Source organism: Corvus moneduloides, chromosome 1 (genome assembly GCF_009650955.1).
Source record: "Corvus moneduloides isolate bCorMon1 chromosome 1, bCorMon1.pri, whole genome shotgun sequence".
NCBI lineage: Eukaryota > Metazoa > Chordata > Aves > Passeriformes > Corvidae > Corvus > Corvus moneduloides.
The window spans coordinates 53,949,793-54,021,881 of NC_045476.1; positions in this window are offsets into that span (position 1 = coordinate 53,949,793).

Genomic DNA, 72,089 nt, shown 5'->3' on the forward strand with positions numbered 1-72,089 from the left:
CGTGTGGGCTTGTGTCCTCATCTATTTTAGCCTGAATGAAATATTTCCCATTCCTGTTTTCACAGAGTTTATAATTTGAGTGAACCTCAAATCAGGCAAAACAAAAGTCTCTGTTGAAATGAGTGAAGTGTGTCTGTTGAACTAGAAATAGTCAGAAATTTTCACAGTCTTTATGCTGAATATTAAATCTTGTTCACTCAGAATCTAATGCTGGGAAGACTTTCATCCATGTAAGATGAAGTCTGCCATTTAGTAAAGCAAATCAAAATGAAAATAACATAATTCCATAATTTTACTTAAATTTCAACTGCAATTTAGTACATTAATAATAAAATATGTTTTAGTTTTTTCTTGAAACTTCTCATGAATTTCTAAATGAAAACCTTTTTAAGCTTCTGTCATGTAAAACCCTATTGACTCCAAATTGGGCATATAGCAAGGTTTTATCTTACAGCACTCATGCATTTTTTTCTCTCTCTCTGTGTAAAGCCCTTGAACCGAGTCACTATATTATTTGTGCCTGTTCATAGATTGACACTATCAAATCCATAATCTCTTAACACATACGAGGCACTTAACACCAGGCACTTTCTGTGTGATTAGGAATGCTGTAAATTATCCATTTTCATTTCATGAGAAATAGGTTCCTGCAGTACAAAGGTCTGTGCCAATCCTATTCTTTGGGGAAAGAAACATGACATTCTGTTTCTTAGGAGACATAACTCATTGCTAGTTCTACCACATAAACAACAGGCTCGTCTTTAGCGTGTCTCTACTTATACGGACGTATACAAATTGTCTATACTTCAGCTGTGTCAGGATTTAGAATATTATTATCACACATGAAATAGGGGAGGCAATGCACTACTAGAAGAATGAGTTTCACACTCATCAATGATTAACGACCAGTTAATCAGACACTGAGTGTGTTTCCTTGCAAAATTAGCCAACAAAGACATAGGAAGGTGCAGAGATGTCCCAGGTTTCAACCACGTAGTCCTGGTAATTTAGTCTATTAGCAAGAAGAAAGGATTTACAAATATGACAGCTATATTTTCCAATTTTTCTCCTGAGGACACAAAAGCACACTGATGCTACACCCAAAGTCAACCTGAAACTCCCAGTTTTATAGTATTAGCTAAACTTCTGTGGTTAGGTGAAGGATTGGAACTCTGAGAATCCACTTTGTCCTAGGAATTCCCTAAAATCAACAGATGCTTGGTCATCAGGAAGGGTCGTTATATGAAATTTAGCATTGTAAGAGTGCTTTGGGCTTTTGAATTTCTAATTAATTAATTCTAAATGTAGTCCAACACAGTACTATTTGCAGTGAGGTTTCCTAGACTGTTTTTCTGTATGCTAAGGTGCCTCAAATCATGTTTCAGTAGCAGAAACCTAGATGCATGTGGATGGCTCTCTCTTGTACACATTCTTACTAATATTGTTGCTGTTATTGTTTGTTTTCTTATCTCATTGCTGTTTCCAGTTAATTATTCTTATTTCAACCTGTGATCTTACCTTTTGTACCTTCAATTTTCGTCCCCAGCCCACTGCAGGGAGAAGAGGAGGGAAAATGGGGAACTGAGAGGGTGGTGGTGTGTTTTGGAGAGTCTCAGTGGGAGAACAAAGTTGCAGGGTACCATTCCTAAACCACAACAACTGGGAAAGCCAGATTTTGCTTTCCTGCCTTGGGGTAGACTAATCCTTATGATATGTAAAGTGTTAGGGTTCCGTTGCAAAGGAAATAAATGGCTGTACACACAACTACATTTGTGTGTTGACAGTCTCAAGCTGACTTTTCTAAACTGGAGACACCACCCCGAGTATTGCCGCATTCCACGAGCAATCTTTCAATTGGAGCAGAAAATAGAATGACATAAAAGAAATCCTGTTTTAATTTTCCCTTTTTACTAGGAATTTCAGCCTTTCCTGCACCTTTCAAACTCAACTCACATAGTCTTGATCTCATTAAGGTAAATCATTAGGAAAATAAGCTACCATTAGATGTTTCTTCTTTCAGGAATATAACCCAGAGCCAATATCTCTAATATACAAACAAAAAAAAATTGTAAGGAAGATGGAAACTCTGGAAAGCCTTGATTTTTCGCAAATGAGTGAATGAATGGCAAAATGGAAGAAATGCATCTCCACAAGCTTGCTCTGAAAATGTGTGTTGAGAGAAATGCAGCGTGCAGCTGTCATTATGGCATCTATTGATTTCTGTAATGTCATGTAATTCTTTAAATACTTCAATCAGTTTTAATTTTGCTTTATTGTTAGAAGTTTTCTCAAAAAGGAATATGAAAATTTCAGGAGTGCTATTGCATCTAAGTGTTCCTTTTCTGACCCCAAGAAGTCCTAAACCACTTAAAATCATTCATTAATGGACTAATGATCTTGTTTTAATAACATAGTCATAACATCCTCTAATAAAAAAGAGCAGATGCTGTAATAAAAAAAACCCTCCAGTAATATGTCCATGTATTATTCTTATTGGCTTATGTTTAGAATCATAGAATGTTTTGGGTTGGAAGGGACGTCCAAAGATTATCTAATTCCAACTCCCCTACCATGGGCAAGAATACCTTGCACTTGATCAGGTTTCTCAGAGCCCCATCCAACCTGGCCTTGAATACTTCCAGGGATGGGGGATCCACCACCTCTCTATGCAACATTTCCAGTACTTCAAAAGCCTCTGAGGAAAGGATTTCTTCCTTGCAACTAATCTAAACTTACCCTCTTTCAGTTTAAATCCACTGCCTCTTGTCCTGTCATTATCTGCCCACACAAAAAGTCCCTCTTCCTCCTTTTTATATAAGCCTCCTCAAGGTGCTGGAAAGTGCTATAAGGTCTCATCTGAGCCCTTCTCCAGGCTGTATGACCCCATCTGTCTCAGCCTTTCCTCATAAGATAGGTGATCCAGCCCACTGATCATCTTCGTGCCCTAACATTTCTGAACAATAGCAGGTCAGTGTGAACATCAACATTTGACCCAGTTCCTAAAACTCTACTTGTGTCAGTTTTTTTCATCTTCAAGGGTATGAAGTTAATGGACCACTGGGACTAACTGTGGTCACACAAATAATTGTTTACTTGATCAGGCATGCAGACACATAAGTTTGTAGATGACATGGGAGAGCTACTTATTTTTTGGTTTTATCATAAGTTTATTAAGCCCAGAATATAATAAGTATTAAAATGTAAACCACCAAGTTATATTGTATACAAATATTTGGCTTGCATAATTTAAAAAAATACCATACGGTCAGCTGGAATTTTTCTTCCATTTTGTCAACTTAAGAAAAGGCAAAATATAAAATCCAGTCATGGCCCTCACCATCTCTATTTCTGACTGAACTATCCTCCTCTTGGAAAGGCTGAAGCAGGCTACTTTTCTTTGGCCCCAAACACAAACTGGATAGACCTAACTGAGATAAGTTTTGTTGCTTGAAGCTCATGAAGCAGGTACTCAGACACCCTTCTTTGTACAAGTGATAAATGTATTGCAGACAAGGCAATGAACACCTGCACATGATCTTCCTTTCCCCAGTTTCCCCACCATTTGAGTGTATTTGGGACTGGTTATCTCCAGAGTACAGCACCTATCCCCATCTTTAGTTAAGACCCTGTTGTCCTATCTGGATCCTCAGAGAAGCACTGATGGAGGCTGAAATTTTGGCCTCATATTTGGTGGTTTTTTCATAAGCTACCCTCATTCACACAAATTTATTTTTTGCTTTGTCCATCTGGAAAAACTGTTAGGTCATCTCAACTTAATGGAAGTATAACTTACATTCTGGGTTTTATTGTTCAATTGATATGTGTTTTTTTCTGAAAAATTAAATATTAGTTTTCTATCAAAACACTATATTCAAGCACAGAGGCAGTCTTTACATTATCAAGATGATACTTTAACTCTGGCACATGATTCAGTTTAGGACAAAATTCCATCAATTGTTTAAATATGCCAGTACACTAATCTGTTTGAGGACTCAAAAGAAAATATTTAGTTTATTGTCTCAACTGCGTAATTCTGTGCACTAAGATGCTTTGCTTTTATTATATTTATCAATCATGCTTTAAAAATAGTATCTTATACTAAAACTGAATCACTACAAAATATATACTATAAAATTTATTTAGCAACAAAAGTTATGTTTTTTAGTTTTGGTTTTGGTTTTTTTTTGGAAATGCTAGACATCGGAGGCAGTCTTCCTTTAAACAATCCTCTCTTAATAGTAAGTATTAAGATTTTCTTGTCATTCAAGAATATTGTAACACATATTTGGGAACAACTTCTTTTATTTTGTTTTTGACTACATCAAAGCAGATGGAGAAGAAGACAAGGAGAGCAACTAAATGAGAAATGTAAATTCTTTCCTTCAAAATTGAAGTATTTTATAATAAACAAAGAGCTAAATTTCTAGTTGCTAAGAGACCTACGTCAAAACAACTACCTTTTCCTTCTAAATAAAGACCCAGCATAGGATATGATTTAACTCTTTGTTGTCTCCAGCTTTCCACACCATAACATTGAAAATGAACAAGGAAAAATAGATATTTTTCTAACTACAACAAAGACAGTTAATAAAACATAAGGTATGTTACTATTTTATTAGCTAATGGTTAGGATGCTATCAAAGCCTGCTTTTTTTTCCTCAGGAAAAAAATGTAACATGTCAGAGGAAATAAAATTAGTTTCATTTAAGTAATAAGATGAACTGTTTCCAGAATGTGACCCCTTAAAGAAACAAAAAGGAATGTTTTGAGCAATACGTTTAAGTAGTGCCTGTGTTGTACTGACTGACTCTTGCAGTACTGGTGTCTTTGATCCACCATGTAAGAGAATGTGTGGCTGCAGGCCAGCAATAACAACCCCAGAAACCTTTAAAGAGTCAGCAGCTTTTCCGTTTTCTTCCCTCCCCCTCTTTTTACGTCAAGGAAATCAAACACGCAGCTAAAGGGCATCATAAATATATCTGATCACTGTTCAGGGGGTTTCCAAAATGAGCCACTGGAGAGACCATCTTTATTGCAAGGCCAATCCCAGTTTTAATCAAAGCAAATGTGCTTTAAAACCTAGTTGATTAAACCAGAGTAAATGTCAAAATAAAGACTGGAGAACAGTATTTACAGAGAAGACATGTCCGTCTCATTTGCACAGTGCCAAGGACACATTTCTGCACTGTTCCAGAAGCTGTCCTATTCATCAGGAAATTTTTCCAGTGCCCTCTTCTGGACTCTGGGAAATGATGAACACTGTACTTTCAGTTAGCTTTTCAGCTGCTTCAGTGTCTCCACAGATACTTTGCATGTCTATCTGACTCAGCTTTCAGTGAGCCTCCCTCCCTCCCTCCCTCCCTTCCTTAGCCACAGCACTACGAACTATAGTTACTTATCACTCTTTGAGTCTTTAAGCAGTTCTGCCTGTGAAGCCAAGCTTCCTCACCTAGAATCAGAATGTGTGGTGTGAGTGCTGCTCCAACTGACCTTGTCTTGCTGCAGGTCTAGTGAAAGGGAAAAATGCCAACTCTCAGTTTGATTTGACTTCAGCTCTATAGACAACATGCCATCTAGATGATAATTTCTGACACTAGAAGAGGTGAAAATCGACACCGGCTTCCAGATTCTTGCTGACTGCTGAGATGCTTGAGACATTTTTCCAACAGAGAATAGAATGTCAAAAGACAGGAGATCTAGATCAGCAGCCTGTGGGAAATTTGATTGTTACCAGTCTGAACCACATTAGCACAAGCACTGTGCTTTACCCATGATGAACAAATGGGGTATAAAAATTGTATGCAGAGGAAACTCATCTAGTAAGAAAAGTCAAAATATCCTCAGTAAATGAGTGGTAGCTGGCAAAAACCTGATAAACATCAGGGGAGTCAAATATATAGCAGCCCTCCTGCCAGAAGTTGCCTCTATTTCTTCCAGCTTCCTTATGCACCTACAACATTTTAGGATCTATGTGGTTCTCCAGTTTCTCCTCCTGAGTACTTTGATTATCAAAGAATCATGGGACAGTTTGGGTTGGAAGGGTCCTCCAAAGATCATCTAATCCAACACCCCTGAAATGAGCAGGGACGTCTTCAACTAGATCAGGTTACTCAGAGCCCCATCCAACCTGATGATGAAAGTTTTCAGGGATGTGGCATCCACCTCCACTCTGGGCAATCTGTTCCAGTGTTCTACTACCCTCATCATAGAAAAATTCTTCTAATCTAATTTAAATTGATACTCTCTTAGTTTAAAACCATTACCCCTTGTGCTATTGCAACAGTCTATGCTGAAATCTGTCCCTTGTTTACCTTGATTCACTTAGACATAAGGTCTATCCATCACTCTGTACTGTTTCGTGAACCTTCACTGGGAAATATGTGACATTTGAGCTCCTCGGCCTTGTCTGAAGCTCCAGTCCTTTCAGAAATATAAATGACCTCCAAATTCTGTCCAGCCTTAGGACCATTTCAGTCATAGTAATCATAACACTAATGAGTTGTACCTCAACATGCACAAGCCTTCAGTGTTGTGAAATGGGTTCCACAAGCGCTCTCTGTGGACTCATCTAAGTCCATGTTTCATTCATGTTTTGTGATTTTTTAGGGGATTACATGCAAAAATTTTATGGAGTATGGTTTTGTCATATTTTTTGATGAAGTTGACTGCCGTGGGGCTGAGTAATCCTTTCCTCCAAACATTGTTGCTATGCTTGTGTTCAATAATTTCAGTAATTCAAAGGACACCAGACCAGTGCAGTGCACTGTAAATTTAATTCAGATATATGCTACAATAAATGACAGTAGACTTTGCTCAGAAATTTAAAAACACTTTTTAAGAGAAGGGAGAAGGTAGCAGAGAGGGCCCTGAAAGGCCAGCTGCTGAGTCAGGTGTATGACATGACTCTCAAACACCCTAAATATTTTGATGGGTAAGTTCTGGGGAAGAAAGGAAGAGGGAGAAATGTTCACTCTCAGTTATTGGCAGCCCTCTTTCAAAAGTATTGCAAGAAATATTGAGCAGGGCTGGAATATAGAACTGCAAGCATGAGTTAGCCAAGTTAGAGACACAAAAGATTAATACAATTTTTTCCTTTACAGCTAGCATGAGACAGCTTACCCTTTTGTTTTGATATTATCACCATATAAACTATCTTACAGGTACACATAGAGGTAGTCTAGTTCTTGAAATCAGCTCTCCCACAAGATGAGTTCCTGAATTAACCTGTTAGTAAACTGGGGGGTATTTAGTATTAAACTTGGCCACTGGGGGACAGCAGCCCATATTTGGGAACAATGCTATTAGTATTAACATAAAGGTCATCAGTCGCTATTTGCAGTTTTACATACCTTTGTTTTCTTAGGTGATAATTCTGTGTTCCCTGTAAAATACATGTATGTTGCTACTCTATAAAGACAGATATAACAATTTACTTATTTAATCTTCTGTTTACGTGCTCTCTTATGATGGTAATATCCATCTTCTACCAAAATCACAACCACAATGCCACCTAAATGAAATTTTTTGATCCAAAATTATTATGGGAATGGGATCAAAACAAGTCACCAAATCACAAAGGGTGTTATAACTGGTTATTTAGGCCTGACTGTTTTGTAAGGCATTTGCAGATGTTCCAAGTCAGCTTTTCTTTTTAAGCTGAATAAGAAAGCTTGTTCCCTATACTGAATGCTATGTCAAAGCAAAATGTTTAGATGTTTTTTGCTTCCTATGGTGGCTGACTGCCACTTGTGTCTGTCACATCACCATTGTGTGCCTCTCCATTGAATGAAGTGACACTTCTCAGGGTCAGTGTTGATCTCTTCAAACCTAAAATAGCTGACCAGTGTCCACAACCTGTTAAATCAGTAGAGGCTGAGCTGCTTCAAGGAAATTGCGTCAGAAGTTTGCAATGCAATAAATGAGATCAGAACCTGACCCTTCTCATGACGGGTGATGGAAGAATAACAGAACAGCCTTGTACCTTCAACCTCCATTCCTTCTCCCTCAAACCAGACAGATATTTATGGAAAATATTTATTGTAAGAAAATGCCTTCTGGAAAAATAGCAGATATTTGATATTTATTTTGCCCTGAGACAGTCAGAAAATTTATTCATAACTTACAAATTTTGTCTTTATGAATGTTTCTTCTAACTATAACCATGAATAGTAAGTGTTTCTGGCAGGGTCTTTGTCACCTCTCACGTATTACCCAGAGTCAGCCAGAGGACAAGAGAAAAAGTTGTTACCATGGGATAAGTGCATTGGAAAACAATAAGCATGACAAAAGACTGAGCAAGTAATGGTTCAGAGATAGTTGTGGATATTAACTGACATGGGATTTAACATGTCATGCCTGCCATTGGGATTGAGAGCAGAGCTGGTCTGTCAGCTGGATGCAACCAACAGTGTAAAACAGGAAAGCAGAAGAAAACGTGCTTTAAATAGAGCTGTTTAAAATGAGAGTGGTCTCTTGGCTCTTTAGGCCATGGGGTCTAAACTAAAGAAGGAGTGCCCTAGGCAAGAAAAGAAAACCTGAAGTTAGGGAGGTGATGAGACCATGGGGATCAAAAGGATGTGGGGATAAAAAAAGGGTGGGAAAGTCAGAGCACTTCTGTAGTGGAGAGGAAGTTAATGTTTTTATGTTTCTATGCGCAAATGTTTTTTGCTACCTTTGTATGGACCTGTAAATAGCTCTTTTTGCATATGAACAGTGAGAATGTGTTTATAATCTTGGTTTAGAATGCTTGCCTTCTTTGTTGTGAACAAACTGAAGGACTCAGGAGAAAACAGTCCTAGTGAGAAGGTAGGAAACTACAGAGAAGACTGGGGAAAAGGGTTGGTGCCAGCAATTGTTTGTGGAAGAAATGGGACTGGAACACCTCCTATACCTTCTGGGCAGGAGGGCTGGAGTGACTACCCCTGCAATGACCCAAGGATGTAAAATTTGTGTGCTGTCAGGCCAAATAAATCCAGAAGTATCAGTCCCAATATAATTTTCTAAAACAAGGAGATGTTCTGAAGACTACTGCAGTCCATTGAAGAAGGTCTTTTTCTTGGACATGGAACCTCTTGCTTTCCACTCACTTTCGAGGAATTGTCAGCTGAAGAAAGTTCCCTTTGGGAATGCTGGGTTGCAATCCTGCCCAGCTATGGGTGGAGAAGAAAGGACAGGATGGACCTTATTTCTAAATAAGCACATTCATGCAAACTCTATAGGAGTCTGTTCATACAGACCAAAGTCAATACTGTTTATAATTGAGCTAATGGTATATTAACTTTCTTTTATCATAGTCAGAAGTCTATTTGTTTACTATAAGATACGAGTTTCACTACTCCATATATCAAGTATGCCAGATATTCAGAGGAGTGGCACACGGAAAGCTTTACAAAATTAGGTTGGGCGTTTAGCTTTATTTTATTTCCAGTTTTCGTTCCGTGTTTTTTAACACTTTGTCACACTTTGACTTTGTCACAGCGCTTCAGACACATGACCCATTCAATGGTGTGGTTCAGTGTTAGTCTAATCAAAACATGTTAGTCACATGAATATTTGTGAAACGCACAGATGACAGCTTCACTGTATGCATCCAGGATGAACTATCTCTTCAAGTGAATGACATCAATGTAATCTCTCTGAATTCAGCAAACTATAAGTCATGTCAGCTATGTTCTACCAACTTTACAAGACTGTAGAACCCTAATCAATCTCACAGTCATGTTTTTAATCCAAAATGTTTAACCTTGCCCATTTACAATGTCATGCCTTGAAACTCGCATAGCAAACCAGACTCATTTCCTTTCTTAGAAATTGTCGTTAATAATTTCTGTACTTGCTGACTCATAAACAATATGATTGTCAGGGAAGTGTACCTACTTCATGAAAATTACTTTCTTATAAAGAATATTATTTTGGGTATTATTTTAAAGTGACTGAAAGCAACATAAAATGAAACATTAAATCTTAGAAAGATGCATTACTCTATAAAGGATAAAGTGTTTTTCTGATACATCCACAATTTAGGAGGACAATTTAATCTTTTAGCCACAATGGTTAAATACCTCATAATGCTTATATGTTAAAGCTGCATTGTGAGATGGAAATATAATCCTGTCAAAGAATTTGCGTATGGCGTGTTGGTGTATTAAGTTCTCTGTCATAATTAGATAATTAATTTTAAATTGTGTAATTTTAAAAGAAGATAGAAAAAAAACCCCCAATAAAATACTCAGAATTCAAAATACCAGATTTTACATTGTGAGACACGATCAAACAGAGAATCACACAAATATATCACATCAATGAAGCTATTAAGTATATTTTTGCACTAATTTCAGGGGCTATGCTATTAAGGGATTACAGTATAGGCAATATTTTCCAAGACTAAAGAATGTTCCACTGTACGGTAGGTACTGAAGAGAGGGCTAATGAGAAAAAGAGTGATTGTGACAAGCAATTATGTCACCTATGTGAATGGCTTAATTTTCTAAATTAGCCACTTTGATAATTATGACATCTCATTTGTCTTTTAATTCCATGAGCTGTGAAGTTTACCTTTGTTTTTTTTTTCCAATCAGATAAGAGGCTTTGATAAGCCAAGGGTCTATTATGTGCCTGAAAAACTCACATTTCAGTCTGCTCATCTGCTTGAACTGGAGAAAATAACACTCTTCACAAGAGCTCTCCAAACAAGGCTTCCACTCCTTCTATTGGCGCTAGCTATTAAAAAAATATTTGCTAAGCAAATTAATAATGTAAATAAGACTGCAAGTGGGAATGTTTAGTCTGCTTAAGAGGGAAGGCAAACAAACTGCTTTCAAGCACTTTTTAAACCACTTGAACAACAGGCCATTTGCATACAAGCAATTAGCATGTTAATTACAAATGATTCTTATCCACTCATTAGAACATTTCTGAGATTCACTGACAAATATGGGTCTTTCTTTAATTATCTTGACTCATAGGGGAGTCATAAAGCTTGTATTTAATTAAATTAAAAGGAAAGAATAGTATTTTAAAGAATTAAAAGGAAAGAGTAGCATTTAAAAGAATTAGGTCTGATTTGGGATTTAACTACGGCCATTCTTCTATCTTCTGCATTCATGAGTAAGACAAATACCTACAGTGGTATGTATGTTTTATATAAGATATGGAAAATAAATATTTCAGGCAATTTTTGAATATATGTGTATCTCAGCCTTCATTTTCCTTCACAGAACAGGTATGTAATTTCTTTGCAGGAACCAGGCTATTAACTGTGGGAGAGAATACAATAGTTAATGACTTACGGAGGAATCTGACAAAATAAAATGCCATTTAACACATAAACTCATTTAGTGCCATCTTCTCCTCTCTATTTGGATGTGCTGGTTGCTATTCCAGTCCAGAGGGAACAAGAGTGGACATATTGTTCTTTTCAAAATAAAAATACGCTGCATTGTCATTATTTCTGTCATGCCTTCATATTGGCATGAAATCAGCAGGAATCAATGAAAAGTAGGCTTTGCTCTCTGATAACATCCACAACTGGGCAGAATACAGTCCAATTACTTTGATCAGGATGTCAATATTTGTGATACCAAAACACAGATCATGCAAGCTTTGTAGTGGACAAAAACTATGCTGCTTGGTTGAAAAGCAGTAGCAGGTATGAATCCTCATGTAACGTGCTTGTAGGGCTCTTACTCAGTGCCTTTTCTGTTTATTTGCTATATAGCAAGGGAGGTTTTTTATTGCTTGTTTTTGCCAAAAGCATTTTCCACTTTTATTCTAAAAACTACACAGATGTAGGAAGGACATTACAAACTCTCTTGGCCGATGCTAAATGATGTGTGTGCAAAAGTTATTGCTGTTCTAAACTGTCTTTTAAATGATATTGAATCCCTCTGCTCTCCAGTAAGTACCTAGGTGAGACACCAGTTAACAGTGATGATAGACTAAATCACAGCTTCATGAAAGTAGCCAATCCACTTGAAATGTCATGTGTGTTTTTGCACTATATTCTTTTTCTGACAAGTTTGAGTGATGATAATGCTTTTGGAAGTGTATTTAAAACAAAGGTCTTTTAATTTTTTTAAAGCCATATACACTTCATTTGGTTTACTCTATTTTACCAAAAAAGTAATTAAAATCAAAACCTCCTGGGTTCTTGTTAGCTCCCCCTTGAAAATTCAGATGAATTCAAGGAAACCTCACCTATAAGAATCTCATTTGGCATGAGATACAAGCTAATGTCCTCAGTGTGCCCACATCTCCAAAGGTTTTGTGAAAGTTTGCAAAAGAAATTACAACAGGCTAGGAGACATCATAACAACAGGTTACTGGGCTCTTTTTCATCCTCCTCTTCTGTATTTCTCTTCTGCCATTTCTCATTCTCCTCCTCAGTCTAGACCTTCTGAAACATCTAAGCATCCCTGAGTTTGTTTTGCAATACGTGGAACAACAGCACAAAAATGGCACAGTCTTGTGTACGAGAGTTAGACTAGATGATACCATGAGGTCCCTTCCAAGCCAAATGATTCAGTGATTATGTGATTATTATTCACTTATTTTAGAATCCTGAAGCAGAAACATTTGTTTGAAACACCTGGAAGAGAGAATTTTTAACTATTATGCACAGTTCTTACCATCTGCAGTTCAGCTCTGTAAAAACTGAGTATTGAATAACTATAATACAATAAATCTTTCTAAACACTAAAAAGGAAAAGAATAAAAAACTAGTGCTCATAATTTTATTTTTATTTCTACAGAACACTCTTTACCTGCTCCAGGCCCAGACTTTTATAGATGGACATTAAGTAAAGCCATTATATGGAGATGATTGCATCTAAATTGTATATTAGAACAAACCTTGGATGCCAGCACATATTTTTTATTAAGCCATTCATAAAGGAAAGTCAACTATTGAAAAAAAAAAACAACCAAACTAAAGTGTCTTCACCACACAGGCATTTGAAACATCTTAAAAGAAATACTGGAGATATTTTGCAGTGTAACATAGAAAAAGCAATCAACTGTATTTGGACAGAAAACCCACTTTATTTCCCTATAATTCCTTTTAAAAATTGCTGCAGAAATCGATTCATTTCCTTGTCTGTTTGACTTGTCACTTTGGTCTCTGAAATTTTTCTCTTGTTTCTCAAGTTTACTAAATCAAACAACTTTTCTTCTCCCTATATTTTCACAGCCCTACTTATAGCTCTGGCTATTATTTCTGACTCTTTGCACTTGAATCCATTCAGAATGTAGGATTTGCTATTTCAGCCATCAGCTTCTTCTCTCCCTAGTTCTGCCTTCCCTCTATTTTTTTTGCTCATAAGTATTGAATTGCTAATTTAATAACTGCTCTTATCGCTTCTAATGTTTCTTCTGAAATTCCTACTACATCTCTACTTTCCTGTCTCAGTTCCTGTACAAGTTACTACTTATTTCCATTTCCAAGGGAATCTTTCCAACCATGCAGGCATATTGTAAAGGCCCTAATTCTCAGTCAGGTGAGAGATTCAAAACAGCAGGGTTTTCCAGAGTTTGTCTCCAGCCAAAATCTCCAATATTGGTGTCTAATTATAATAAGTACAGGTCACAGTAAGAGCCAATGAGTAGAGCCTTTGCACATTAACCTATAGAAAAGAAATCTACAGACCTGGGTTTTGTGGATTAATTTCCCACAAAAGTAAAGGAGACTTATGGATGCATTTATGAAACAACTTCAAATCCACTAAAACAGAATATTCAAATAAAATATCAATATGTATTACAGATACAGGTAATTTCAGACATGCAAGTGGTCAATCTTTAGATTTAGAGAAGCAATTGTGTGCTATTTAATACTTGGGAGTTATTTGCCTGCTGACTTACTCGAGCTTTCAACAGCTGTGCTCTCTCAATTTTTGTGTTTTATTTTCTCACAACTGCTCTACCTTGACCACGAGGAGCCTTGAAGGACAGCTGGAGTGACACATTGAGTCTGATTGATGGCTGCAGGACCCAGATGGTGAACTCAAAAATGCTGCTGGCAGATAGTTTTACTGCTGGAACAGTTTGGTTTTTTCTGCGTTTCCCTTAGCTGATGCTTTACTAAATGCTGAACAGTCACTTCTTGGCTAAGGTCCATCCAAGCTGCATTTGGATCTTGATGGAATGGCTACAACCTCATAAAAGTTCATTGTTTTTATTCACTCTTACTCATGGAGAGTTTGCCAGCTTGCAAGCACTGGTATTCTTAGGAATTCTTCAAAATAGCTGCCATCAATGGGATGTTTTGACTTTACTTTTACTGTAGAGAAAATCCTGTCAGAAAATCTTTGTCATGCTGTTTATACATACTGTACATTTTATGTGGAGTTATTTATAGAGCTGTGAGAGTTTTGAAAGACTGGAGCTCTCTTTGTTTAACATGTCTTTCAAACCAAAAGCATATCACAGGTCAATAAAAAAGTCTCCAAGACAAACATTTTCTTTTCTAGAGTAATCCTTTCTGACTAGTCTTCTGAAACTTCCATTCATACCATAATATACAAGTTCTGGTGTTTTTCAGGCTCCTTTTCCTTATGCTTAGTTTTACAGGTTTTAATCTGTCTCAGACTGATGGTTTCAACAGTGATTTTGTGTAAATGTAATATCCCTCACTGACGGCTCCTCAAGCCTTGTTTGTCTACTCAATCACTGCTGACAAAAAGATGCCGCTGAATATTGAAATTCTGACCCATAATATTCAAAATGCGGTGTGTGAAGGAGAACATACAACCTAAGTCTGCAATCCTGAACAACATTAGGCAATACTGACTCTGTCACAGCAAATTTTGCCTAATTTGTGCATGGGCCTGTGCTGTGGGGTTCAGTTTGGTAATTTTTTTCTTCCTCTTCGAGTAATCTGTCTAAAAGCTACTTATAGCATCAGAAAAAATTGGTGTCTTTCAGTTCTTCTAGATTTCTAGGTAGTGCTGCTGTGTTCCATTCAATATCAAACAAATGCCCCAAGTACATGACACGCATTTTGAAAAAGGCAATCAGGGATCTCTACGTCTCTAATATTACTCTATGGAAAATAATGACATAAAGAGAAAGGTTTTTAAAAGAACCACTCACTGTGCGGCCATAAGGCATGAAACATGAGAGTGCTAACAAGCAATAAAATAAAATTATGTTGAACTATTTACACCTAAGGACCTAATATAAAGCCTACTAAAGCCAATTGGTTTTTCATCTTCTTTGCTGGTTCAACTGTTGAAAAACAACAGTTTTAGAGACTAATCCCAGGCAAGTAGCCATTAGCCAAAAATATGTAACTTTAATAGATTTATTGTTACGAATCTTTTGATATTAAAATCAAGACTTAAACAAAAAAATGGTTGGTTTTGTAACTTTCTTTTATAGACTAATATCTTTCTTTCAACTGTTTAGGAATAACATTTTTAAGAAATCTGTCTATTATGTTAATGCCAGTTTTTCTTATAATAACAGCCTCAATTCCCATGTTTTTCTCATCTTTGATAGATAAGAGAAATTGGACCTTTAAATCTGAACTAATACAAAATGGGGTAATTCAAGACAGGTACTTCAAAGTAGAATGCAGCAGAGGAGGAGAACTCCCCATCTCTGGAGGTGTTTGGGAAGAAAAGAAGAAAAATAATTCTGGCAGGTTTCAACAATTCTGACAGCAGTTCTGAGCTGCTTAGAAAAATCACCAGCTGAAAAGAAAAAAAGAATGCAGCACAGGTAAGGCAGGCAAAGGGTGTTAACTACAATAAATATAGTTTATCATATGGTTATAGAAATTTATTACAGGGATATCAAAATATATATTTAGTATAAATATCTATAAATGTATATCCAGAGGCATAAATATAAATCTCTCCATATAAACGCCAAGATTTCTTCACTCTCTGTTGTCACCAACAGATTTGATATTCCCTTTCAAATCCACATCTAACAACAGCACTATTTCCTCTTAGATTATTCAAGATCTGCTTAGAGTGAATTTTCTGCTATTCCCTGTGATCTTTTATCTAACTCCCTTACCTGTGTTAATACATTCATCATTCTCTCTTTATGCTGTCATCTCTGTTTCATTGTCACTCTCACCAGCACATTGTTTGCATCCATCCCCTAGTGTTTTTATGCTCTGCCCTGTCACGGCAGGAAAAATATATGGTTTGTTATTCATGCTCTCCATAGCTTGTTGAGCTGTTCCATATTGCCTTTTTAGGCATACACATTTCAGTTTCCTTCTATTAATAAATCCTAACATTAGAATCAATTCAAATAAGGTAAAAATATCCAAACCTTTTTTTTGGTCTCTTTTTGCAAAAAACCCCAAGATTTCCTGCGGAAGAGTCTGAAGTCATTACCAGTATTTCAGAAGATAAAGTTTGTAATTTTTTTACAATTTTAATCTTCTATTAGCAGGGATGAGAAATGAAGGTAGGCTGTTAGAAAGGAGGAGAACTAATTAAGGTCTCTGGCCAGAAAATTGTACCCTGTATTACACATATCTCACTGCATTTCCTTCAGTTACTACCACACCAGTGATTTTTACAGTGTCCTGCTGTACCAGAGAAAGATGCATTTATAAGGAATTTATATAACTAAAAATTTAAAAGTTTAATTCAATAATTCAGACAAGGTCTTCCTGACCATCCTCTGTGGTCGTACATACCCCATGCAGACATAACATTTAGTGATTGGTGAGTCCTTATGGGCTGGTTCCTGGAAAATGCAATGTCTTCTGCAAAAGAGGTAGATAAGGTGGAAGGCTGCCTGTGGGAACTTTAGGAATACAAATTGAAATTTGTTAAAAGATAATGAGTTAAGTATTTAGCAAGAAAGGAAGGAAAAAAAGAAAGAAGAAAACGAATGAATGACCAAATAAACAAAGAAAATAATTTAATGTTACAATCTCTAATTTGTTGATGTATTTTATTTCAAATTTATTGGTTTAATGAATTGCTGTATTTGTAGTGCTGGACCCATTCAAATAAATGAAAATGTTGCAATGAAATGTAATAAAAACTAAATTCAGCTTACAGGTTGGTTTGGGCTTTTGCTGGTTTTTTTTTTTTTTCTTGCAGAGTTTGAAATATTAAGTTTTTATCAGTACATCTTGATCTATTCACTTTTGCTCCTGAAACCTGGAAGCTTTTTTTCCAGGACAAAAAACCATGTTAAAACCCCAAAATTACCTTCTAGTCCATATTTTTATTTTACTGTCTTAAAAATTAGTGGTGTTATTCATTTTTGTCTTACTGGAACTGATTCACCCAAACAGTGGAGCTGTTTGATAAACTTTATTCTTGAAAGTTGGTAGTTATATTATCAGTTTTACAAAGGATAATATCCTGATAATTAATACACTAATTTAAAAAAATCTATCTTGTTGGGATTTGTAAATCATGGTCTTATAGTTTTAGTTTCATTTTTACACCCAGGAAAATAAATGCTAGGAAAAAAAAAAAGGCCTTCTGCTATGTGATAGTCTCCTGAAAGTCTGGGGTCTGATTCAGAGGGAGATGAATAATAAACCAGGTAATGCCAATATATTAACAATGCTGAAGTGGTTGTCATGTACGTTCTATAAAGCGTATGCCAAAGAAAAATGCTGGCAAGTGCTGTGTTGAAATATCAGCTTAGTTAAAGGATTCATCATGAACCATTTGTCTTTTACCCTTCCCTCACTAGTGCTGCCAGCAATTCTCTGTCTGCCAAAATGAGAAAGAGACAGCTGCCAAAGGGATGGATTTCAAAGCGGGATTTTTTTGTTTGTTTCAGTTTTGCTCTCCCATCTTTGAGATTTTTTCCCCCAATAAAATGCAGCATGTTGGATAATAAGAGTTAATCAGGAAAGCTGTTAGCTTTGGAAACTCTGTTTAGGCTGGCTTTTCCCTGAGTCTTTACACAGAAAGGGATGGAGGACTTATAGACATTTCTGACTTCCACTAAAAGGATCTCTGTATCCAAAGCAAATCCAAGCCAGAATATATGTAGTCAATAGAAAATGCCCACAAAAACTGGTGGGTCAGGAGTACTGACTTTCTGCATACCTCTGTGAAACATCTGTAAATTTGGCTAGTATAGGAGCCTACATGCAATTTATAAAGAGGTTTTCCCTCAGTGTGCTGTGTTGAAGGGATGAAGAAAAGTTTGCACTTCCCAGTAGCACAAGAGAAAGTTGCTGGCTTGGTAACTGGACCACCTGAGGCAACAGTGGCCCAAAAGGACTAACAATATTAGAAGTGGACTTTTTAGATAAGGGCTCAGTTTTCCAGAGACCAAGGCAGGATGAGTCTGCAATGAAGGAAATGTTCCTGCATGACTGCAGCCTGCTGCTTAAGTCCAACAGCTGCAGTGTACCTTCTCTCCCGGTTCCTTCTGCTCCCAGCATGGCTCCAGCATGCTCTCATTTGACATGGCTGTGGCCTGTAGTCTCCCAGCTCCATATCAGGCATTCCTTGTATGTGAAGGCAAACCAGAGGGTAACACCCTTCCCCTCCACAACATCCTTCTATAAGGAATATTCCTCAGTGCTAACACAAGAACTTGGAGATTGAAGGGAGCTTTGTCGGGCAAAAGTTTTGTATGGGGAGGCTCTGAATTACAGATTTGACAGCACGGTAAGATATTTTTCACCATTAAAATACTTTTTCAACCTCTCTCTTACTTTCACATCCTGGGGGCTTATGTCCTTACTCTATAGGTGTTTGCACTTCTGCCCACCTAATAACATTCTCAAGTAATAATTTTGAGTGTTTAAACTGATGAATAGACTTGTTGGAAACCAAAGAAGTGCTGAGGTGTAAAAATGCCTATGACTTGAAGCTAAAGCCTGTTAAAATACCGGGTTGAAAAGCTGAGCCAATGCTCTCAATGAGTGGAAGACTGCAGTGTAAACTCACTTCTTAAACTAGATATTGAGGAATCCATATGGCAGAGCAGCTGTAAGACACAAATGCATAGTAAAACATTGTGTAATGAAAAGTAGTAATTGTGTTTCTCATAGAAGTACTTGTTTTCCTCCTAAGGTCAGCTGCAGAATTAAATTTGCTTGTGGAATATTTAGTATAAGTGGAATATTTTAGTAGGATGGACAAAACTACTGATGAATCTCAAAATTGGTCCCCCTCCCATGCAAGCTGGCTTACACAAGGGTCGTATAGAAATGCAAATTCCTATGGATGAATGTTGATCTCAATGATAAAGAATAAAAAAATTAATTAGTTTTTATACAGCACTCTGGGGACAACGTTTAGACTTAATCTTGCAAATAAACTTGCAATGCCTCACTGTTATTGTCACCAAAGTTTGAGCAATGGCTCATAAAGGCATCCAGCATACCTTTACAAGGCACATAGTCCCCAGGCTATTTACTGCTGACACTACCAGCCTTTTGTCCATTCTGCTGTAAACAAAATGGAAGACCCAGAGTTGCCGGTTGTTCAACAGATAATGGCAGGGTTGCTTTTTTTATAGTTCACCTACCATACTCATGTGCAATTGAATGTGTCTCCCATACACTGCTCTTGCCAAGTCTGTCTCCAGCAATTATCCTGTCCTAGTACTCCATTGCAAAGTACCTGCCAATAATGAGGGATTCGCAGGTGGCAGCTACAAAGTGCTGCTTCTCCCTTCTCTTTGCAGGCACCGTGTGGTGGCAGCTGAAACGTGATGGTGCTGATGTTGTTCACACAGGAGGTCATGACACAGGCCAGGGCAACAACTCTGCCTCTGTTTAAGCTAGTCCAGATGACAGTCATACTCTCTTTTGTCCATTATCTTCAAGTGAAGATGAGTGCTCTCTTCATCAAACTAATTACAAGCCACATGCTGATTTTTTTCCTTGGTTTTTGCATTTTTCCTATTTTAAAATTCCATTTTGATGTAAGTCTTTTGGGTGCAGGAGTTTTCAGGTGATGTTTTAGCCAGGAAGTGAGTGTGCTGCTTTTACTGACCACTGAAATTACTCCAGCATCAAGTAGGTCCACTGCTGGGTAAAAACCACATGCCCACAGAATGACCAGGATGGAAGGGATAGCAGGAGGCCTCTCATCCAACCTCCTGCTCAAAGCAGGTCAAGCTTGAATATCTGCTCCAGGGTTTATACAGTCTGATCTTGAAAATCTCCAAGGATGGGGACTACAAACCCCCTCTTCATCCACTGCTGAAGAGTCCTCATAGTGAAAGTGTTCTTTATGTGAAGTCTGAATGTCTGTTTTTTCAACTTATTCCCTCTCATCCTCTCAGCACACATGACTGTGAGGAGCATGGCCCTCTTTTCAGTAGTCTTCCTGTAGGCACTGGCAGGCTCCCCTGAGCCATCACTTCTCTGGCTGAACAAGCCTGGCTGCCTCAGCCTCTTCTCATTGGGCAACTGCTCCAGCCCTGCCTGTCTTGGTGGCACCCCACTGAACTTGCTGCAGGTTATTCATGTTTAAGTAGTAGTGGGGGCCCAAAATTGGATGCAGTTTTGTGTACGCAGTCAAACATAGTGCAAAGTAAAAGGGGAATATAATCTACTGTTTTTTCTCCTGTTAATAGAGCCCAGCATGCTGTTGACCTTCCTTAACGGTAGAAGACACCCTGGCTCATGCTCAGCCCATAGTTTTCCAACATCTTGCGTGCCTTCCCAGCAGAGCTGCTTCCCAGCAGAGCTGCCTCCCCAGCCCGGCAGACCTCAGCCTGGATTAGTGCAAGGGATTAGTCCATCTCAGATGCAGGACTTGGCATTTGCCCTTGTTGAATTTTGTGAGGTTCCTGTTCCATTTCTTGCAGGCAAAGTCCCGAGCACCTGCCACCAAAGAGCAGCAACCTCAGAGAAAGAGATGTCTTCTTCTGTGGCCCACAGCTACAGAACTACAGTGCTCAGAAATACAGGGACACCAGTTCATCCTTCCTGATCACCAGATAAGCCTATTGGCCATGGATCTAGTAGTTCTTACCACAGCTGGGCAGTCTGCTTCTAAAGACAAAGGGCTACATCATCAAAATGCACCAAATACTGGATAAACTGCAAGTTAGCAGGCTTTGAAATTCACACCTTTCACCCCAGACAAGGCACATAAGAAAATTTTTCTGAGTCTATTTTCTCTTTCTTCTGAAGCCTGTACCCACAACTTGTGATGCCTGTTTTTTGTTTTGTTTTGTTTGGGGGTTGTTTTCTTGCTTGCTGTTGTATGAGTTTTTTTTATCTGGTAGCAAGATACAAAAAAACCCCATGAAACAGAAAAAGTCATCAAAGAATATTTTTCCCCTGAAATGTGTGAAAGGGCTAGAAATCTGATGATAAGAATACAATAAGATACACACTAGTGCCATATTGGTCATAAGTAAGACAGCCAACATAATGTCTTGCTTTAACACTTTATTCTGAATATTTGCATGATTGTTCTTATTCTTACCCATTGAATTCTACTCAGGGTGGCAAGAGCTTAAACCAGTGACAGCAGGATACTTTTTAATCAATTCCTTTGGAAAATCACATAGGTCTGTACTGTTCCATACAGAAAATAAAATTAGTATTAGCTGTAATTCAAAGAGACTAATTTTGTGAAGGAGGGGGAGGATTCTGAACTGTGACAAGTTCTTGTGTTAGTTCTCCCAGGCTCACCATCTCCTGGACTTATTTAAGGAGAGTGAGTACTATCACCACAGGGCTTTTCACACCTGCAGAGTCTGACCTGGCATATGCAGCAGTGAAAATGGATGCTCACATCTCAAGAGAGGTTAGTACCAAATCTGAAAGCATGAAAGCAGGCAAAGTGAAACTGCATCAGCCCAGCATTTCTGGTCCCTGCCTGTCCTAGGGATGAGTGATCACTTCTCATCCATCAGACTCTGTGGAGGTTTGTGGTTTAACTCTTTGCATATGCGACTTCACAAGGGCTGTTTGTGTTGAAGTGGCCTCTCATGAAGAGATGTAATTCCCATCAGCTTCTTCCTCTTGTTTGGCCAGAGGCTGCTTTCGACCTTTACAGGCTTTGAAATTCGATTCATTTTGTATTACAAAATATCCATTCCTCTGAGCAGTGAATAAATGGCCTTTGAAGTCACCACCTAGGGCTGCTTAAGTGTTTTACGAAGGAAGTAGAGGTGCCTGCTGACTGCCAGTTCAGTGCTTTGCCTGCTTCCCACAGAAGCACCATGCAGCACAACCAGTGCTGCTCTGCCCTGCTTGAGAGGAAGATGTCTGGAGAAGGACCTGCTCCTGACCTTGTCTGCTTCTCCTCTAGACACAAAGCAGTGAACAGAAAGGGCTGCTCATACTGGTGTTGTGGGAATTTGAGGAGAAAGAAGTGGCAAAGCAAAATCGAGACAGGGACAGGACAATGACTTTTCCATGGGGGGAATACCTAAAAATGACTGTCTTTACACCCTGAAACACAGTGTAAGCGCAATGGGTATGAAAATTGCTTATAATCACAATACGATGAGAGCTAGGAAACAGTATCTACAATAACAGTGTTTTGCTTCCTGGGAAAAAATGTTTCATTCAACCCTTATCCTCAGAGGCAACTTTTCAGAAAAATCCATTCATATGCCAATATAAAACCTGGTCTTAAGAGTTGTGTTGTTGTAATTTTCTTGATGCATGCAACTTTGGTCCACTGCAACAGAGTGACTCCCCACTTTGTCCCTGTTTTTGCCTTCCCTGGACAAGAAAACACATTATGTTCGACGTTTTTTACCTCCTTCATAGCACTGGAAAAAATCTTAATAGCAATCTCAGTGATATTAGCTGGCATTCAAGACTGACATTTGTACAGGTTCAAATCTGAGCATGTCAATGAGTGCTGAAGTCACATCCTAATGGAGGCACAAGGAGGCAGCATGTTGTCCCACTGAGGCAAAACAGATGAATATCTTGCACAAAACTATGTTTTTACATCATAAGTTGAATGTGTGTTAGTTTTAAAACTTCTGGTTTTGCATTTTTAACTTTTTATTGCATAGAACACCCTATGTTGCTCAAAGCAAGACAAAAAAGGTTGGCACTGCACGTAGCTTGGAAATTAATAAAAATTATTATGCAGAACCCTACACTTGCTTTATTGTACTGCTGCTTAAGAGGCCCAGGCAAACATACAGTAAACTCATTTGAAAGTCCTTCTTATTAAATCTTTGGAAGAAATAGTAAAAATTCTTAGGCAGGTTTTACTGTGAAAACACACATTCGCACTGCAGAAAGTAAAGCCATTAATTTTTCAATGTTTTCAGTGTGTTTTTGTCAGCTCTATAATATCACACATTAAGGGACTAATTTTTCATTTCAGTCGTATTTTTTCAGTTTAAACATCACACCAAACCTTCAAAACAAGTTGATTTCTTTGCATGCTAACAGCATTTGAAATAACTCAAGCCACCTCTAAATCTCAGTGGTAAAATGTGTTTTAAACTCACAAACTGACTGAATGGGAAGTTATGAACCATAGGTCATGGATAACAGTTGAGCACATTCTCCTTTGACATGACACAAGTCATTGCCTTTTGGTCAGCTGCTCTAAGTATTACAAGAGATTCTGGGACTTGTAGATGTGGCACATGGACTGATGTGGGAAAGCTCAGTTCCATATCCACTGCTCTCCATTTCCAATCAGGAAAATGTGGAAGAAGTGGAGACATCAGGCACAAAAAGATGGAATTCAGGCAAACTCACCTGACCATCTCAAAGGCAGGTGCCTGTGACAGAGCTAAATATATTACATTACTTCTATAGTCATCAAAAGAAGTTCACACCTCCAAAATATAATTCATCTCGACTGTTTTAGGATGTGGTAAATCACCATGTATTGATTTATAGTTCCTCTTCATAGATTCCTATAAACAAGGCCAGGGTGACTAATTTATACTAATATATCTATCTTTTAAGTGTTCAAAAATTAGAAATACAGAATCTCTTGTAAAATAAGGGCTCTCCTAAGTCTGCTGATGCTGTTTTACTACTGCTGTAAGGTTTGGAATTGAAACTAATTCTATTTTTCTCAACATTTTTTCTGCAGGGAAACCATACTGTGATTCAAGGGTAAGGAAAAGTAAGATTTTTCCTCAGAAAGATTTTGGTAATGAAAAGAAATAACATTTGCCTTAGTAGTAATTAAAAAAAATAACTAATTCAGTACTGATTCATTACATATGCAAATAGTGTTTTATCTTAGTTCATTTAAGCTCTTTATGGTGGCCACTTGTCTCCCTTCTATGTTTTGTAATTTTCTGGTGGTTTCTGTGTCTGATATTTGGAATAGTCAAAGAAATAATCATTATTATTTACATGATGCCAGTCTTTCACCTTGGATTACCTAAATCAATATCTAGGAAAAAAAATAAACTATCTCCTGGATCCAGAACAAAACCACAATATCCAGCAAATCAGTATTTCCAAATTGGAAGTTTCAGATTCAGGGTAGAATTAACTCTTCATCTTGCACTAGTACTGAGAATCTAAGATAAAATATCTGAAACATCAAAGGAAGCCAGCTGGAATCGCACCTGAAATTAACCTGGAAAGGTAGACATTGTTGTCTGTGTAGTCATATCTTTTCATTGAAAGTGAAGAAGAGAATGATAAAAGCGGAAAGAATTGCAGATAGAATAGTGTATATCAGAATTAGAAAAGAAACAAGCTTTCAAAAGAAAATCCAGAGAAAAAAAGTCTGTTTGGAAAAAGAATCCTGACTGCAAAAACACAGTTGTAACCTACATTGTCCTAAATGGAAATGCAAATTAATCCATGCGGGGGAAGGGAAAGGTGCTTTTCAGTTGCAGCAGTGATGCAGTGATGCCCTAACCCTTCAGTGCTGCTCCTGGGAAAGATTCAGCTCCAGTACTTGTGGAGGCTGTTGAACATGCACCAGTGGTACTCCCTGTTATAATACTGGGTGCTACAACTTCCCTTAGAAAGCCATTCTGTCCCAGCACTGGTAGTTGCAGCATGACAGCACCTTTCTGGAGACTCCCCATTGTGTCCAGGGCAAACAGCCACATTCCATGGTCACATAGCCACAACAGTGCTTGTGAAGGTGGTGACAGTCATCCCTGCCAATACAATAACAGCCATGCTATTTCAACACATAGTAACAAAATATTGCAGACTACCTGGGGGTTTGGTTTTGGTTTTTTTTTAAACTTAGGCAAATTTTACTTTTATCTACTTTAGAGCTGTAAAGATGTCACATTCCTGTAAGCCTTGGTCATCTCATTTTTAGATAATTTCCCTTGCCTCTCTGTAAAGGGAAAGTGTTGATATTTGTGTATGTCTTGTGTCAATCAAAGCTTTGCAAGGGCAAACAGGGAATATTCATACTGTGGATCAGTTTGTGCACAAAATTTACAGGAGGCACATGACACTGGGTGCTGCTAGAAAGACCTGCTCAATTGCCAAAGTCCCTTTTGTCTGTCATACATGGAAAAACATTAGTAAATATAACACCTTTATTACCATGGTGCCTAGTAGTGCTATAGTACTTCAGGAAAGAATCAGTCATTAGGTGTTTACTGCAAGCTAGCTGTTTGAAAAGGATTTTCCCCCTTTATTCCTGCACAGTAACTCTCTGTTGTGTGTTCATCAGCATGGAGGGATAAAAGGCAGCCATGGTACAACATATCTTTTCTCTATGAAGTCCTGTATCATGTTAAAAGCTGATACAAACCCCAGGGATTTCCAGGCATCGAGAGAAAAGATAGAAATGTCAAGCAATGGGAGTAAAATTAAGCATGCAAAAGATCAAACAAAGAGAATTTTAACAAGTAGACAATCTCTCCCTGTACACATTTCCAAAATACAAGTTCTTTTAAAGAGATGTTACAAGTATTAACATAAAGAGCTGTACTAACAGAACAGTTTGAGAAATTGTTCTAAAGAGGAAAAGTTGAATTGTTCTTGTGTGCATCTTCTGATTTCTATCCTTCCTTATTCAAGAAAAAAAGAAGTAAATAAAAAACTTATCTCACACCATATGTCATCTGCACATCCTCTGGTTCCAAAATCTAAAGTTTCACATATATTCTAGATGTGAAATTTGCAAAAAACCACTTTTTTGTTGATAAGCTAGAAGTCTCAGTCCATTTCCTTCTGCAGTCTGAGTTGTTTGAAACTGTAGTTGAAATTTAGATTTTTTCAGGCACTAGAAGTTTTTTAGTGAAATGAATAGAGAGAGCAGACCTTGAGAAACAAAGCTGGGGAGGAAAAATAGTGTGTGTTCAGACCTTGGAAGTATCCTGACAAAATAGATATAACTAAAACATATCAAACATTATGCTTTTTTTTCCAGTTACAATTTTAGAAATTAAATATCCATCTGACCTTAATCTCACAATCCTCTAGATAAATTCCAAAATAGACTGAAATTGTTATCCAGATCTCCCCATTAGCTATGTGACCATATTTATTAGAATATTTACTCCTTTGTTACTAGAACTTATCCCTTGCATTTTTAAAAGCACAAAGTAGAAACAACAGGTTGTGAGTGTTCATCACCTGCAGCAGTGACAGCTAAAATGAGCACAAATTTCACAAAGGGATTCAAAGTTCATATATCCCTGCACTGTGATCTCACACTGAGAAAAGAGAAAACGTACTCATTGTAGCTGTCACCACTTTTCAGCCTCTTCATGTTGCCTTTTTAATTTATCATTTACAGCAGCATTGGCCTAATAACAGCACTGCTTTTGGGTGAATTTATAATGCTTTTGCAGGATTCTTACTAGCTTCAGTTCTTCCGAAACAAGATTTTTGTTTATTTAAAATCAGAGAACAAATGTCAGGTTAAGCACAGCTGAATAGCAAAAAATGGATGAGTGTTAGCTACTTCATGCCAAATTACATGTCTGGATGTGATGGAAATGCATCACTTGTGTGAGAAATAGACACATCCTCCACAATTTCAAGGAATGTAACCAAAATAAATAAGAATTTGCCCCCAGAGATGTGGCTGCATTATCATACTGTTCTCTCAGATAGCTCTATCCCCACATCACATATTCTTTCAAAACAATAGTGCACCAAATATTTATACCTATCCTGCTCTGGCTGCCTTAAATCACCACAACAATGCTGGTGTTGAACTTTTAGGAAATCATTGTTTTTAACTACGGGCCATTTGCTTCAGTGAATCACTTGGGGACGGGGAGAGGTTTTGACAGGTTTTCTGAAGCACCCTTCAGAGATGAACTTGGAAGCCAGTTACTTCCGTTTAAGATGCTGTCCTGCTGTAAAAGCCCAAGTTTTTTAATGGACACATCTGCTGTTTCAAAGCATTTTCCCTGTGAGGTGTTTGTATATTATCCTCACTACATCTAGGCCATGAAGTATAGCTCAATGAATAGCTAACTGATGATTACATTTATGAGTAAAGACTACTCATAGCAGACAGCTACTTCCTACAGGTGACAAGCAATCTTTGGCTAGGGCTTCACCTGACTAGTCATTTTGGGACATGATCACAAGGGCTGGAGACTGATGAAATTATCCTGTCCAACATCAAACACAAAGTGGTTGTAAATCAGCTGAGGCTGTGGCAGGAGTAGAACAACTCATTCTTTATGCAGTACTGGCAGCTCTTTTACCTAGTAGCTACATTAAGAATCCTAACAATGTCATTGAGTGACCCCAGGAAGAACTTGGCAAATTTTTGTTATTGACATTTGTATGTATTTATCATTGATTCAAAGGGGGGAAAAAATCCTGTGAAACACAAAGCTGCGTTATTGTAAAGCAATAAAATGGTTTATTGGTGGGGTTGGAGTGTACTGGGACAACACTTGCAAGATACATACATAAAATATGCCTGTTGTAACTCTGTTTGACCTTGTAGAGCCATCTAGGTGCTTAACTGACATACCATTATAATATCCCAAAGGCTTGCTCCATAAAAAGAAAATGATAAAAGCCTGACCTCTGCAATATAACCTTTTCTTTCCACAGAATAAATAATTGTTTTTCAAAACAAATCTAAGTTAAAAAGCACGTATCTGCTGTGTCTGACCTGACACAGACTTGATGCAAAGAAGCACATTTTAGGAAAGAATTTGGATGTTATCTTTAGAGAAGCTCAGATTAATAAATATATCCATAGTTTTCCATATGCTTAGGAGCTTATTTCTGTGATTCCTTTTGCTGCTGCTAGGGAGATGATACGTAAATCTGCCCACAAACAACAAAGTTATTGAAAAAATGAACCCTGTATAACTACATGGAAAATAAAAATTACCTGGTAGACATAAAACCTTCATTACTGAAATATATTCTGAGAGAAAAAAAACCACCAGACCCACCAAGACGACTATCTGGCGTGGGCAGAAATTCAGTAAAGCCCATTGTTTTGATCTTTGCAAGTACACACCTGCTGCACAAGAACACTGGAGCAGATGTGAAGGAAAATAAAAATCATATTGTGATCAGCTGCTTTGTTTGGGAATGAGGATGAAAATGGTGCTGGTACATTTGTGTATCCTTTATCTCCAGTAGCTGATTCCCCAGCCTGCTCTCCCCTTTCCTCTCCAACAGTCTTTTACCCATCTATTAACAACCAGGCTTCCAAGTAACAAATGTTTCAGCTCTGTTAGGTTTTGTCACCGAACATCACAAAATGTGCTGTTGGAATTATTTGTAGAGCATTTACGATATTAGATATTCAACACAGGTTGCACAAATTTCTAATAAGGTGATTGTGAATTCAGTTTAGTAATGCAGACCTGTTTGCATAGCAGGGAGTGGGGGTAACATCTGACTCCTTAAGGGCTTTCATTTTGATGAGTGGAATTACAGGCCTTGTTTCAATATTTATACATAGCTGTGTACAGAATGATTGCTCTGTATTTCTGCAGCACATGATATGTATATAGCGCACCCAATCCATGTATTTTATAAAAAGCTCCATTTCATAACACACTTCCCAAAGCTCTTTCTCTCTAATATCCTCTTGCCTCAATTCACATAATAGAATTCCTGTCTTCCCTGCCCTGCTAGAAAAAACTCCCTTCCTCGCCAGGGCATTCCCAAACTTCTCTAAAGAGTAAAAATACTGAAGAGGGGAAAATAGATTCCCTTCAGGGGAAGATCTCAAGGGAAAGAAATAAATGGATGGAACAGTAGTCCTCCAATAAGCCGAAGAAATCTATTTTCCAAGTGCTTTCCTGGATGGCTATTTTTGTGCTCTCACTCTCAAGTGCTCCTTTGGCACTTACACTTTAATTGCCCTGCGCTTTGTTTGTGCAAGGTATGTGCTGGCTGGCTGCCAGTGTTGGCTGAGATTCATCTTGTCACTGCACTGTCTAACAGCAAGTACAGAACAATATCCCAATTAGATCCCTAAAGGCAGGAAACAGGAGACACCGCCGTTATGTTGCTCTGGAACCAAGAGGTAGGAAGTTTTGAGAAATGAAACCAAGTACATTAATTCTGATCTCTTCCACTGTAACAGTAAAAGCTGCAAAAAATATTTTTTCAATATTATAAACCATGGCAATGATTCTGCATTAGTGCTCCCAGTGTGGGTTAGAGGGGACTGGGTTTAGTGCCCTCCTATATAGGCCTGGGTCATTAGGAGATTTGTCATTTTATCTTTCATAAGATCACATGTAAAAATTACAATCCCATCATCATTTTTCCTGAAGATTCCTTGTTATGTTTTTTAACAAAGGGATTTTTTTATCCCTCACTATACAAATTCTATCTGCAAGCCTTGTGGGTTATTTCAAGGGAGAAATGTCTAAAGATTTGCTCCACTAAGTTATTGCTGAAGTGCCAAGAGAACTGGAGAACCCTTTACAGTAAAATATAAGAAACTTGGAACACTGGGTATTGTGAGGAATTTGACTTGGAAAATTTCATTCTCTCCTTTTTTTTCTTTTAAATGCTGCTATAGAAAATGACTAAACAATTGCATTTAGCTTTCCAGAATTGGTTCTGGTCTTCACTGTTGCATTTTGTCTGTTACAGTCACCTTTCCTTCAATTTTTAAGGAAAAATAAAACTTAAAAGTAGAAAATAATTTACATACCTTGCATTTTTGTTGCTAAAACTCACATTTCCATCTTTGTTCTCCCATTAAAAATGCATTGACCTAAACATTTTTGTAAGCCAACTTGAAAAACAGAGTGAGTTGGATATCCTGCATCCTTCCCAACTTGCTCATGGTGCTCAGAAATAAATACTGAAGGGACAACAATAATTTAGCTGCTGAGGCCTACATTTTCCCAGAAGAATTTGGTGCTTGTGAATAGCAAAAGGCAAAGTCATTCTCTAATTTGGGATTATATGGATGTATAAAGGAAAGGGGCTGAAGCCCCACAGACTTCCTTGCACTTGCTACTCGATGTTCCACTTCTCATGTACATCAAGTGGTTTTGCTGCCGAGGATTCATATATGAGTCCCAGCTGTCTGAAGGACAAACTGTTTTCTAGTTCACAACTAATTTTTAAATCTTTCACGAGCCCTAAATCTCCTGGACTACATTCACACCTTGCTTTACTTGTGGAAATCTTGCAGATACTTTAAGCACTCATGTCACAAGGGGGATAAGGACCACAAAATCCTGCTTGTGTGAAGGAGGCTGAGCAAAACTGATCCAACAGAGTCTTACTGGGATGATATATGAGGCATCTTTCCTTTGAGCAAATTTCTGTGGCTGTGATACAAAAGAGGCCAAGGAATTTCTTTGACTTGGCTGACCCTTACCTACCTGATTAAACTCTGAAACACAGATGTGCTTACTTCTGTCCTTCCTGTCTGCCAAAATTATTTACAAAGTGAGTGCACACAGGCTCAGAGAATAAAATGGAAAGGGAAGCCAAACATGTTACCCTAGACTAAGACCAGGAAGCTGCTTTTACCACAGGGTCTGCCAAGAGAAATGGAGAGAAGAGGTAAATCCTCTGCCATCTCATCCTTGTCCCACACAGCAAAAGCAAGGAGTATTTGCTCTGCATGAAGTACTTTTTCACCCCTTCTTTCCCTGTGTGTGCTCCAGACAGACAATGGTGGGGCAGCTGAGGCCACTTACTGTGCCTATGAGAGGAGCCTCTTATTTACCTTCTGTGTTCCTTTCCACTCTTCTGCTGCTCGTCCGTGTCCAGCACGGAGCAGGCAAAAAGGTGCCACCATTTCTGTCCAGATGGTGTTCAGTTTGATATCAAAGTGTCACCCAAACTTTGGTGAATATGTGTGGAAGCTTTATCTGTCCAGTGTATCCCTGCTCCACTGTCAGTGACACCCGTGCTGGGGTTTCTGTAAGGCCCTGTTAAACTGGTTTCATGCAATTGTTTTGCAATTCCCATAATTCCTGTGACTCTCAAAGTCCTATAATCACAGACACTTCTTTCTCCTCATTAATAAAATCTCCAATGCTGCTGCATCCAACTTTCAGCCACAAAATTTGCCTTAAGGGTCTTCCCTTTCATTGTAGCATTTATAAGAAAAAGATACTTAAAACCTGCATGAATATTAAAATGAAAGGTTATGTGGCATATATCTTAAATTTTGATAATAGGTAAAAGTGCATGATATCATAGAAAATTCACCCACATTAATCTCTGGTTGAGCTCTAGATAATGACTGGGTATGCACAGTCTGTCTATGTGGGCCCCCTAATCTTTAAAGAGATTCAATTGGTTATAATTAAAGGTTTCAACCAAAATACTAAAAAGAAAGATATAAACTGTCTTTTCCCAAAAGAACTAGACTGCAGAGTATAAACTACTGCTTATTTTGCAGCTTAGTGAAGAAGACATTAATAGATTTAAGATCAATTCAAGGCTTAACAACTTAAAAATTTGTAATTTGCCCTGTAGACGGTCTTTTTTTCCCTGTTTTATAGGCATAAAATTATATTCTAATATAATATGTGCAATATTGAGCATATTAATGGCTTAAAATATTAATAGCTGTTTAGAGGAGCTTGCTTTGCATGTAGAGTTAAGCTCTTTAGTTGAATTTACAGTAACGTTGAAATGTGAGTTACCATGCTGAGCCATTCATTTAATGTGGTAGCCATAAATTATTATTCATATCTGTACCTGTTATAATTCCAAGGAATAAAATCTTCCAGTTAGTTGAAAATTATGTCAGCCAAATAAAAAGAGTGGTAATGATCTTATATCTGAAAAATAAAGGGGATTTTTAAAACTTTTTTTAAGTACAACTCAATTTTTAATAGAATTCTGAAGATGTTTACCTTGAATACTGAAAGGTAAACATTTCATTTCATCTTGACAGTGAAGTCAAGATTAAATGAAAAATAAGAGATTCTTGTGGTATCTTAATATTTTAAGCAGATTTTTGTAATATCTTAATACTTTAGGTAGCTTTTCCTTCTTTTCTTTTACTGAATTTGTATTAAAGTTTTCCTACTTTGAGTGAATAAATTTCTTGTGAAAGACTTATGCGAGCAACAAGGAAAATTATCTAAACTTATGGTATTTTAAGAAGAGTTTGAAAAATTAAATAATTATTAAAGTTTAATCCATGAAGACCCAAAATCTGCATGTGTTGAAGCCTGTTAAAATCGAGCCTTCATATGGGATTATAATTGATCACACAGAGCAAACAAGAAAGTGTAATTTTCATACAAACAAGGTTTGCATGGATTTGATGTAAAACATATTTGCAGCTAAAACTTATTTGAAGCTTGTAGCATCTCTGTACTAGCTGCAACACATATAAAGATTTCTTCTGACTGGCTTTTGAATATTATTCCTGTCAGCAATCTGAATTGCTCACTTCAAACCTTTCCTCTTTTTTCCTCCCCATAAATTATAGGATCACAGCCTCAATTAGGTTGGAAAAGACCTCTGAGATTATTGGGTCCAACCTTTGATCATCAAGTCCAACCTTTAAATTAAGGAAATAATAATAATATATAAATATTATATAGCGACAGTCTATAGAATTAATAACTATTTTATATAATATATTAATAATAACTGAACTAAACACACAGTATTAACCTAATAAACTATACATTACAATCAGATCTTGTATTTTCTTGTGATGAGATTACTGAAGAATAATTGCGATAGTTACTTGCCATTTGGCAAATTACTTCAGTAACTAGTATTCTAGTCATAAGAAAGAAAGATAAATTTTAAAAGTGTGAATTACTTAGTTATATATGTCATACTTCAGCAGAAGAAAGAGCCTTGCTTTGTGGCAGCACATGGATGACGCCGGCGACGAGACTTGTGTTCCACAAGGATGGCCCCTCATTCCCTGTGATGTAGAACTCAACAGTCCAGTGTTGGGAAGGAGAGATCATACTTTGGTGACTCACTTACATCTAGGTCTTCCCAGCAGTGACAGAAGCTTACAAAGATGGTCTTATCAGGCTTACAAAGCCCCATCCTTGTCTCTGATGATGAGGGGCAGCCAAAATTGCACAAACGAATGGCCGTAAGGTCACTATTTCATTTATTTTCAAGGGACAATGTAGACCCTGCATTTCTGCTTCTTTACTTAGCCCAGGGAAAGAAAAATGCTTGTGGCATATGTCCAAAAGAGAAATAGATCAGAGAGATGAAGAATCATATAAAACTCTTGCACTGTGATGAAATCCTGAATTAATAAAGCAGAAGTAACCAAGGCTTTCCAGAAGGAGCACAGTCTGGGTATCTTAGTTAGTGCATGCCCCAGGGGTACACTACTTGTACAAAGGAAGTGTACATAAATCTCTCCAGTTGTCAATTGGTTTTAAAACTTTTGCTGTTGTGTTATAAAAATTTCACCTATGCACTCTTCTCTAGTTTTTCAGAAACCTGGCTTCTATGAGCATAATTTTGGCCTGGGTGAAGGCTCTATTACCTAACCAAATCCCACATCAGCTGCCTGGAGTGTGAGTGGATCATTTTTGAGACCTTATAGAAATCTGGGTGATGATATTCACTGATATATGTGAGATGATATTGTTCCTTCCTACCTCCATTAATCTCAACTTGCACAAAAAGGTCACACTTCAGCCCTCCTCGTTATTGCTCTTTCCCCCCATGCCCCTTACTTAAAGAAAAAATGTAACTTCATTTTATTAAAAACTTAAGAAAGGTTCTTGGAGAATTTTAATTTGGGTTAATGCAGCTCAAGAAGAGCTCCCCCACTTCTTATAGGGCAATACCGATTTTGCCTCCTTCCTGCACATACTGATGGATTTGCATGTATCTATGGATTCTGTATGTACTGCCCTGGTATCAGGTTTATGGTCCTGTCCCTCATCCTATCCTATCTCTATAATGAAAACTACAAAAAAGTTGATTCTTATGCAGAGGGTGGAGAAAAGAGAAAAGAAAGAGGTGGAAGGCAGGAGGGAGGGAGGGGGGGAGTAGGGGAGTAAAAGCAGCACTAGTCTTTGCACCTGTGGTCTTTAAGTTAACTATGTTTTCATGATTCTGAAAGCTTACATTCTGCAAAGTTTTTCATTTTATTTTTGATAACAGTGCCCAGAACAGCAAACCCAGTGAGTGAGAGAAAAAAATCAGTTGTGTACGATAATAAATGGATTTCTGCCAATGACAGGTCATGATACAGAAAAAAAATTCCTTGATGACCCTCTTTCCTCAGCTCTCATTTATCTCCTACTGGTGACCACTGATAGATTTCTGCTGTATGATTTATTGCAGAAAAACACCACCTAGAAATGGGCTTTTGATAAAATTGTTCAAGGATTCCTGGACAATAAATCCTAATCTTTACATGCATGCTGCAAGATGTTTCACCTTTCTTATACTATAAATAATATATGCCAAATGTGATAATAAATCCATACATCTAAGCACTATCTGTGTGGTTTAAGAAATAAAATTACAATATGTAAGCCTGATATTAATAGCAGCTATATAATGCCAGGAATATTGATGGCAATATTTGTTTATTTGTGATCCAAATTTCCAGTGTTGTGTTGTACTGAAAATTCATAGCTTTTATCAGCCTGGATGGTTATCTTCTGTAAGGAAATCTGTGATAAACACAACAGGCACTAGCTGGCTTGAATCAACAAAGATGCTTCTGTGGGTCTGCCAAGAACCTCAGCTGAAATTTTCAAATATAGACTATGCAAAGATCTGTCTTCATAATTAATCATCTACGGTGGGAAGTGTCTGATAGCATCTGTCACCTCCCTGTGACCCTACCACTGTTACAGTGGGGTTAAATGTGCACAAGCCCAGCATTTAAAGCTCTTTACAAACTATAGGCTCAAGGTCGGGATCTGGCTTAATTTTACTCCACAGTGGGAATGAAGTATAACTTCTGTCTGGAGCATATGTGCTATGGTTGGGTTTAAGCCCAAAGACTCACTTTAATTATTGAGCCCTGTACAAGTTATAAAATATTGCAAGCATCTTTCCCAGACAAAGCAAGCACGCTCTTACCTAGGGTATGAAAACAGGCAAATCAACTCTTTGCAGTAAGTGTTGATCATACGGGATTTGGGAAAGAAGAAATTACATCAGAAAAATAAGAATAATGATGATTGTAAGAGACAGAAGGCGAAAAGTGGCATGAGAAGAGTGAATGATAGAGAAAAAAAAATAACTCAATGAAACGTACTACTCTAGCTTTTGTTTCTGTAGATACAAACCCTATTTTGCTATTTTTAGAAGTATGATGCAGTCAATTTTGACTGATTTTTCTGGATTTTTTTTTTTTTTTGTGTAATTTGAGCATTGCAATACTTGGCTGCTTTTTTATTTCCTGCCTAAGGGAAATAAAATATCTGCCATGCACCTGTGCAAAAGAGAGAATGTTACTGCAGTATTTTCCCACACATAATGACTTGTAGAGGATTCTCTGTTAAAATCTGTGAAAGAGGAATGTATTCTACACAGGAAAACTAAAGTGCTAAATTGACCACTGAAACTTAAGGAGTGGTAATACTGAAATACTGAAGGAAAAAAGAGTGGGGAAATCTGCAACAAAAAAAATCCTTTAATTGGAAGGGGCCAAGCCCACATAAACAGTGTGTTTGATTTCAGCTGTGTCCTCTGATCTATACTGAAGGTCAAAGAAGGAAATGCCACAGAAGTTATGATTATGTGAAATGAAGTGAGAAACAATGATTTGGCATAATAAATACCTCCTGCAACTAGAGAATGTTTTGCTCACTGAAATTGTCTCCCAGGTGTCTGCCTGTCTCCAGGACACATGGATAATCCCAGGCTGAAATGACAGTGAGGCATGTTGTTTTCAGACATACATGCGGCAGAAACATCTCCCTTCTTTTTTCCATGAGTCAAAACATCAACTTTCCACCTCCAATTCTAGGATTTGAATTTCAGTCAGCCATAAAAACCTTTCTGATTTTCTTGATAAATTCCTCTGTCCTCTCAAATGCAAGACAGACTAAACTACTCCTGTACTTGAACCATGTCCTAAAGGGCACTTATTTCGCTACAGTCAACAACTCTGACAATTCTGAGAGGAAAATCTTCTGACAAAGCATTATAGGCCATCAACCAACCCTTTGCTGTCATGCTAGTGCATTTGCAGTTTATGAAACTATTGCGTTCAATTTATTGTTTTTACAGATGGACCCCAGATTCATTCTAGGTTCAAATCTGTTTCTCAGATCAGGTATTCTGCCCGTGCCCATGCCAGTGAGAACAGCACACCCTTCACCAGTGTCCCCCAGCTTCCCCAGTTCACTTCTCTGCAGCAGCTGTGGCCTGAAATATCTGTAAATGTGTTTCCAGGACCATTAGCAGATCCCATATCCATATGGAAGGTATAAGGCCATGTCTACTTCACCCACCCCATGGAGCTGAGCTCACCTTGATGTGTTTTTAATCTCCATGGATAATAGGGAGCTATTTACTCATGGATGGTATGGACAATTTTGAACCTGCTCATAGTGATGCTGGTGACCTTGCAAGAGCATTAGAATTACTGTAGTCACTTTGTTCTCCTTTGGTCATTTGTCTTATTTATGTAGAAAAGCTTTTTCAACATTTAAAAAAATACGGATTGAAAATGTTTAGAAACCAAAATAACCCAAAAATTAGATTGGGGCAAAACTGTGAACCAAACTCAAATATTCCTGGGAAATGTATGTTTTCCCTGAAAGCTGGGAAATTTGTTTTTGGAAAATTGAAAACTGGAATATGTGAGAATGGCCCAGTGTTCAAAATTGCATTTTTTTCATCTGTTTTTTTTTTGTTTTTGTCTGAAAGGTTGTGGGGGTTTTGTTGAGTTTTTTTTTTAGAAAGTCCAGAAATTACTTATTGTATATCTGCCACTGTGTAAATTTATTGCACATTGTGTAACATAACCATATATTATTATAAATTATTGTAACAGAAATTTCATTAAGATTTTCAGCTGGATAACATGACAAATTCATCAAAGAGTGCAGTTTAAAACTTGAGTACTAAATATATCAATAGAAAATTTATCCTAGGAATTGTTTCTGTTGCAGTGATCAGTTCCATTGACAGTTTCTAATAAATTGCACACCCACACAGGCATAAGCTCATCAGAAGTAAATGCTACCTTGTACGGCCACGGTAATTTTTTATGAAAATACACTGTGATTCATTTAATTAATAATTAAAACTGGAGCACATCTCTTTCCTTGTCTTTATGAGATTAGGCTACTCAAGAATTTTATTTAAGAAAATTTTGCCTGAAAAGTAGAGAGTACCTTTCAAAGACAGTGGAATTAAACAGAATCAACTGTTTGAAAAATGAATTTGTTCTCCATTCTACATGCAAGAGAAAAGTGGTGCAGGACAGCAAAGAAAAGAGCAAAAGGGAAAAAAACCTGTCCTCTCAATGTCTGGTTCAAACCCTGGCTCAGGTACATGAGATAATTTATGGGAGCATAATGATCTGCACCAGGAATCTCAGGCTCAACCTGCCACATGACTGAGCTAGTTTCTATAAAGGACCGAGAAAGCTGGCGCCACAGCAAACGAAGAAAATGAGTTTAATCACTTTACAAGCTTTCTGCTTGTGATCTTTCTGGCTATATCTGAATGAAACATAGGAAGAAAATAGTCACAAAAAGGTATGCTGGATGCCTCAGTAGTTGATGATTGTTGAGACGTGGGAGGAAGGAGGGGAATTAGTGTACCTAAGGGGATGTCAGGCAAGTGAAAACAGAGATGTTTTGCAAGCAGTACATTGGAAGTCTGGGGTTCAAAATGAGAAGGATGTGAAAGCAGCTAGATGTCTGTCCCCTAGAAGGGGTTAAGGGCCTGATAAATGGATAAGTAGTGGAGCCTGTAGCTTCCAAAGCAAGGTATTCACATGACAAAAAAGATCTACCTGGCTGCAGAAACAATAGATCTAAATGGTATCCTTCCTCAACCACATTGGAACTGTACCTATGGATCTACAAAACAGCAACGTTTGAAAACACATCCAGCAAGATCTGCTTCAATTTTACATGGCAAGACTGCAGCTATGTGCTCCAAAACAACTTTTCAGGCATAATCATGCAAGGATTCAGATCAGGTCAGAGTGAACCAGAAGGGTGAGAAATCTTAGGATTAAAAGGGAGTTATAAAGACAGAGAATATTATTTTGGAAAGGAATACAGGATACTAATTTGGATTTTTTTTGTTACAGTTTTGAAAAAAAGTCATGACTTTGACAAGGTATTTGAAGTAGACATAAACAGGAAAAGAATTAGATTCTGTTTCTCTATTTTCTACAGAGCTTAACACTTAGAGAACAAAAATTTTACAATAATCAATGTGTGTGTACCTTAATGAGTGGGGACATTACATCAACCTGATTTTATGTTTTTACTTCTTGACACTGCATTCTTTGGCCTGTTAGCACAAATGTGTGCTCTCAGAGGTTAATTCATGCTAAGGCATTCAGAATCCAGAAATGGCTTTCCAATAGCTTGCAAGCCAGAAGATTCCTCATCACCTAACAAATCTGAGAAAGTCGTATCAGATTCAAGGCCAATAATGACTAACAAGAAGCAAGGCTTCGTTCTTCCCAGAATGATTAGAAAGGTTACCTTCACCTTTTTCCTGTTTGTTGTTGCTTTTTTCAAGTGACCAAAATATTTTGTTGAAGCAAATACAAGAAAAATATTTTAAATAAAAATAAATAAGAATAAAAAAGGACAGAAAGGCTGCTGCATTGTGACTCTTTCATTGTCACAAGATTGAGGCATTAACGTGGATTTTTCATCAACATCTGGAGAAGAACAGAATACTTGGATTGCTGCATTGCTTCTGACACTGCAGCCTACACTGCATTGCATCAGCATTGATGGACACACTAAAACAGAGAGGAAACAGAGGAGGAACTAGATGACTGATATAAGGCTTTCTGACATCTTTTGTGGCAGAAATAGCTCTGTGGATAGCAGTGAACATCTAGTGTTACTGGCTATATTCACAAAAGCATTTACACTAAAGTCAACGAGCTGCATTTGTGTCTGGGATAACTCCATGATAGTCAGCACAATTAAGAATTTGAATTTTTGAGTAAATATCTCAGAGCCAAGACCTAGATTTCTAGGTATTGGTGTGGGGAAAAAATCCAACATTTTCCACTGGTTTTATTGAGACTTTGGATGTCATTTCTTTCATGTCTTTATGTAGTTGTGTGTATAAATCCGCCATATATACCATTCAGTACATCTTCTGGTCATCATTTGTATCCTATATAATGCTAGGCCAGGGCATCCTTCCTATCCCACTTGGAACACAATGCTTTGATAGACTCAAGAGTCCCTGGGACCTCAGCCAAAGGCTTATTTTTCTAAGAGTACAAGATGAGGCAGTTCTTTGCCAAAGAAGGCATCAGCAGAAAAGATGCCAGTCCTCAGGGGCCTGCCATGACTGAAGTCTGAACATTCAAACAGACTCATGGAGTCACATCCCTCTAGCACAGGCCCTTTCACAACATTTAACTCTCAAACTCTCTTGGTATTTGATTATTTCAAAACCTGGTGGACGAGGTCATGACAGGTCCAGATTTCTCTCATCAGCTTTCAAATCAATTAACAATGTTTATCTTCTGGATTCAATGATTAAAAAACTGTTTAAAAAGTGCCCTAAGGGAGTGGTGAGGGAGTGCAATCTGGAAGAAAGGAGATGAGCCAAAGCCTGAGTAGACAGAAGCTCTCTCATTGCTCTTTGATGCCCTGGAGATTTAAGTAGGCCTTATCTTATTTTTTTCCCAGTACTTTATCACTAGAACTCCACTGAGTTACTGTTAACATTCACACATGACACAAAGCTGCAAGTCTTAGAAACTCAAGTATACTGAAATGTATTTGGATTTTAAAGATTTTGGAATGCAACATGAGCACATTTGTGAAAAAATTTAAAGTAATTGTCATTGATAAAAAAAAAGCAAATTGGATAAATAACAGTGAAATTTTATTACTGCATTTGAAAGGTTTTTATGGGATATTATTATGAATATCTGACCAGGCTCAAAAATACACTTTAGCCTTCCCACTTACCTAAGAAAAATGTAAAAATAAGTCACAAGGAATATCACTTTATGCACTTGCCAGGATTGAGAAGGATTAAATTACCATGGTCTCAAATGTATAATCCAAGGGTTGCAATAAAAGAAAAATTAAAAAAAAGGAAATAAAGAATGAAGATTTTTTTCTGTGCCCAGGTTATACAGAAGGGAGTTAGAAGGGAGTTTACCCCTGAGTACCTTAAAAGCTTCCCCTATCTCCATCCCTTGTAAAGTTGTCTCTTTTCTCAATAGCCGTGTAACTTCTGTCACTTCCTTCTTCCCCACATCTGTCTTCCAGTTTTATTTAGTTTATGACAGATGTGCAGAGCTGACCAAATCAGAACCCCTATCATCCTCTGTCACAACTTTATCGTCATGCTCATGTCTCCTGTTAAACCCAGAGGTTCATTCCAAAGCTGCTGCTCTTACACATCCCTGCCTCTCCTGAACTACATGGCAAGTTCTCTTTTCAATCTCTGAATTACATCTTGAAAATGGTAAAGGTTTTCACTTTTCTGAAAAATTACCTAACAAATTAATGGAGCAAAAGCCCACTCTGTGCTATGGAACACAAGGACACTGCTTCGTGATGGACCTCTCACCAGATCTGAGGGGATATGCTGTGGAGGCCTCATTGTGGGATTGCCTTGTACAGCTCCATAGACAGCAGCCCTCAGCTGATGCTGGACTTAGGATGTGAGGCAAGGTGTGTTGGCTTTGGTGTCATCTGGCACAGACATTTTGTGCTCTGACCTCACATCTTCTGTCATGTGGGAAAACAACAAACTCTGCCTTTCACAATGCAAGGATGCCAACATCTTCCTTTTCCTGGCAGAGAAACATGGGAAAAGAAAAGACACATAGCAGTCCACTCTGTGGCATATATAAAATATCTTGCTAAAGGTCTGGCTCTTGCTGTCAGCATCTGATTTAAGAATAAAGATTTTTGTTTATTCAAGGCTGGCTGTGAGGGTAAGATTCTGCCGGATAGCAGCAAACTGTTAGGTCCTCAGTCCATCCTCGAGGTGTGTATTTGTATACAACTCTCATGCTGCCTTGGAAGAAAATCTGTATAAACAAATTTATATTTGTGCAGGATACCAGTAAATGACTTAAACAGGAGGTACAATTTTTTAATATAATACTATTATGCTATAAGCTTTGTTGTGAAAATTAGGATTTTACCATTTTTTCAGCTCACAACTGACTTTTCCACCTCTGATCTGTAGTGTAGTTCAGTGATTCAGTCTAAGTACACAAAAAAGGTAACTAAAAATACAGCAAGGCTTGACTAATAATCGATTTTCAGACTTCTAAGAGCTGTCATGACTTGTCAGTCTTAGAAGAGAAGGTAAAAATTAGTTTTCCACCACTAAACAGAGTCACAAATAGAATTGGTTTCCTTGGAGACTTAGCAGCAGTTATTAAAACACTATACTTGCAGGAAAGGAGTAACTTGTAAAGATATGTTCCCTGTCCAAACTTTAATTAATCTCCTCTCTTAATAATGTACACCCACATCAGCTGTGTGTATTTGGTGTTTACCTCATTATGACCTCCTCTCAAGTCCTCCTTCATGGTTTATATATTATGTATAGTGCAAATATGTTATTTGCAAAGATTTTTTTGATATTGCTTATAATGTGCAAAAATCATAATTCTATGGAAAATTATATATGATTTTTCATAAAATAAATATTTTCACTGATTTTTTACAATGATAAAAAGAACTATCAGTTCAGCAGTTGTAAGATTCCTGACATAAAAATAACATTGCAATTGAAAAGAGCATTATTGCCTCCTAAGTAAACATCACGGGAATAAAACCTTGAATTCTCCAATGAGGACAGAGATGACAAAAGGGCAACACAAAATGACAGCAAGAAAGTTCTGTCTCATCTTTACTCAAGGTGAACTGGTTGCAGGCTGGTAAGCCAGACACGAGTTTTTGTCATGTTTGTCAGTGTGTGCATGCTGTCCTGCCCTCAAACACTGCTCCCTGTCTCCTGCTCCATATGGTGTCAGGGAGTTTGTCATCTACCACCATTTCACAGTACATTTACCTACTTTCAATACCAGAGACAAGGTAGAAAGCTGCATCATAAGCGATTCAAATATAAAGGGAATGTTTATATTTGTTATTAAAAAGTGTTTAGGTGTATCAACGTGTATGTCTACCCATAGCTATCTGTTCACTACATATGAGAAAAGCACCATATTATCTATAGGTGAACATATTCAGAGTTAAGGAGCTATCAGTGTGATACTAAAAATATTCCAATTGCTATGCCTAATTATAACTGAAGAATTAATTACTGCAAAGTGTCTTCAACAGCTTAACTAAAATGCAAGTAAGAAATTCCAACTTGGTAATAAACTGCTTTTTTGATATCACAACTGAAATAACTCATTTTCCATATACTGGGCATCAGAAATTTTTCAGAACGGCAAAACAAGATGCCTTAATTAAATGGAGTGCTGATTAAAGTTTTATGGGCACACCACCAATCACTCAAAAGTTCTGATATTTCAGCACTGGAATTGCACATTTATAAGCAACTATATACTCAAAGAAAATATTTCTTACTCAAAAGACAAGATCGTCCAATGAATGGCCTAGAAAGGAGAAAACAGACCTTGATATTAGTGGGAATTTAGCTCCCTGTTGTATGACAATTGAATAGAATGCAACATAATACCCTTGATTTGGTCTGCTGTGGATCTCACAGTCTAGGGATTCATTTGTCATCTATTTTGTGTACAAAGCATTTCAGGCATAGACTTTGAACACTGTAGGAGAGACTGCGCGTTTATCCCATAAAAAATCTTAGCTTGAGTCATCAGCAAACATCACATTCATTCCAATATTTCATGAAATTTTCATCTATGTTATCTCTCATCTTTTTAGACTCTTATATTTCTGTTTAAGTATCAAGCACATGTATTTACACATTTGTGTTTGTACATGCGCTTTCTCTTTCCAACACCTTCAGCTTTGCCTGCTGCCTTTCCTATAACTTGTGCCCTGCACATGGGGCACAAGATTCTGAATACATCCCTTGCTTACTGGTTGATTTGAACATCTATCTAATCCTGGGATGCCATTTGTCTCTGATCTTCATCAAACTATATCTAAGCCATCAGAATACTGACTTCCTTTCAATCCCAGTATGGATAGCAGTGGGCCCAAATGGGAATGTCTAATTTAGGTTGCCATGAGTTTGCAAGTATTGTTCACGTTCAAATCACTAGAGCTGAACCTCACCCAGTAGTTTCCTTTCAGGAGCAGATTCTAAACAGAACCATTCCTCTTTTCAGGTCCAGTCTTAATGAAGCCAGTTTCCACCAGCTCAGCTCCCAAGTGGTCAAAGATTATCATCTTAGATTATAGCCTACTTCACTAAGACAAATATATTCTGATTCCCTTTGTTGATTCTCCAGGAGTAAGGCTCGCTCCCGATGCTTCATTTTTTTCACTCACACAAAAATGTAACTCTAAATAAAAGATGTCACCTCTGCCCTATATATTTATTATCTGTTATACTTAGGTGTAAAAATCTTGTCTTAAATCAAGTGGTTTCAGTAACTCATAGAACGGCCACCTCTTGAATTGCCTCACATGGAAGCCACATTAAGTGTCTTTTGAAGTGAATGATGGCTAAGGAGGCATGAAGCCCTGCAGTGCTATACATGAAGAGAAGGTGGAAGGTGGCTCCAGCTGGGAATAAGCCTGCCTTCTGCCACAGTGAGCAGAATATCTCATGTTGACCAGAGAAGAACTGAAATATCATTGTGCCTGTGGTTTCTGAAGCCCTCATGGGCCATAATTTTCCATAGCATTTCAGTACACCTTGTTATTTCTTTTTCTTTGTATATTTTTGTACCACTTCTGCTCTTTAAGATAATATGTATAAATACAACACATTTCACTTTGCTGTACTTTTTGCATGTAGCTCTGGTAATGGGAGTTACACAGATGTTTCAATAGCTAAATATATTCTTGTGTTTTATTCATTCAAGTAGTCATTGTTGAATCAGTGGCACACTTCCACCTTGATAGCCTGTAATTATAATAATCTTTAGCAAAAATAAATGAGATGTTTTAAAATAATTCATATTTGGGAATCTAGTGTTTTGGTATTTTATTTTTATCTTAGACCTGCTGCTTGTAAGGACCCGCTTTGGGGTGGAACATTATTTTCTGAACTTTTAAGTCAAAATTTGCATGCTGTTTAAACGATCATTTTTATCTGCGTAAACAAAGCTAGAGTTCTTAATTTTTTTACTATATATCCTTTACATCATAAGTGCATGGAGGACCTTTAGTTATAGAAAACATAATTGGATTGATACAGAATATTTTGTCTGTCTCCCATCTGTTCCCACTAATTTGCTGTAGGGTTGGGAAGTCAGTGAAAAGGCAATTTTGCCCTTTCAGGTTTTGAATTCCTACTGAGCTGAATATTTAGAGAGTCAGTTTTTTACTCCTGAGTAATTAATGTGAAACTTCACATGAAACTTCACTTTAAACTTTGGTCAGAGGCTTGCTATGGTTAATCTAAATGTGTCAGTTTCTGAGTTACAGGCAGAAGGCTGGAATTCTACGTGTTAATATGCCAAACATTTTTGAAGTGGTCTCAGTGGGAATGTTATAGGGCTTATGTGAAAAACTCCCTACTTATGGAAATGCGGAGAAGAAAGGGGAAAGGGAAGCAGATGGAGGGATTGGTAAGTCAAGACCTAAGGCTTCAAAGTGCTTACATTATTCCCTGCAGTTGAATAGCAAAATCATAGGTCTCCATGGTTTTTTTTCTGGGAGCTGAACTATTGTCTACTTATCCAGAGCAGACACTGGTTGTGATTTGAAACAAATAGATCATTCCCATTAATTACTGTGTTTTAAACTGCCTAACCTTTACTAAGTACTCTTGTAGTACTCTTTATAAGGCTGTGCGAAGGAAAAAATAGTCACATGTTCCTGTCAATTTTGGCACAATACAAAAATTCTTTCCTAGTTTCAAGTGTATTACACCTGTTACACTCACAACACCTTAAAAACACAGATTCCTAATTGCATTACAGAGACAGAGGGCAAAAAAGAAGACAAATAGACAGCCATGTGCGCTCCTTTTTCTGTTCTTTATACTAGCCTTCCTCTTTTTCTAACATAATAAGAAAACTCTTACAGTTTAGAGGCCAGCAGCAGGACAAGTGTGCACTCATGGCCATTTATTCTGCACAAGCACAAGTTAGAAACTGGCTGTAAAACTGGAGACAACAGAATTCACACTGTGACTGTGACTGTGATTGAATTCCAAGCATTTCAGTTGGTGTTGCTTGAGAAGATGAGAAATAAAGGAAAAAGGTGGAATAGCATTACAGTAACTTTCATTCCAGAAGAGCCCATCAGTTGAGCATTATTTAAGAAATAAGTTTTAAGATATCTGTCAGGTTTCAAGAGAGGTCATACTACCAGAAGCTTTTATTTGATGGGGAAGAGAACTTGGACATCTGCTCCCATTACTCTAAAGTGAGAGCATAAGGTGCTTGAGCGAAAACTTGGGGGAAATTTTAATTACACTGTTAAGGTAAAAGGAAGCTGGATACATTGCAGCACAAGTTTATTGTATGTACGTTGTACCAGACTAACCTGCCAGCTTTACATTATAGGCTACCAACTTTCCAGCAAATGGGAATGCTCTTTGCATATTTCGTATCTGGTCAAGAGGAACACGGCAGGAAGCAGTGCTAGAAGGAAAGGTACATGTTGGGAAGATACTAAAAGTGAGTTCCTCCAGGTCAGTTCAATCTCTTAGGATCATGGGAGAGAATTTTTTTTTATGTTCTCTTTTTCTATGTTCTCACTGACGCAAAACAAAGAGTGCTGATGGAATTCATTAGGACACATATTAGGATACAAGGTGGATAATGCAGAAACCATGCAGAAAGTTGGGCTGAATAAAATCCAGTGATGAGGTGTGCACTTCTGGCCTATTAATGAAAGATGTTGCTGTGCAGGTAGCAATGACTGTTTAAGAGGAGGACGTGGCATTTTCAGGAAAGCCAAGACTCACCAAGTGTAATGCAGATACTATCACAAGACGAGTCAGTCAAGATAATTCCATGATGGCAGACAAATGTTACTACCACCATTAAATGAGTTGCAGTTGAGATCTCATTTGGTGCACTGGGTATGGCAGCTTGTACAGAATGGGTCAAGCCAAAAACTTGCACGTGAGGTCTTACTCACACCAACACAGAAAAGCATCTTTTGAGAATTATAGAGACTTTGGTTACCTGTCCACACAAAGGGCTAGTGGTGTCCTGGACATGCATACTCACACATCCAAATGCACATAAACAAGCAAAAGACACTTTACAGTCAGTCACAAAGGCTTATCTCAAAACAAATATTGGAATTAAGCATCTAAACAATTTTGATGCCTTTGAAAATAACTTTTTACTCAGGTCTGAATAAATTTGAAAAAAAAATGGGCTGTAATTCCTAGGATGTCATTAATAGCATAGACTTGTAACACCCACAGAAGGGAAAAAAAAAATACTAAATGACCTAACAATTCCACTACCTGGAAAATCCATTTAAACCAAACTGTTTCTAAAAAGACTCAATTGATAGAGGTTCCAGCATTTTTTTCCGAGAACTACTACACAGTATAATAGGTCTAATGCACTCTGATTTCTATCTTGGGGTTTAAAAAACCCTTGAATGCTAGCAGTCTTCTACTTAATTTTTATATCCATCCAGCCAGTGCAAAAGTTGAACATTTTAGTGTTGCAAGCTTTCTTCTGACCAGGCCTGTATTTACACATACTATAAAAGCACCTTAAGACACTCCAATAAACTTAATATAAATTGTCACTGTACACAACTCATACATGCAAATAAAGAGAAGTGATTTATATCAGAGTTTATTCATAGCATGACTTGGCTAATTAAAGTACAGTTTTTCTTATTACATTTTATGGACTCCATTACTGTAATGCAGGAAGCATCAAGCAGTGAGAGCAAATGAGCCTGGGGAGAAGTATGTGACACATTTGAATCCTTTGTATAAGTACTGTGGTATTTTGGGTAATAGAAGACAATATATTGCTCGCAAACGGGTCTAAGAGAGAGATCCAATACTTAAAATATATTGATAGGTGCCTAATGCCTTTGAATTGCAAGGATTGGTTTGTGAAAGCATGCATACTTGTAGTATGCATCTTTATGAAAGCATGTCCAAACCTATTTTATGCCAATAGAAAAATTTTACAGCAATAATAGAGGACGTGTAGACAATGTTTGCACTTATCAAATGTTAACTGAATTATGTAATGCTTGGTAATCCTTAGTTTAAGCTCTACCAACACATTTTATGTGTTAAAACATAGATTTCTTCCTCTAAAATATAACACATTAAAAACCTGGTTTTTAATGAAGTATGGATTTCATTCTTTCATTGACGTAAAGAGGGAAAAATAAATTATACTAAAACTAGGATTTTCAGATGAATCCTTGTGATTTACTTTTTACATGCTTCAAAACCGTCACCTGACATTAAGGGGACAAAGACATCCCTGTATATTTCAACATATCATATTAAAATAAATGTATCTTTGATAGGTTTCAGGTACTTCATTCTTAAATTGCTGATGAAGTAAAATATTCAATTGCTCGTTCATGTCATTGGTGGTCTGAAATTTGTAATACCTGTCAACTTTATACAACTGTGTATTATACGGGTTCTTCCTCGAGGTTCCTAAGAATAATTGTTTAATATTTAGAGCTTTTTTCAGTAACTCAGAAATATCTAGCACTACTAATCTGTAAATAAATGAACACAGAGAGTCTTGGAATAATCAAGTGGGAAATAAAGGCTAACATTCCTTTTAAGTTATGCAAAAGTGAAATAACTTTTCCAAGGATCATTCCAGCTTGTGCCATGGTCACTTAAGAGATTTTCAGGTAACTGCAAAATTCATGTTTATCCAAAGAATAAGGGGACAGTCAGATTATGTGAAATATTCATGCTGTGCCAAAATACAGTGACCAAATGTAGTGGTAATTTCTTTCAAGATATAGTTTTAAAAAGGACAAAGTAAATAGATTATAAATGAGAGGTAGAAAGAGTGGTTAGGACAAGATGAGAGCACATTTAATTGGAGGTTGTTAATAATCCATCACCTTAAAGAATATATAGCAGCGGTGCTTGTGAATCTCTTGAGTTCCATCCCCAACCATGGTGTTAGGCACGTCCTGTATGTCCATCCCATAGATCTAGAGCAGCATACAAAAATATTGCACAGCTGTTCCCTTGCTGACAATGCTTAACGAAAATGGAAAATGATGAATATTTTGTCATCTATCTTGGTTTGTTTAGATTCTGGCTATATCAGTCTGAACTGGTGTAGATACCCATGGTTTCCACCATCTCAGAGAAATTAGGTGATCTGCTTAAAATGCAAATATTATTTTATTTTTTTTAAAGAGGGAAGTGTTAAAAGTAACTAAGCATCTCAAATTCCTCAAGCAGATCAAACACTCTGGTTCAAGAGTACAGAAAATATGATCCTTACAGAGACTTTGATATTCTTTGTCACCAGGAAGGAATTGCCGACCTGAATCAAGGCCAGGTATATGAAATGTACTGTGCCATTCATCTCTGTGCCTTGGACATGAGAGATCCTAAAATCTTAAACCGGCTCTGGCCCATTCATCAGCAACACAAATTTTACTTAAATGTATATTTAGTGGGCCTAGGTACAACGTTTTCTTCTTAATCTATGTTTCTGAGCAGAAAAATCCCTCATTCTTTCAGTAGACCTTTCCTATCAAGCCCATATGATTAATGAAAGATGCGAATACTCCATGGAAAATAAAACCAGGAATATTAAAATGCATCCTATACATTGTGAGCCAAAAGAGTAGGTTTTTAGCACATGAAAATTTACAGTAATTTTTCATTGTTGGTTTGTACATGGTGGTAAAATTTCTGCCATCTGATTACTAATAAAAAAAGGAACAAAATTCAGTATCTCACTCAAGGGCATACAAAAAAATGCCCAATGTATCATCCACATTGCCTGCAAAAATATGTTCCCCTCTTTAAAATGGTGGTATTGCATTTAACCAGCTTTGCCAGTTTTGCATACCATCAAAATAAGGGTTATGAAATCTTATTTAAAATAACTGCAGGCAGGAAGAAGGAAATAAACTACGATAATTTAATCTTCTTTCCTAAATGTTAACAGCAGTATAAAAATGGATGCTCTCATCCTTGTAATCAGTTGCACGGTGCACAAGGGCAGCAGTCTCTGGTGCCTCATCTGTGAACTAATCTTTCATTTCATAGCAGATCTTTCCATATCAAACAACACAAATGACTTAATTTGCATGACAGGATTTGTAACGGGGCAAATCTAGTGTCAAAGTCGATTAAAGATTACACCGGAGAACTATCATAATCAGTACTCTAATGAGCCTAAATAGTACATGTAAAGTCTCCCCTTTTTGCCATTCCAGTCATGTATAAAAGGGAATGTGTTTCTTTTCATCGGTGAGCCAGTCCTTTGGTTTGCACATTACGCCCTACGTTGAGCTAAAGTCATGTCAGTCTGGTTTCAGAGGGAGAGAAAGGGAAATAATAAAGCAAACATCACTTCACAAATGACATTGCTTGGTATAAGCCAACGTTTGAAGCCCTTAATTCTTCTAATCTGCAAAATAGTCAATGCTAATGGGTTTTTGCCTTTGTGAAAGCTGATGCATAGAAAGAAAAACTTTAATGAGCTGCCTGGGTTGTATGCTTACAGATACCTGTCAAATGTCTGTCATCTTAGCTATCGTTGAGGCATTATAAAGAAAGTAAGAAGGAAGGAACGACAGTATTTGTACAAGCATTTTCATGCTAAAATGGCACAATTTTCTTCCTGTCATAATTTCATTGTATCTGAAAGTCAGAAAAGCTTAACCCTTTCAATAGCACATCCTGCAGAGAATATCACACATAATGTTTGAACTGGCAGCTTTAAAAATAGCATCATGGTTTTGTAAACAAAATTCTCTCTTCAATTTGTTTCAAAAAACTGATTTATCTGTATCTTAAAAAAATGTGTCAAAAAATTATTGGAATCAGTTGCTGCACTTTGGGGAGATTAAGAGTTTACCAAATGTAACAAACCCTTAGTGTGAGAGTCTGTCATCACAGTAAATCCCTCCTGAGTTCTTAATTTCATACCCCTTTTGTCTTTATGCTGACAATATGAATAGCCAAGAGGTCAACAAAATCCCTTATTCTTACTTTCTTATTTATTTAAACAAATGAGAATTTGAATGTAACTTATTAGAAACACACCTGCTAACTCTGCTATTCTAAGCTGTATTTATGTCAAGCCAGTCTTGCTTTAGGATGTTTATTGGTAGAGTGAGAAATTGTCTACGAACTGAAATCATGCATTCAGAAATCTTATCCCAGGTGAGCCTATTTGCATATTTTTCTTTCCAGATTTATAATCCATCCTCACTGTTTTCAAACAATTCAGGCATCCAGAGCATGGACGTTTCAGTGCAGACTTTTGTTTCCACCAGTCCAAATACCAACCTTTAGCATAAAGATGAGCACATTCTCTAAATGTGGGTATTCACATTTGAGAGTCAGGACCAAAAAAGGCACTTAGGTACACGTGGAAATCTGTTTGTGCACAGAGCTGTTTGTAGATTTGGGGCCTTGATTTGGGCAGAGGACATACCTGAATATGCAGAGGAGGGGTTTTGTGTTCGAGGAACACCTGCCAAGCCCAGCAGAAAGCATGACTAAGGGCTGTGGTGGCAGGTGCTCTGCTTTGCTGCCTGCCTCTGGGGAAGTCGCTTACACTCAGCATTTCAGTACCCACAATGTAAAGCAGGATAAATGTTCTGAGCACTCTCTCACGAGTGCCTGGAAGCCTCATTTATTCCTGCCTGCAAGTCATTTCAGTGATATTTTTGCTTATTCTATCAAGCTGTCAATGTCAGTACTTCAGGGAGGCATTTCTGTTATTGTTCTGTTATGTCTCTGTTGTTGTTTTTACCTGTACTTGTCAATCCTCATTCTGGAGTCTGCAATACTGTGTAAAGGTGTACTAAGGCATGACACACTTCAGTGCATCTTAAATATTCTTAAAAGCCCTCAGGCTCTGGCTCGTACGCTTTCATTGAGCCATTGCAATCCAAATAAAAGAACTTTAATGAGTGTATTACATCTGTATTGCTTCCAAAGGACTCACTGGGAGCTCACTGACAGTATCTTTCATGCTTCTGATGCAGGTGAGGATTTCAATGGAACACTGTTTTTCCCTTGCTCTCTCTTTTTTTCTTCAAATGAACTCACATAGAGAAAAAAAAAACAAAAACCAAAAAACTAACCATAAGGCAAAATTATTTATGTGGCTTAAAAATTTTGAGATTAAACAAAGAAAACTGAGGAATGATAATTACAGCTGAACTTTTTCACCCAAACTGCACTGGGTGAAATAGGTGCTGATGTCTCCCAAGACCTGCATATCTCATCTAGAAGTAAAATGAGAACAGGGAATCAGTAGATTTAGAGCAAAAGAGCTGCATTACCAGTAAACTTGCTATTCTTTTACTTAAGCTATAGCTTACAAATGTAACATTCCTAACAACTCTCAATATTTAATGTTACTGAATGTCAGCAACTCCCATACCAAAAGAGCAGCAAAACAAATAGCAAGTTTGCTGCTATAGTAGGTGAAAGGAGAGGATGTTTCTGTACTGAATTTGTCGATCTAATATTTTTTTGCAATTTTATGCTACTTCGTTTAATTTTGGAACTTTTCAGGTACTGTATGGAGAGGAATTGTCTGTCAGAAGGGAAGTACAGCTCTCTCTAAGGTCCCTCTAAAACTGCAGCATCCTGCCAAACTATCCCAAAGCACGGAGGGGCAGGGGTGACAAAAACATCCTAGTGTTTTCCCAGAGGTGATTGTTTCAGCCCGTCAAGGCGTTTCTTCTCGACTTTGTTGACAGCTGGAGCTTTTTCTCCCGGTGTGTGCCGGGCACAGGCAGGCAGCAGAGGAGCCTAGCCCCAAACCAGACCTGACCTTCCAGCACAGCCCCTGCCAGTCCTCTGAGGAGGGCTCCTTCCCCACGCCAGCTGTGATGGTGTGGCAAACACACCTACACTGAGGGGAAACATGTACTTATTAATCACTCTCTGTTTAAGCTCAAGCATGCTGAACACTGAGTGATCACTCCTGACTGGAATGCTTGGTACTGCAGGCTCGGTGCTTGCACCACCATCCGGAGAGCTGAACTCCGAGGGGTTAGAGTACAAACGTAAATAACATACATTAGCGGCGCATGTTTAGCTCGGACTTGGATTTCATCCACTTTCAGATATGAATTATTCATCCCCCATCTCCCTCCAATTGTTCTTTTAATTCATATCGCAGTTGTTAAAAGGTTAGAAGCCGTGTTACTGAATAATCCTTTACTGTTTCCCTGTGGCAATTTGCGCCCAATTTTTGCAGATTTCAAGGCTCGGCTGTCCCCGCTGCAGAGTTCATTTTTATTGCAATTCCCGGCTAGCCTTTTCCCCCCGAACACTACCTCTCTGACCTAGCTGCTGTACCTCTGATCCCATGCACCCCAGAAGCTGTCACAAGTCTCCCTCCTTCCCAGGAGTTGAACACACAATAGAGAATAGGCCCTGGCTGTGAGGTTCAGCAGCCATTAACCCCTACCAGCTGTTCCTGCAGGGAGCCTTCTGTGGCTGAATGTCCTTTCTCTGCGGAGGCCCTCATTTCCACTAATCTAACTATTGTTGGGTCGGAATGCTGACAGGAGAAAAGAAATTTTTCTTGTGTCCATGCAAGTGTGTGTATCCATGTGTAAGTGAAGGAAGAGTGAAGGCTAATTTCTATAGTGGGCATGAATGGAAGGATTGGGAAAAAAAACTAGTTAAAATGTGTTTACTTGCTTAAAAGGCTCAGTCAATTTAAATAATTTCAGTAGTATGCTCTATTTTGGGGGGCTGGGAAAAAGGAGGAAGCAAGTTACTATTATCATTTTATGCAAAAGCCGTTGAAAGATTCCCCTGCATTTCCTAAATTCTTCTTAAAATGGGAAAAGAAATAGGACAAATGCATGAATACCAACTGCAAAATGAACAGAAATGCATAGCAACAAAATCTAATATTTTTAAAACCATGGATCTGAGCATCCAAAGATTTACCTTTATTTTATATTGATTATCCGCTGTCAGTAGACTGATGATTCAGGCTGTCTTGAAATACACAAAATGTTTACCAGGTTTTATTTAAAAAATTGGGATTTTGTACTAATACTCTCAAAAGGAAAAAAAAAAATCAATTGGGAGGAAAAAAAACATTTATTTTAAATTATCAACATTTTCAGATAACCAAACTAAAGCCCTTACATCTCTCACAATATCATCACTAATCAGAATTTAAACTTGCACTTTAAAATATTTTTATGCAACTCTAGTAGACATAACATCCTAAATTACAAAGTAGTGTTAATGTTGCTTTTCTTTTTGAAGCACACAGGTGAATGAAATCAAAAAAAGGTAATTAACAAGAAAGAAAACTATTTTATTTGCTAGAGAAGCACAAGTCATTTTAAGTTTCAATTAATTCATCTTTTTCTCCAAAAAGATTGATAAGCTATTTTGAAATTTAGTGCTCCATTTTATCACCTGATAAAGTTCAGCAAAATACAACAGTTGGTCTAGTTCAAATCAAATTAGAAATAATTCATGTAGAAATATATTTTCTGGGCAATTAGACTGTATCGTAGCAGGGCAAATGTCTGATATAATAAAGCTCTACTTTGCATCTGTTCCTGTGTCTAGACGGCTGCAATTACTAGTCCTTACAACAGCAGCGGCAAGATAAAGCACTGCTTACAGGTTATAGCTATTAAAATGGAACATTTTCTTTCTTTGCCCCCCTTTATTACCTAAATCATTTGATTGTTATGAAATTTAATTTAATTTAATGAAGTTGCACTTTCCTCAACTTCAATATGAACACAAACACAAATAAACAAACAGTAGAGAATTCAGCTCATTGTTTCTCTCCAACATTAGCTGCCATGCACGGATACTGGTCTCATTGAAGTTAAATATGTGCAAATAATGCTTGCTCAGAACCCAAATGGCTGAAATGGCTCTGTGGGTAGAGAGAGGACCCGAAGCCCCATGACTGTCAATTTGGCACCCTTCAAAGGCGCTATGAAAACCCCACACAGCATAGTAAAGAAAGCATATCCCTAATTACTGTACTCGGCAAGAAGAACGGCCTGTGCCAAAGAGGGTACATTTGTAGTTAGATAGGTAAGTTTATATCCCTAATAGAAAGAAAACCATAGGTTAGGCAAATACAAAGTGAAGGCCATGCACAGCCCTGCATCTACGGGTTGAACCCCCCCTGGCATCTCATGGCACCAGCAGGAGCTCTGACATCCCTGCTCCTTTCCTGGAGGAGATGGCAGCAACGAGGAGGGTGTGCTGCATCAGCTGTACTTCAGGTGTTGTAAATCAACTAATATGGGGTTGGACAAAATCACATGTAAAAGCAATGAGTCCAGTCCTTGAGGTCACATGGAAGTGCAGCTTCTTTACAATTTTGGCTTACTGAATACACTGAAGGATTATTTCAGCAGGATTTCTGAAACCGCAGTTTTACACAGTTCATGGGCATAAACAGTAGTTTCTGGTGTTAATGAAACTGCTTTCTCCTTCAAATTCTCTCTATAATTACAAGGTTTCTGGGTTTCTAAGCAAACCTGAGAAAATTTTAAGTAGGGCTTTGTTTAGACAATCTAAGATATTAAATCATAGTCTTGATACCCTGCAAAGAATCAAGCACATAGCAATAAATGGTATTTGTGAAATATTTCATGTAAAGAAAGACATTCATTGAAACAAACACAGGCCTCTTGGCTAATTTTGAAAATAGCAAAAACACGGAATGTGTTGCACATTAAGGAGATCTGGTGGTAGTTACAGGCCTCCAGACACAGCTTTCACCAAAACATGCCAGAATTGACAGAAAACCAATCCTACATGAGGAGTCATCTACTTGTGGCTATTCCTATTCAAACTTTTTTCTTATCATATTCACTGATCAAGTGGAGTGAGACAGCATCTATGCTTATATGACAGACCTCCAAGGGATGTTTTGGAGCCATATGAGAAATTTTTTATGCTGTTCAAAATAAAGTTCCTTGACCAAGCTATGCTCAGATGCCAGCTATGTGTCTATAATCTTCCTGCATCAACTTCTTCCAGGGTCTTTCAATGTCTAATCTGTGTGCTGTACCTCATCTTGGTTAAATAGGCTGTCTCATTGAGCCCTGAGATTTCTCTTTAAGGGCAAATGTCATTTGTAATATAGATCATGTTTCAAATGGGCCAGAGCTGTCCTCATGCAGAATATAAAAAGAAGGCCAGAAAATTCTGTAACCCTGTTTGAAAGAAAATCACAGACTGTTCTTTCTAGTATTGGTGATCCTGTCTGCCAGGTAACTGTCTTGAACTGACCCATTAACAGTAAATCAGAAATGAAACTGCCACCCAGTATTTGCAAAGATACAACTTGTTTTTTCATTCTCATAATGGATATTTTATCATTATCATTAAATTAGCTTCCTGTCTAAGAAGCCAGAGTTCATTTCATCAGTATTCAAAACATGGTGATGGACCTTTTGTTCTACCTGTGACTATAGTTTCTCACACAGGGAATGTGTCACAGAACAAATATCCTGCTTCCAGGTCCTCGATACCAATATGTCACACCCCTAAAAGGGAGGAACGTTACCCTAGAAATACCCAGTAAGGTAATGATACTACCTACATTGTCATGTGTTCTCTTCACCTTCACTTCATGTGCTGCAAACAATACAGAATATTGCTTTGGTAAAATATTCAAATAATGTAATAAAGACATCCCTTTGAAATTACTTACCAATATTCTATGCTATATATTTAATGAAAATTATATAATCTGGAATGCAATTATGGAAAAACCCAAGGAAAATCACTGTGCCAGAATCTTAGACTAACCTTTTGCCTGTTCTTACTTTGTCAGGATAATGTGAGTGTAAAACGTATCAATCTGCAATTAACTTGGATTTCCAGCTCTAAGGCATGAATTTCCCCAACTACATAATTCCAGATCCAAATGACTGCATGACTCAGAGGCTCAGACTTTGATTTTTATTTCCTTCTGTACTCCAAAATTCAGCTCCTTGCACGAGAAGTTGTTATTTTGCAGCAGGTGAGGGCCCAGCTATTTGCTACCTGACTCCTCACCCTTCTGAGGTCTGCCTGCAACTGCATCACCCTGATATTTCACCTCATGCCTGCAAAGTGTTTGGATTACAGCCCAGGTTACTGTAACTGTTCTGCAGTAAGAGTGGGAAGGGAGGAAAAGGGTGACTGTCTAGCTCACTCTCCGGAAGAACAAGGGTCACTCAGACATGCCTCGAATAAACGGTTTGGGTGATGGATATTTTCCCATATAGCTGCAGTACTATATAAGAGCATGGCTATGGGATGGGTGAGATTTCTCCTTAGAAGCTATGCCAAGATCATCAATAGATATTGAAAGCTAACATATTGAAGAAAGCACTAGATTTGCATGATCTGTCCAAAGGTGAATAAAAATTACTGTGATATGTGCTGCCACCAGATCAATGACAGTTTAGGATGATCAATACACGGGCTAGAAGTGAGGTAGGACTGATGAAAATTAAAGTCTGCCTAACTTCTGGCTGGGTTGTTGAGGTAGGAGTTTGCATATGTTAGGAGGAGGTGTGGACGGGTTGGTCACTCCTGGAAATTGTAATTACAGTGTTATCAAACTCCCTGACTGTGATTCCTCAGATAGAAACACAAAGAGGAGGAAAGCCTTGGCTCCTTTTTCAACAGGAGTATTCCTCTAGTTATTGAATTGGCTGACTTCTTACAAATCCTCCCATCCCTTCCCCAGCTCTGTTTTACTGACTGGTATTTGGAGAAAAGCATTTCCTTAAACATAACAATTCAAGAAAATGTTTTATGAAACACTGACGTCAAATTTTCAGGAGAAATCCAAACTCAAATTGTGCTTCTGTGCCTTTTTTATAACAGAGGATGTTAATGGATTTTCAGTAATGAGACTTAGAAAGATGACATTAAATGTCACTTGTTGCTGAAGAAAATAGAGAGGCTGTTTAAAAAGAATTGCATGGAACCCAAAATTCTCCCCATGCTGTTTTCTATCAGGAAGTCTGTTATTTCATTTGTCTTTTGCATGCTTAAATATAGTAAGTAGAAAACCAGAAGGCTGTTTTTCACAGACTACTTGCCTGGTTAAATTCTAGCAAGACATAACTCCTGGTAAAGTATCCTTTGAGATACTGGGAATTTTGCTCCCAGGGTATTGCTTGATGATATAAAATGTCATTGAAATGTACTATAAAATGCTTTCTAAACATTAAGCTAATATCATAGATAAAATTTTTAGCTGTGACATACATTATTAACCTTATCTCTAGAGCAGAAATTCAACCCTCATCTATGCCATCAGTGCAGAGAATGTGGATGTGCTCTGAGATCACTTGTTGCAACTGTGGTTTCTTTTAAAATGCTTTTAAAATATAACCACAAAATCATATTTGAATCTCTTCTTAAAAGGAAATACCCACATACCATCTATAGAGACATCATTTGAATTTCCTATGGATCTCAAACTGCTGCACTGACACCCTTATCCTTAACAATATTACCAAAAATCTCTGCATACTTTTTCCATTTGTCACTTTTGGAGACACATCTTTCAAGTCCATGCAAGCAACTCTTTTCACAACCTGACATCCTCAGGAGACTAATAGTAATGTGTTGGATATTTGTGAATCAGTAGTTGGTAGGTTTACAGTCAGATGTTTTCAAATAGCACAGTAAGAAATCTCCCGAGGCTATAGGCAGCTCCTACTTGGAGAAGGTCCAGAGATAAAATTGTAGTTTTCACTGCTGCTCACTATTAAATAAGTAGTTCACATTCCTCAGGGAAGGTTTAAAATAGACTTAAAACAAGTTTTAAGTTTCATTTCTGAGCGCTGAAATCATAACTAGAGACTAACTGACCTCAGAGATGCCTTAAACATCCTTCATAATGTTAGTGTCAAATAAACAATTCTTTTTTGCACAACAGATCAAGGGATGCAGGCACATTAGGTGCTATCTAAAGAGGAACTACATAGTTCTTGCTACTCATAAGCAATACAGCATTCCCTAATGTGTCAATAAAACCACATGACAAACCACAGAGGGTACTCCAGACACACACACACACACACACACACAATCATGCTCTTGATAGACATTAATGAATATATAGATTACAGTCTTTTGTAGCATAATCTCACTTGCTAAAATGGTGACGATATTATGCAACATTTGTTTCAGGTCATGAACTCACAGTTGAAATTCCTTTCTAAAAACTTTTTGGTCAGCTGCTTTACATTTCAAATGTCTACTCTGAAATATCCAGATTTTATATTCTAGTGAAATATTAAAGTGAAATGTATTTAGAAAATGAAATTTAATAGAAATTCAAGATTAAAAACAGAGGACTTAATTTTCCCATAAATCAGATCTTCAATTTACTGTTTTGTGCTAACACAGAATTATCCACTAAAAGTAATGCACTACCAGTAACTATCTTCTTAATTTCTGTTTCTTCTGACATCAATAAAATCCTGAGAGCTATTTCTAGTTGTGGACAGCAACTGTCCTGTCCTGTGAGAATTTTAGATTTCAAACAAGTTTCCCATTGTAAACTGAAAGCCCCAAATTTTCAAGTGTTCAAAAAATATTGTAAAGAATTAAAGTGCATTGGGATGCAATGGTCTGTGTTAAGAAATCCAAAAATATTTTACTTTGATTTTGACTTTTCATTTGGGGACATTGGGATTTAAAGTATTAAAGTAGCTAATATTTCAAATCAAAACCCATGAAGTTCATATTTTCAAAATGCTTAACAAAGCTGGTTTTGAAAATCTAAGTGCTTCTTTCAAAATATTTTAGAGTTTGAAAACACCATTTGCCTGGGTTAATTTAATCTCTTCTGAACTTTCTAGCAACTGAATTACCAGGTCAGAGAAATTATTAATGTTTTTTTAACTTTTTTCTTGTTTTTTTTTTTGTCATCAGAAACGCCAAATAAAAATATGTGCTCACACTGCTGATCATAATTCATTCTGAATGCACACGAGGTAGCAGGCCAAACTCAGTTTCTGTTTACACTGTCTTAATGCCATGAAGTTGTACTGCTGAAGCTGAGAGACATTAGCAGTCGTACAATTTACCTCTGCTGATAAACCTCCACTGATAAACCTCTGTTAAAAAGAGAGTCTCAGGCTCTGAACAATTCTGAAACTGGGAGATTTCTGGAATGTGTCTGACGATACACAAGACGTGCATTTTTCAGCACACTGATCATGCATGCGTGTGGTTGGGTTGTATGGTCTGACTGCATTGCACAAGCCTAAGCACACACTCAAACAACTAACCTGCTTTTCCCCCATGGATCTCTTTGTCTGCTTAAAGTCCATGGGTTGTTTCCTCCTGATTATGAATCTGGCTTCTTTAAATTTTCTGCCATTATTTTGACCAGTAACACTTTCCTATAATGTGAGGCTCAAATATTTCTCCATATGGGAAGGCTATGGGACCCTTAGCTGTCCACATTCATATCATCTCTGCCCCCATAGCCCCCTTTACCCATCCCACGTACCCTGCAAGCAGAGAGATAGCAGGGCACGGGGAAAGATTCCCTGAGTAGCAGTTCTTTAAACTCCCTGCTTTGCATGGGCTCGTAGAGCTTTAGAGAGCCAGTATCTTTCAGAAAGCATTATATCTAAGAAAGGGGAAAAAATACAACTATTAAAACGCACATACACTGCTGGCACTGTTGTGACAGCCAGCAGTATCAGCGTCAGTCAATTATCTTCACAAATGCCTCTTGTGCTAATGAGCACTCACAAAAATCACCAGACTTTTCTGGCAAGGAGAAAAGATCAGTTTCATTGCTTGCAGAACTAATTCAGTGTACAAAAGTGAAGGCTCCACCATCACTGCCTCTTTTACTGCTCCTTTTGTAAAGGCTTTTGATGTGCACTGAAGAGATCGGTCTGTGTTTGGGTCTCTTCATCTCCAGTTCATTGCCTGTCATTAACATACATATCCATATGAAAAGTTTGGTAAGTCACTAACAGCTGTCCAGAATGGAGTTTCAGGAAAAAAAGGATCTATTCCTTCTCAAAATGCTGACAATACTATGTAGCCCTTTTTGGCAATGATATACCTAACTTTTTAAAGCCGCCTTTCACTCAAAAAGCAACTAGGCATAATACTACATTCAAACACATAGTGGTTTTCATTTTGAAACAGTCATTTGCTGTATTCAGAAAAGGCCTATAGTTGCCAGAAGCAAAAAGAACTCCATCATTCATTATAAAAAAAAAATACTTTCTGAGTATAGCTTTTCAGTATCCCAGATAACCTCACATATCCAATTTAACACAGGGGGAAAAAAGCCCACAGCAGATGCTCCTGATGGCCGTTTCATGCACACCGAGTTCCTGCTCCAAGTTATGAGACCTCACAGCTCATGGTCACCAGCAATTGTGAATTTTAGCAATGAAAGAGTACCAAACCATAACCATAGTAGTTTACCACTAAAAGTTAAGAAAAAATATATCAGCTTCTCTTCTGATAGAATTCAAAATCAGCCTGGAAGGCTAATTCCACAAAATGTAGATGATATAGCTATTAATTGGGATATATCAAATTAGGTAGTGTGTGCTCCTTCTTGTATGAGACCTAAGTATCTTGAAGCAAATTTAAAATGTCTTCACTATGTGTTTCATAGAGCATACTCAATAAATTGTTATTTTTTTTTAATTTTTTTTTTTTCTCAAAAAGAAGAGGACAGGAGAAATTTGTCATGATTCTACTGAATTTCCACTGGTATATGTATACCTGCCTTTAAGGAGTGATCATAATCTCAGAGTGGAAGGACAACAAAAAAAGAACAACATAGTTTTAAAAATAATGAATTAAGAGGTTTTCTCCCCCAATCACTTGGGCTGTAGCTTAGTCATGTCAAACTCAGAAAGAAAACTTTTGATTGATAAACACTTTTCTGTCCCACCCTCTCCCCCCCAACAACCACTCCGGAGTTCATGACCCCGAGCCATAATTTACAATACATCGTGCCCAAGATTTTCTAGGTCTTAGTTTGAAAACCATAGTGGGTGCATCTGTGTCAATTATCAAGGGGTTGACATAGTTTTACAAGCATTTTTATCAGAAGCAAAGTGCCCGGCAGGCTACCGACCACTAATTCTGGAAAGATTTTATTCCTGTACTGATCCTCCCACCATGCAAAACCAGCTTGTGCTGCATAAAACCCAAGACTTTAATCCCACTTGTTGCTTCCTTTTTTTTCCTCCTCCTTTTCAGAAGCATCTCTCTCTCCCACATCAGTCAATAAAATCTTTAACTCTGCCTATTTTGATCTGAAAATTAAATCTTATTTATTATGCATCCTGTTTGTTGTCTTTGAAGAACTTGAGCATTCATTTAAAGAGGGCCAGAATGACTTCTTAAACACATTTCTCTCTTTGCTGCAATTAAACAAAGTGGAGCTGTGATTAGTCCACCACAGGGGGGAAAGAAAAAGACACCCTTGAATCAAAATGGGGGGACCTGACTGTGCATTATTGTCTCACAATGCAGGAGTTTATTGCTGAAACCTGCTTATCGCCTTGCACTGCAAACCATGGGAACTTCAGTCAGGTGGAAAGTTATTCTCTTCTCTGGCTGAAGCAGCTTTAAGTATCATAAGAACAGCTAAAGCCACTAAAGCTCTTCCTAGTAACTGAGACATTTAGGATAATCTTTATGAGAGTTTTGCATGAGCTTCTGCTTTTTGTTGCAGTTAGAAGTAGAGTTAATGATGAGCTTTCACTGGATTTTTCTTTCTCTCTTTTTTTTAATCTAAGCCAAAAGCGCCTGTTTAAGTTAAGTACCACCTCCCTCCAGCCCTTGGGAAACCACTCAAGAGGGATTTGCTTGGCTCTGTGTGCATGACACATAATGAAAACAATTTTACGCTGTGGAGGGAAGTATCGGGCAATTACTGATGTAACAGCCACCTGCAGAAGCGAGGCCCTCGACGGAGCACTGGGCTGTTCATGAATATTTTATGGTGTGATGTTATTTTGAATGGCTGGGGCAGGTGAAGGGGGCTGAGGATGTAATAAGTAACTCTGCTGGAGACTGTGTCACAGCTCTGTTTCTCTGCAGTGGTCCATAGTGTAACACCAAGAAGAATCCTGACCCTGCATAAGACTATGCAAGGGCAGCTGAGGCTGAGGAAAGATGATGTGACAAGTCATGGTGGGCACCCTTTAAAATCTGTTGTCTAGCGATTTTACACATGATGTCCGGCTTAAAATCCCCTGCATCAATCTTGTCCAATTTAATTTGATAAACTAAGTGTGGATAAGGATTAAATGAGAATTTTGTAATGGAGAAAACTTGTTCTTACTCTTTAATCCATGAAAGATCTTATGAGGTAAACCACATAAAAATTTAAGCTGTTCCTGTGGAAAATAGTGTAACTTCTTTGTTTTAAAATCTAGTGTTCTCCTAAGAAGTAGATTCCATAGTTTTTACTGCCAGCACATATACACATTTTACTAAAAATGGATCACTTCAAAGAAACCGTTTCAGAAATTTGTTGTAAAAAGTGATTTATTTGATGTAATTTATTACCAGTAGTGAACCTGAAATTCATGTTTTAACAGAAGCATGGTATCTTACACACATTTGTATTGTTTCCCACAGAGAATTTTTTCCTTCCTGGAAGAGGCAGTAAAGAATTAAACCGGACATGATACAATGCAACACGAAGGGGAGATGTTCAAAAGCCTTAAGAATTTGTGAGGATGTTGGCATACTTAAGATCCTTAAACAAAACAAAACACAGCAAAAAAGGAATGAAACTAATAGGACTAAAATATGGAAGGTTTATTTTTACACTTACCTGCAAAAAGTAAAAAAAGAATCATAAACAGAGTAATTGTCTCATATTACATTGAAATCAGCAGGATGTGTAAGAGTCTTCACAATTATTTTTCACCTTGCTTATTATATGCATTCATAGAATATGGTATTTGAAAAGAAAAGCTGAAGAAGGTTTCACTGTAAGCTGCAGAGTGAATAGCTGAGGGATTCTTTTTTTAAGAATAGGACGTGTTTAGAAAAAGGACACAAAAGATTTACAGAAACCTTGGACAGAAATTGGCAATGAGAACTGAAATCCAGAAGAGCGGCTGAGAGGGAAAATGTAGCTTACCATACGCTGAAAATAATGTGTGACAACACAGGAATTCCCAGAGTGACAATTGGAAGATTATAACTATACTCTTTAATTTTTGTAAGAGGTAGTTTTGCAGATATGCTCATAACATTTCATAACATTAATTTATAGCTTGCACCAGTAAGAAATAATACAATGTTATGTTAATTTTCTATTCTAATGTCACCTTCCTAACAGAATACTGGAATTGTGCTGCTTGAGATAGTCGAGATGGTTGTCTATCGATGTTTGTATCATAAAGACTGCAAAAGTAGCCTGACTAGGATGATGGTACATTGCACAATTCAAGCCACGATTTGCTCTAAGATTTCCTGGCTAATTATCTACAGTCTGATCTAATCAATCAACATCAGCATTAAATATCCGGTGAATAATACACCAAACAGAATAAAACATGCTGGAGTGTTTTTCCCAGATTCTTGCACTGAAATGCTGAGATATTCTTCTTCCGACACAAAATAAATATTCACTGAATGAAAAAAACTGTAAAAGAACATTAGGCACCTCTATCAGTAGCCTCTCCTCTTGCTCTGTACCTCTGTATGGAAATTTAAGATAAACACCATAAGAAAAATCAAAAAATATTGTTACAGAATCAATTATATTTAAGACTGAAAAAGTGTCCAATAAAGAGTGTGCTGATTCAGCTCCAGAATAAATGTTAAAGGTGCTGTGTTTTAGCAATTTTATGTAGACTGAATTATAAAACAGCAAACACGCAGTAAATTTTGGATACTTATAATTAGATTTTCAACGTAAGAGAAGTTAAGCTCTGTATGTAAACGACATTATTCAAAAGCTTGTCTTGAAAAAGAAAATTGCTGTTTGACAATTCTATAGAATATTCAAGAAAGGTAATTATACTGCAGTGGCTGTTAAAGACGCAGGTGTTGAATATAGTCACTGCTTCAGCTTTTACAGAAAACTATAGAACATGAAGAGAAAGGAGACAATAACATTAGCATGGTGAAATATTCACCTCTGCAAGAGGAGTTTATATTGTCTTCCTCTATAGATATACAGAAACTATGGACTAGCCCTCTTTCATCTCCTTAGGTTTTTAGATTATTTGAACTATTTCCACTTTCTTGCCTAAAAAAGAGGAAAAGCACAACATAGAGAAGGCCCTGATGTAAAATTCACCCAGGCAAAGACACAAATGAAATGAAAATGGCAAGAAACCAGAGTGCCTCGTTTTTTAATGAAAGGCCACATAATTAATCTGGAAAACAAAAGTGATTGACTAGCACCAGTGTGAAAGAAATGTACTGACTGACCCCCAGCGACTACACAAGTGCTCTGTGTCACTGTTGATCCACAGCTAACTGCTTTCTGAATTGCCTGTCCTTTGATACAATGCACCACTCAGAGAAGCAGGCTAAAAATAAGTTCATTATTAGAGTTACACTTTTAATTAAGATGTTAGAACAATCAACAAGCGCACATGAAACCAGAAGAGATGACATTTGGAAATATCAAACCTTGTTGAGGGGTGCACTGTTATTATCAGTCCTTACATTCAAATAGCAAAGGAAAAATTCATCTGCTAGATAAAGGATGCCTTTCATCCAGCTCTTAGAGCCAGGTTTACATATGGTCTTACATGTGGTGACTCTTGACTATTCTTCACTTCAAAGTGCTCCATGCCAGGGGCAGAAAACACAAGACAAATTTCAGAGCCTCAGTTTCTTAAGCAGGCACCTAGGAGATGCCACGACCCTGCACAGGCCACAGCCTCAGGAAACTAGCAAAAAAATCCACTTTTCCTACTGATCCAGAGGCCAGGCTGCCCTTGTTGAGCAGCAACATTGCACAGTGCTGCAAGGGACCAGTCCCCTGCCCTCCTGGCATCCAGGTTCTCTCTGGGGAAAAGACAGCCTGGTTGACACAAGCAAACACCATATTTAGTAGTGGTTAGAGTACTTTCATGGGAAACAAATCCTAGATCCCAGACAGCTCAAATTCATTTCCTGCAGCACTGAAACCGCCGAAGTAGCCAACTGATAGTCAAACTACATTCTGAGCTCTTTGAACAAAGATACAAAAGCCAATAGTGAGGAAAAAAGGAAAGGGAAAAGGCAAAACCAGAGGGAACAGGTATTTCTGCATGGACCGGGAAAGAGAGCAAAATAATTGGGTTACAAACAAGCTTAAAGAAGAGATGAGCTCTGAGATAAGAAGAGATATATAGATCATCTTCTACAGAATTCTGTGAATGTCCAAGGGTTTGTAGAAGTCTTTTTCATTTATGTACCTAAATTGTCCTTACATTGCATCTGCTTTAAGTGCTTGAGGCACAGGCTTGCTTATTTTTCTTGGGAAAATTATCAAAAATATTAATGAATTAACAAGGATGTGTTCACCTTGTAAATCAAGCTATGAATTTGTTAGAGATGTTTTCAGCTGCTGAGACAGCTTCAGGCACCTTCAATTGAAGACCCCATGAGAGGATGAAGCATTTTCGTTACCTACATTGCTCCAGTAAGTTTCTCTATGGTCATACTTCTAGACAATACAATCACCAGTGTCATCATGATGGAATGATGGAATGACGCCAGCCCAGAGATGAATTTACCAAAAGCACCAGCTTCTCTGAACTGTACAAATAAGCAGGTGCTTCAGAGAAGACACCCTGGGAAAAACAGAGAATGTAAATTAATGGTAAAGGCAGCAAATTTCGTTATTATCCCATGCTAAATGTTAAATAGGATTTCATCTGGGATAAGAATGTTTCCTTTCTTGCTAGGAATGTAACTGAACAGGCTAAAAGGCTCCTGAGGTGTCTTCTAATACCTTTCAAATCTAGGAATACACACCTAGCACACCAGCTCAAAAACGGGCAAATGATCCACAGGACAAGGCTGTAAGCATCCTAAAGAGAAGCTTTATTCTTCTTAGACTTTTGTGATTTCCTAATGACAAAATCTATCAAAATATATAAATAAGGTGGGTTCTGGGCTTCCCTCTTCTATCAAGAAACTTCTTCAGTCAAAAGAAGCAGGCTGAACTTAATGGCCACCATTACCAGTCTTCTTCATAGTGCTCTATTATGCATCAGTCAACACTACAGAAGGCAAAGGTGAAGGGATGTTTTAGCTACATGCAAGAATTATTATATACTTTGACCTGATTAAAAGATTCTGATCACATAAAAGTATTGTAGATCTAGGTTTTATATAATTTTTTGTGAGCATGGAGTAGGTTTATGTCACAGAGGTAGGACATACCTGTAGGAATAGGACTGTGGGAGCCAGGATGATAAATACAGTAACCAGAGATCTCTGTTTGCTCACGTACTGAGCATCAATGTAAAATTGCAGTTGCTGTGAAGTCGCTTGGGTACCTCAGTTATGATGGAAAACTTCACCAAAGTGTGGAGGGACTTTAGAAGGCACAAAAGGCATGCTCTTTTTCCAAAAAAATACTTATTTGTACTATCACATGCCTTTTGAAATCAACTGGAAATTCAACACCTTAGTAACACTGATAACGTATCACATGCAGCCTTAATAATTCCGGAGAAAGGTAGGAAATGGAGAATCAAATTATGTCTTTCAGGACAAACCTAGGGAAGCTTCTTGGCACTGGAGAACAATTATTCCGCACAGAAGAGAGATTTTTCTAGTCATAAAAGTGAAAAGTAAAATCTGGAAAAAAAGATAAATTTTATGTAGACTGTGGGAGAATTAGAAATACATTTTCTTGTGGAGAAAAGAATGCCAGAAAAGACTAAATGTACTTAGCACTGGTGTAGATGAGTAAGAACATGACTTTTGTGAAATGGGACTGAAGTAAGTTTCACAAGTAGCGAAAACCCCACTGGAGACGAGGGTCACTGGTCATATTTCAGGTAAGCCACTCCTTCCCTGTTTAATTTTATTACCACTTTGTAGAAAAGGCTTTTTCAAAACATACTTAGTTTAAGCTCACTATATTAAAGCATGTATTTCTGATTTTTTTGCCTTTTCATATACTTAAGGACATTTAGCTACTTAAAATCTTTCCTTGTACCTGCAAAGGCAGATATCTTGAACAGTCAGACAAGAAATGGCATGGTTCTAGTTCCACAGAGGTCCTGCTTCTGGAGTACAAATGGCCCATTGCTCTAGCTGGGGTGAAACAGGACCTGATACTCACAGCAACGACTCTGCAGTGTGTCACAGTTTACATGGTCTCTTGTACAGGCAGCTCTAATTGAGAAAGGTGGATTGTAGGATTGCTCCTGTGACTACTGTCCTGCTTTACAAAGGGGGAGAATTCTGGGTTTATGCATGAGTGGAAAAAAGGATAAAAGCTAATTTCCAGCCACCATTGCAGGTGGCTTGTCTTAGAAAAAAAGAGCTCCTGTCAGCAAAGCAGGAGCAGAATGCAAGGAGCAAAGAAGACATTGGCAGGGCTTTGATATGTTTTTAGAATGCCTAATTTTTCTCGGCAAATCCTTCAGGACTTCAACAGCAACATCAAGACAGAAATTACAGAAGCAACAAAATGAGGACAGAGCAAGAAAATCTCTCAGTAATACATTTTTATCCCTATTTTGACATTTCATAAACAGACTTGCAATCATTAAATTACGTAAGTACCCTCTCTGGGCTTGGTTGATTAATAAGGGTCTCTTGAGTTCTAGGTGAAGTAGTGTTGGGTGTGATGCCTTGAGAGGCCACCTAAAAACAGAGACTAGACATGAGTAAGGGAATAAAGGTAGGTATTTATTTGAAAGGCCTTCAAAGGTGCACCCTGGGGAGCCAAAGGCTACTCTCAAAATGGACCCCAAGATGGACGACAAGTCACGAGGTCTTCACACATTTATAAGTTTGGTTCATTTGCATATCAGGGTTAATTCTCCAATTAAAGCTTCAGTTTAATAAGGTAATTCCCCTCAGCTTGCCCCCCTTTCAGAGGCTTTTGGTTTATACTTTTTGGGCCTAGGACGGTCTGAGTGTCCTTGGAGAGCAGGCCTGGAGAGGCTTTGTTATGACTACCTAGCATGAGAGAGCAGAAATTAACAGGCAGAAATTAATAAGAAACTTCAGAGTTACAGACTAAACAGTACAGGATTTGAAAAATATGAAAGTTAAAACCTAAGGCATCAGGTGCCTAAATGATGGCAAGAGAGCTGATGAGTATCAGAAAGTGATTGTGAAGATGCATTTGAAGGAGAGCAGTGCAGATGCTCTCTCTTTTTTGTGTATTTCATAGAACAGAGAAAGAATCAGATGTCTTGGAAAGCACATTTCAGACAAACATTCTGACAGCAACCAATAATCCATGGAAAAGGGTCCAGGCAACAAGGAAAAAGCCTGAGTAAAAATAACCTCCGAGTCCTTTCCTCCATAACATAAAACACCCTTCAAGCAGTGTGCTTGACAGAGGAATTTATTCCCCCACAAAGTTGTTTCTATTTTCATAGAATCAGATGGTAGTTTGGGTTGGAAGGGATCTTAAAGACTATCTAGCTCCAACCTCCCTGCCATGGGCAGGTACATCTTTTACAAGACCAGGTTACTCAGAGCCCCATCCAGCCTGGTCTTGAACACCTCCAAGGATAGAGTACCCACAGCTTCTCTGGGCAACCTGTTCCAGTGCCTCACCACACCCAGTGAAAGAAATTTCTAATCTAAACCTACCCTCCTTCAGCTTCAGGCCATTCTCCGTTGTCCTACCACAGCATGACCTTGCAAAAAGCTCCCCTCTGCCCTTCTTGTAAGCCCCTTTACATATTGGAACTTACATTCTTTCATTGTTGTCTTTTTCTTAGTGATTTTCCATTTTTGCTAAGGACTGACAGCAAAACTACCTGAAGCAACAGCTGTGCTTTCAAATGTTGGTGATTCCCAGAAGAGATGGAAAAATGCCTGTGGTTGCTATTTCAGCATATGTGAGGCAAATGTTCAACACCTTTATTATGAAGCATGACTACAATTAATTTTGACAATGTTATAGAAAAAAGTGCTATCTCAAATGCTGTCCCAAAAGGGTACCATATGAAGAAGCAAATGATTCAAATATGTAAAATATTAATACTGCTGATTTACAGAGAGGCATTTTTTCTCTTTTTGTACCTTGATTTGAATGATAAATTGCAGGTGAAATCTGCTCAAGGCCAGGGACTCAACTGTTTCCCGAGGAGTGTCTAAAACCAAGGTAAGTTGTCTAAGAGAAATCTGAAAAGGTGGCAAGGATGTTATGATGCTTTCATAAAGCCACTAAACCAAGTCCCTCACAATAGCAGTCACTGTTGAAAATACCCCTTTGTGGTAGCAAGCATTGCTTTTGAATTCACAAAATCAAGTAATCTGCCGCTGTTTCAAATATGCTAGTAGAAAAGGAGATTCATGATACAGTATAAACATGCACATTGATTTACTGCTGCTATTCATATCCAAAAGGATATGGGTTCCAGCCACACCGTAGATATATAACCATACAGCAGTTCTGAGGTTTCTTGGGATGGGAAGCACATGCAGCACACATACTGTAAAACATGTTCTCATTAATACTTCTCAGTATGCACAATCATAAAGAACATCAATCTGGTTACATTCTCAGATCAATCCTGCCCCCAACGGAAGTCAAAGGAAACTAACCTGTTGGTTTCAATAGCACCCAGCCTTTTATAAATTTGCAGACATTTATATGTAAGAAGCATGAATTCATTGTAAGAAGCAATGAATTACTGCTCAGAAAGAGCAGTGAGTCCTTACACCTCTGTGCTGAGTGTTATGAAACATTGTGATTGGTATACCTATTTCCACTAGTGTTCTTAGAACAGCTGGGGATAAATTTCACAGCTTTGAAAACTTATTCCCAGATGTTTAATAACCAAAGTATAAAATTAGGTTGAGAATTATTAGATTGTCCAGTACAGTAACAAGACATGTAATTAATACTGCCATAAACTACATAAATCCTTTCTATGCAGATTTCTAATTGTAACAATAAATCTCATAGATCAATATGAAAGACCCAGTTGAGTGAACCATGTCAAGGCTCAGATTTCCTAAACTCACCTTACTATTTTAATTTAAATTCCTAATTTTCTTTTTTCTTTTTGAGCTTTTGCCACTGGGCCCAAGGCCTCAGCTTAAAATAATTTGGATATCAGTTTCTTGTAGCTCTTCTTTTGGATCTCTGTTCCCCCATCCCAGAGCAACTTGTGTGCCATCTTCCTTTTCAGATATCTATCCCAAATCTATTTGATAGAGATCTAAACATGGTTAAACAAAACCTCAAGAAATGTGTGACATTCTATCAATAACTGACACTTCATTATAAAATTGTACAACAGCATTCTATTTTCAAAATCAAGTGTGATTCCTATCTAAATAATTTTGCCCCAGAACACCAGGACATAGTTGCACTGGCAAAAATCTTAAACCTTTAAGCAGCCATATACATGGCTGAGTGTTAATCACATGAGGTCTCAAATTATTACCCATTTATAAGCAGATCCATATCAATAAGCTCTGTACATCTAACCTCCTTTTATAGTGCTTAAATTAGCTTGATCCAACTTGATTTTCTATTTCCATGGTGTTAATGGAAGTCTGACTGAAGAAAAAGTTAAGGGTCTCATAAACAAATCCTTGGTATAGCTGTAAATCATCTCTTTTTTTGTATTTAAGGATGTAGTTAACACTGTCAAGAATTTTTGTTAAAAAGCAGCTAGCCATCATTTTGATTCTTTTTAATAAACATCTTAGTATTGTCAGAGGAAATACAGACTGGTTAAATGTCTTGGCCCAAAGCCTACATTTCTATCACCCTATTTTCTATATTCAGAATTTCAGTATCAACTTTTGGATCAGTTACTGTTTATTTAGCTTAGTCACATGATGGAAGAACAGAACAGGAATTATTACATTCATCCACCAAAATCAGTGGGAATGCTAATTCAAATAATAAAACCAGAACAAGTTTAATTTAAATAAGGTGAATTTGTTTTTTCTTGTAGTAGAAGTGTGGTTATTTGTGATGGGTTTTTTCCTCCATAAAAATCTATAGATGCTTTTTCTTTTTATGCACTAAACGTTTAGATCTAAAGCTAGCACTGATCCTCTCTAGCAAAATAAGCTCACAAAAATTCATGCTAAGTCCTTCAATTACAGGCATGGTTTTGAAATCTTGGTTAAAGGATGTCAAATGCTGTTCTCTGAACGTGCTGTGGGTAAATAAATTTACAGAGGTTTGGTCGTCTGTTGGAAGTATGCACATAGCAGAAGC